This window comes from Schistocerca americana, chromosome X (genome assembly GCF_021461395.2).
Source record: "Schistocerca americana isolate TAMUIC-IGC-003095 chromosome X, iqSchAmer2.1, whole genome shotgun sequence".
Classification (NCBI taxonomy): Eukaryota; Metazoa; Arthropoda; class Insecta; order Orthoptera; family Acrididae; genus Schistocerca; species Schistocerca americana.
This window is the reverse complement of record NC_060130.1, coordinates 413677201-413749289: the sequence shown is the minus strand read 5'-3', so window position 1 is coordinate 413749289 and position 72089 is coordinate 413677201. Positions and strand designations below refer to the sequence as shown.

Here is a 72089-nt window from a genome sequence, read left to right as displayed (position 1 = left end):
TTCCCTCCCGAATCATTGTGTGCCTCCAGGCCAGAGGGAGTACAACGTCACACAGGGCTCATACTGCAAAGTTCATCGTAAATTGACTGCAGTAACATCACATATCTTCATCTATATATACATGATTATTCTGCAATTCACAATCAAACGATTGGCTGGGGGTTCATCGCACCACATTGTTAAAGCTATTTCTGTACCGTTCCACTCTCGAACAGTGTGTGGGGAAAATGAACACCTATAGTGCTTTTAAAATAAATTGCGACTTTCGACAGTTCAGTACGGAGCGAGTGGAGGGAAGCGTAGTTGCCAGTGTGTGCTGGGTGTGTCAGCAAGTGACGATACGCTAGGCCTACTCGGTGTGGAACCTGGCTGAATCGCTTGACTGCGTTATCAGCAAACCGGCCGATCTGCTATCTTTCTCAAACGATTTTAAAGAAACTATTCGGTGGTAAACTCTCAATCTGGCGCATCTTATAGTTTAATTCGTCAGCGTCCTGATGAACCACCTATCATTTCGTTAATGGTTATAGTTATTGTGATATTTCGATAATAGATAAACTACTGCAAGAAATTCTTAGTTTGCAGTGAAAAATATGGGTCGCTGTGAATTTGTCTTTGGTTCGAGATAGGTCACATGCTCCCGCATATTAAATGTAGATAATATATTTAATTATTTCTTGAACTTTGAAGGATATCGCTGTCTATTCCCAATCTCGAGATAATGCTATGTCTGTAAAGCCTTCCGTCACTAACTCGTGCGTCAGTGAAAAAACTAGAGTTAAATATTCATAAACTTCTCGTATCTCATAAGGGGTTTGAGATTTTTTACAAAAATGGCAAAAGATAGCGCGCAAAGACGAGAGTGTTTTACCATATGATTAACATGCGAAACCTCCACATCTACCGCAAGATTCACGCGACTACAGATTTTTTTTCATTGAAATAATGTAACTATTTATGGCCATCGATAGCTGGTGAAACGGGAACTGTTGTGTGTTTAGTAACAATACGAGATAAGAAGTTACACATTTATTTTTCTACTGAGAATGGGTTGTTTTATAAAGTATTGTCCTGACTCGCACTAAGTTACTAGTTTATCAATACACCATTTCAGGATTCTGTCGCAATTTCACATCCATTAGAATGTTAGTGAGATGAATATTTCTAATCTCTGCTAACATGGCAACAAGATAAGTTACATATCCCTCAAAACTCGTCACAGTCCTTCATGAACAAATGTCTCCTCAGCTACCTTCTTAGTACGGCTGACAACTCAAGACTAGTCCTGTCGTATAGCGTTCGCAATGGCTTCTTTTCTCAGTATTTCAAAATCACTGAGCGTTAACTTGTTGCTATTTCTTGCCACATTACTTTTAACCTAGGCCCATATGTTCTCAGTCGCATTTAAATGAGCATGATACGGAGGAAGCACGATTGAACTATGCCCTTTACCATTAGCCAGTTTGTCGACCTTGGAGCATGAGGTTTTGGTTTGTACAACAGTATAAGTTCCATTAACACCGCTTTGTACGTGCTCCGTTCAACTTTATCTCATGGAACATTCCTTTGTACCCAGAACAAAATATCCGCTTTCCTCCACTGCACTGTTGGAGTTTTATGTAACACAACAGAGTGGTAAGGCGTTTTGTCCATTACTGTTGTCGAATTCCGAGCAGCGTTTTGCAGCAGAACGACATCTCATCAGCCAGTGAACGTGTTCTTGGTTGGTACTTTTATTGCAAATCTCGTATTCAGATGTATCGCACTGTTGTTATTAATGCAACGTCAAAATAAAACGCTTGTTCACAATACCTGACGACTACAGAACACTTCAACGCCAGAAAATACGATTTTACGAGAGCTGACAAACTTTGATGCATGTAATGCGTGACACCACGTGGTTTCACAATGTGGCAACAGGGGCGCTTCGCCAACTGAGCCGCTGGCGGTGTGGCACGTAAAGCCGGCCCGGCATTTGTATTACGTGGACAACGGCGTCATGTCCGCCTGCTGTAAGCCAAACGTCAGAAGTCGCAACTTATTTTAAATGCACAATAATTCTTTCCGTATGAGCCCCTATTTCTCCTACTTTAGTATGATGATCACATCGCCCAATGTTGGTGAGCACCAATCAGATCCACGATGCTATCATACTTCCCTGGGGCACTACCGAAATTCCCTTTAGATCTATCGATTTTGTTCCATTAACAGCATAGTCTTAAGTTCTGTCCGCAAGAAGTCCTGAATCCAGCCGCGAATCTGGTCCGTTTTCAAGAAACGACGACGTGGAACTGTATCAGATGCTTTCCTGAAGTCGAGAAATACGCCATGAAAATGGCCACCGTTGTCTGAGTCACTCTCGATCTAATGGATGAACTGTGTGAGTTGAGTTTCACAAGATATCTTTGTGTGGAATCCATGTTGAATATAATAAAGGAGATGTTCGTTCTCTAAAAATGTAACACACAAGCAAAAAATATGTTCCTTAATTCTACAACAGAGTGACGTCAGTGATTTAGGCCTGTAATTATAGGCAGGTCTTTAAAACGGGGAAGATCAGCGCATTTATCCAGTAGCTAAGTATCCTTTTCATAAGTCTAAACTCTTTCCTATCTTCCTATTTTCATAATACATAAACTGTTTATTTTAAGTATTTCTGTTTCCGTTTTCAAATCCTTAAAGCTGCAACATTGTTAAGCTTTGATAAAATAATAAGAAATCAAATAAGCTTCATACTCTGTATATGCACAGTTCAGCATTACGACAACACAACCTGTCTTAGTAGTAGTTGTCATGTCACAGGTCATTTTTAAATGTCGGCAAATAGAATAAAATAAACATAAAATCTCTTAGGTGCTCCAGCGACCTGCGATAAACTACTGCTTGAAGGGAAGTATCTGCTTTCGCACAGTTTCTGTAGAATCTAAAAGGTATCTCATGTGGTCCAGATGCCTTTCAAGTATCCACCGATTGGAGTTACTTTTCTGTACCACGAGCACTTATCTTAATATATGTCATTTGGACGTTCGTTCGACGATCGAAATGAGGAACCGTATTACGATCTTCCGCGGCGAAACACATCAGAAGAACGAATACTCATGTTTCGGCCTTCTCTCTGTATCTTCTGTTTCAGTGACAGGATGGTCACTGAGTGAATGGAAGATTTCGATCCTGTTACTGATTTTGCATAAGACCGAAACTTCTTGGGGGTTTTAGTCAAAAAATTTCGTTTCACACTCAGTGAACCCTTCCCTTCCCTTGTTGCTCTCCTTTCACAAATTTTTGCTTAGTTGAATGGTTGTTTGTCCGCTAGGCTTTCACTTCGCTTAACCATGTGATGAAGCTATCTTTGCTTCTGAAGCAACTTTCTAATGCTGCTATTAATCACGATGGGTCTTTCATATCCCTTAAAACCTTGCTTGGGACATACCTTTCTTAGTCGTATGAACGATTCTATTGAAATTTATCTATTTGTGCTCCGACTTTCGTCCTCGGAAATGAATATTTGATGTTGACAACTGAGGTACTCTGCTATCTGCATCGTGTCACTCAACTTCTTCTTGCGCCTTTGTCCCGCACAGGTGCAGTATCGGCATGGATATGAGACGATTTGACATAGTTAATTTATGGAGTGGCAGGATGCCCTTCCTGTCGCCAACTTGTAACCGCCCAGGATGGAATATGTGTACCCAAGCTATCTGCGTGCAGTGATAGTCACGTGAAAGTGAGTGAAAGTTTTCTAAGTGTTTGCTAATCGTTCAGATGGGGCAGGACTTCGGTAACAGCTCGGTGTTCATCTAGTGGTATGCAGGAAACCGCCTGAAAACCACACCCAGGCTGGTCAGTACACCGGCTCTCGCGGTCATTCAGCCGGACGGATTCCGTCTGGGGCACACCTCCCTGTCCCAGAAGCGGCGCTTTAACACGCTCAACTATCCAACATATTCCTACGTATCTTAACATTCCTTGTAACTCCTGTAGCCATTTATGCTGTCAGAGCCTTGTGATCACTGACTCCCTCATGTGCGTCAACTGATACCAGATCCGTGTGTCTCTAGGAGCTCTAAGACTGTCTGCTCGAAGTAATTTTCCGACGACGTATTCAAAATAATGTCACATGAAGCCCTCATGCCTCTCTCGCTCAATAGCGGGCAAACTTAAGTCTCTCCCTATTAAAATAGAGTGATCAGGAAATTTATTTACGATATTCTACAAGTTCTCTTTAGAGCGATCTACCAGTGCAGCTCCTGACGCAGGTGGTCTATAAAAACAGATGATTACAATGTTTCACCCACATACGATGCTTCACTTCGTCTAGATTATTTCACAGTCCGAATCGGAATACCCTCATTAGATATTATCGAATTCTTTAGTGCATTAAATAAGCGGGCACCACTGGAGTATAATCTATCGTTGCGAAATGTACCTATGTGAACTTAGAAATTAGTTGCTATTCATTTCCGATTTTGGTCAACTTTCTGTTCCTAAGACTCATCAACAACACTCCATCTTTCATAGTTCAAAGTTGGTGATCCGTCACACAAGCCTCTTAACAGTCGGCCTCGATTTTCCCGGTCTTCTGCATATCGGAGTAGCTCGCCCCATGTTCGGTGTGTTGTTATTACATCACTGGCCATTAAAATTGCTACACCGAGAAGAAATGCAGATGATAAACGGGTATCCATTGGACAAATATATTATACTAGAACTGACATGTGATTCCATTTTCACGCAATTTGCATGCATAGATCCTGAGAAATCAGTACCCAGAACAACCACCTCAGGCCGTAATAACGGCCTTGATACGCCTGGGCATTGAGTCAAACTGAGCATGGATGGCGTGTACAGGTACAGCTGCCCATGCAGCTTCAACACGATACCACAGTTCATCAAGAATAGTGACTGGCGTATTGTGACGAGCCAGTTGCTCGGCCACCATTGACCAGGCGTTTTCAATTGGTGAGAGATCTGGAGAACGTGCTGGCCAGAGCAGCAGTCGAACATTTTCTGTATCCAGAAAGGCCCGTACAGGACCTGCAACATGCGGTCGTGCATTACCCTGTTGAAATGTAGGGTTTCGCAGGGATCGAATGAAGGGTAGAGCTACGGGTCTTAACACATCCGAAATGTAACGTCCACTGTTCATAGTGCCGTCAATGCGGACAAGAGGTGACCGAGACGTGTAACCAATGGCATCCCATACCATCACGCCGGGTGACACGCTAGTATGGCGATGACGAATACACGCTTCCAATGTGCGTTCACCGTGATGTCGCCAAACACGGATGCGACCATCATGATGCTGTAAACACAACCTGGATACATCCGAAAAAATGACGATTTGACATTCGTGGACCCAGGTTCGTCGTTGAGTACACCATCGCAGGCGCTCCTGTCTGTGATGCAGCGTCAAGGGTAACCGCAGCCATGGTCTCCGAGCTGATAGGCCATGCTGCTGCAAACGTCGTCGAACTGTTCGTGCAAATGGTTGTTGTCTTGTAAACGTCCCCATCTGTTGACTCAAGGATCGAGACGTGGCTGCACGATCCGTTACAGCCATGGGGATAAGATGCCTGTCATCTCGACTGCTAGTGATACGAGGCCGTTGGGATCCAGCAGGGCGTTCCATATTACCCTCCTGAACCCACCGATTCCACATTCTGCTAACAGTCATTGGATCTCGACCAGCCGGCAGGAGTGGCGGAGCGGTTCTAGTCTGGAACCGCGCGACCGCTACGGTCGGAGGTTCGAATCCTGCCTCGGGCATGGATGTGTGTGATGTCCTTAGGTTATTTAGGTTTAAGTAGTTCTAAGTTCTAGGGAACTGGTGACCTAAGAAGTTAAGTCCCATAGTGCTCAGAGCCATTTGAACCATTTCGACCAACGCGAGCAGCAATGTCGCGATACGATAAACCGCAACAGCGATAGGCTACAATCCGACCCTTATCAAAGTCGGAAACATGATGGTACGCATTTCTCTTCCTTACACGAGGGATCACAACAACGTTTCACCTGGCAACGCCGGTCAACTGCTGTTTGTGTATGGGAAATCGGGTGGAGACTTTCCTCATGTCAGCATGTTGTAGGTGTCGCCACCGGCGCCAACCTTGTTTGAAAACCTAATCATTTGCGTATCACAGCATCTTCTTCCTGTCGGTTAAATTTCGCGTCTTTAGGACGTCATCTTTGTGGTGTAACGATTTTAATGGCCAGTAGTGTAATAATATCTGCGCGTTAATACCTTTAATAACAGACAAAAATTCAGGGGCCTTATCATAGACACTCCCTCAGTTTCCTAATATCATATTAAACATTTCTGTTCCCGATCTGTGATGTCGAAAGTTCTCTGAGAACAATGTGGTTGATCTCTAAACTAATAAACTCACGTGCGCGCCACACATACTCTGCTACCCTAGTAACCGCTTCCTTCGCGTAGTGCACACTTGACGTATTCAACAATTGATTCCTTAGTGGGATCTCCACATAAGCATTCTTATTCCAAAGATTCCGAAAATAGCTTTGCATGGTGCCTTTCTTTTGCTCGTCAATCTGTAGCATGTCTATTCCATTTTTCTGTTGATAACTTTGATGTCAATATTTACATAAAAAGGTTATTTTAAACTTTAAAAAAGTGTCTCAGTTTTAAGAGCGACTGCTTCTTCATATAACTGATCCGTTGTTTTGGTAATTTATACACGCCTTGATTCTCTGTACTTTGGAACATGTAGTGGAACAGCATTTTAAAATTGGTGTTATATTGCAGCCAGATGTCCAAATGTGTTCCATTTTCTAGGTGAAATAATTGTAAATTTTATAAATTTAAGTAATTACAAAATCCAAATTGGAATCCTATTACTAAAACACTGTGACCCGTTACTTCCAACATTGTGTTGATTTCGTGGTTAATTATCTCGTGATGTACCCTCTCAACATTGTCTCCATGTTGCATACGGAACCGGTAATGCCATTAACTTTAAAGTGCAGTGCCTTGTGGTAGATCACCTGTTAGCAGTTTGCCACGCTACATGTCAATTTTTAATAGCCTAGCATTTTTTATAAGCAATCTCGAGTAACAGTTTCGTTAGCTGATCACAGACAGTGCCTGTTCGTTCAACTAATTCTGTTTCTACAGTCGCAACCTCAGTTTCAGTACTTCCAGTTTACATATCTAACCCAAGATTGAATTAGTCATCCTGCTGCGTTAATAACCATCTAACCTGTACTGCACATACGGTCGTTAGAATCAGTTTTCCGTATTAGGTCTAAATGAATAACAAATTGCGATTTTGCATTGTTAAATTTAAATCAAATTTATTCATTCACAATTTTGACCATCTAGAGTCATTATGAAGTTTTCTTCTGACGTATTTTCTTCCCTCTCCTTATTGTTTACTTCTTTTAAAAAGTTTATATTTTACACTTTTGGAAGGACACATATGACATTACTTATGAGGTGTTAGCCATTTCTACATTTCGCCATTACGCATGTTAACGTACAGGCAGTCACAATAATAGTTCAGTATACCTGATCTAGAGCAGAGTGTCAACTTTGTTCCATTTACAGAATCGAGGACATCAAGGATCAGTTACGACAGCTGTGGGTTCGTTGGCCTCAGACAGTGATACAATACCTTTATGACATCCTTCGCAAGCGGATAATTGCATTCACCCCGGTCAGAGCCGTGCAACGTCATACCGATTACTGGGCACATACAGTCCTTTATAAATATGAGTAGATTCTGCAGTCACTGAAATAACATCACATGCCATTTCTGCTTCTGAAATTACATTTCTTTTCGTCCTCCCATTCAGGGTGATTCCCCTTTTTCTGTGAAGCGATGTATTATGGAAGTTTTTCGTTACATTTCCATAACACACTTATAGCCAATGTATTATAATTACATTTTTATTATCATATTATGTCTATAAGATCTGCGTCACAATTTCAGAAATACATACCTTACAATTTTAGTGCCTTAAATTATCATCGCATGTGAACGGGACCACATACTGCCAAGGTTGTTTCGAGAACTCTGAATAAATTTCACTAGGAAGCCTTTACACATCCTCCATGCTGTGCCGACCTCTCACCATGCCATTTCCATATTCTTGGAGCACCGAGGAAAAACGTTCGAGGCCTGAATTAATAAAGAGTTTACTTTTTTCCGTCTGTTTTGTGTTCATTTGATTGCGAGTTATACATGTGACATTTGGTGAAATAAAGGAACAACATACCTTTTTAAAGAAATTAAGCATATTTTGTAGCTCAACCTCTGGATGGGTTTTGCTCTCTTTACATCCAGTTGTTTCAATTTCTGCATAACGGTTCCCTACTTTCTTAAAGTTATAGGAGTATCAGTAAAGGAACTTACATGTTATAGCTATATAGATCGTGTAATAAGCGTCCAGTGTGAGATTTCCCTTCTCACTGTTCGCTCCTGCTCTTGTGTTTTGTGAGCACCCGCAAAACCCACAAAGCTGAGTCAGCACTCACTCGTAAAAGAGGGAGGTAGCAATAATCAGCTATGCCGAAAACGCTACTTTCGCAATTTCTCGACCGCAGCCATATATAAGTTGTGACTAGACACTAGTCTCACATCTCTTCTCATTTCAGTTGCATGCTTATTGCAGGAGGCAGATGTTACCCTTGAGGTAAGGAGAACTTCTGTCATCCCTTGGAGGGGAATTTGATTTTTCGGAAGCGTTAGAATGCTCATTACTATGTTTTTTTGTTTTTCTTTTTTCCTAATACATGGAAAGCTTCCTCTTTCATTGCGATGGACTCCGCATCACAGTAAATCAGTGTATTCCGAAGGGACTTGCTTTTGAGATGTGATGTGGTGCTCGTAGTTGTGTAGTTGCTTCTGGCAATTTCGTTCTACATTACATAACGCCCTATCATAAGCTGAATATAACTTCACCTGGAGTCGTTCTGGAGGAACTGGAACGAGGAAAAACCCCAGCTTCTGTCCAGTACTGAACACGGAACCTCCAGGGCCTGAAGCTATCTGCTCTAACTGCTAGACTGCCAAGCCCACGCCCCTGTATATACGCAATACGGAGGTCTAAGGTCAATTTTTATCTAAGGACTGCTTCGCTCTCATACTTGCAGGGCTGTTATAATCAAACTTTCACGACTTGAGAGTCCCGCATGAAACACGAATGATCGTGGAAACACTTGTAAGGACATGTGGAAGAGAAATAACGAATAATCCATTGAAAGAAACACATTTTAATTTGCACTTCAGAGGGTTACACTTGTTAATTACATACTATGTTTACATTCCGGATAACAGACGTTGCTCAGTGTGATGATCACCTGCATGTAAGACAGACTGGAACCGCACTAGCAACTGCTTTACCACTGCCCAAACATCTCAGGTGGGCTGTTGGCTACATCCCCCGCTATGCTCATCTTCACCCTTGGTGTCACGTTGATAAACCCTGTCCTTCAGGTAACCCTAGAGCTAAAAAATCTCACGGGTTCAAATCTGGTGATCTTGGTGCCCATGCGGTTTGGAACGATCGGCCAATGATTCTGTTTAGTCGCAATGTGTTACGAGTAGCCGAGTTACCTCACGAGCAATGTGTCGATACTCACGAAGAGCAGCAGCATTATTCTTGTTGTTTTGATAAAGCAGCTTTACGAGTAAAGCTCTGCTCACCTTGTCCGCACACATGTTGACTGTCTGCAACTATAATTCATATTGATGCCTGTGTCTCAAGCCTACGTCGCCATACCAGTACAACAACAACAACAACAACAACAACGCCACATGTCGGCTCTGACAGTGGGTGAGACAAAACTCTGCTACATAACAGTAATGTGAGCCCGACCGTTAGTCGTTAGCGCCGTACAAATTCAGAGCCGCATAGTAATCATTCCTTTGCTGTTATTGCATAAAGGCTGTCATCGTCCTCTGCACAATACGCAGTACAACCGATTTGCTATACTGTGGAAGGTTTATCTGTTTAGCAAGAGTACTAGATGGTAGATTTCAGACTACCTAACAGATCAAAACGAAAATTTCTGTTCTGGCACTGACAATGTTGAGTGTTTATGGAAAAAGTTCAAGGCAATCGTAAAATGCGTATTAGACAGGCAAGTCCCGAGTAAAACTGTGATGGACGGGAAAAACCCACCGTGGTTCTACAACAAAGTTATGAAACTACTGCGAAAGCAAAGAGAGCTTCACTGCAAGTTTTAACGCAGCCAAAATCTCTCAGACAAACAGAAGCTAAACGATGTCAAAGTTGGCGTAAGGAGGGCTATGCGTGAGGCGTTCAGTGAATTCGAAAGTAAAATTGTGTGCACCGACTTGACAGAAAATCCTAGGAAGTTCTGGTTTTACGTTAAATCAGTAAGTGGCTCGAAACAGCATATCCAGACACTCCGGGATGATGATGGCATTGAAACAGAGGATGACGCGCGTAAAGCTGAAATACTAAAGACCTTTTTCCAAAGCTGTTTCACAGAGGAAGACCGCACTGTAGTTCCTTCTCTAAATCCTCGCACAAACGAAAAAATGGCTGACAACGAAATAAGTGTCCAAGAAATAGAAATGCAACTAGAATCACTCAACAGAGGAAAGTCCACTGGACCTGACGGGATAGCAAGTCGATTCTACACAGAGTACGCGAAAGAACTTGCCCCCCTTCTAACAGCCATGTACCGCAAGTCTCTAGAGGAACGGAAGGTTCCAAATGATTGGAAAAGAGCACAGGTAGTCCCAGTCTTCAAGAAGGGTCGTCGAGCAGATGCGCAAAACTATAGACCTATATCTCTGACGTCGATCTGTTGTAGAATTTTAGAACATGCTTTTTGTTCGTCGCGTATCATGTCGTTTCTGGAAACCCAGAATCTACTCTGTAGGAATCAACATGGATTCCGGAAACAGCGATCGTGTGAGATCCAACTCGCTTTATTTGTTCATGAGACCCAGAAAATATTAGATACAGGCTCCCAGGTAGATGCTATTTTTCTTGACTTCCGGAAGGGGTTCGGTACAGTTCCACACTGTCGCCTGATAAACAAAGTAAGAGCCTACGGAATATCAGACCAGCTGTGTGGCTGGATTGAAGAGTTTTTAGCAAACAGAACACAGCATGTTGTTATCAATGACGAGACGTCTACAGACGTTAAGGTAAACTCTGGCGTGCCACAGGGGAGTGTTGTGGGACCATTGCTTTTCACAATATGTATAAATGATCTAGTAGATAGTGTCGGAAGTTCCACGTGGCTTTTCGCGGATGATGCTGTAGTATACAGAGAAGTTGCAGCATTAGAAAATTGTAGCGAAATGCAGGAAGATCTGCAGCGGATAGGCACTTGGTGCAGGGAGTGGCAACTGACCCTTAACATAGACAAATGTAATGTATTGCGAATCCATAGAAAGAAGGATCCTCTATTGTATGATAGCGGAACAAACACTGGTAGCAGTTACTTCCGTAAAATATCTGGGAGTATGCGTGCGGAACGATTTGAAGTGGAATGATCATATAAAATAAACTGTTGGTAAGGAGGGTACCAGGTTGAGATTCATTGGGAGAGTCCTTAGAAAATGTAGTCCATCAACAAAGTAGGTGGCTTACGGAACTCTCATTCGACCTGTATTTGAGTATTGCTCATCAGTGTGGGATCCGTACCACATCGGGTTGACGGAGGAGATAGTGAAGATCCAAAGAAGAGCGGCACGTTTCGTCACAGGGTTATTTGGTAACCGTGATAGCGTTACGGAGATGTTTAAAAACTCAAGTGGCAGACTCTGCAAGAGAGGCGCTCTGCATCGCGGTGTAGCTTGCTCGCCAGGTTTCGAGAGGGTGCGTTTCTGGATGAGGTATCGAATATATTGCTTCCCCCTACTTATACCTCCCGAGGAGATCACGAATGTAAAATTAGAGAGATTCGAGCGCGCACGGAGGCTTTCAGACAGTCGTTCTTCCCGCGGACCATACGCGACTGGAACAGGAAAGGGAGGTAATGACAGTGGCACGTAAAGTGCCCTCCGCCACACACCGTTGGGTGGCTTGCGGAGTATAAATGTAGATGTAGATTTAGACTTTATTAAACATCTCCGTAACGCTATCACGCTTACCAAATGACCCTGTGACGAAACGTGCCGCCCTTCTTTGGATCTTCTCTATCTCCTCCGTCAACCCGATCTGGTACGGATTCCACACTGATGAGCAATACTCAAATACAGGTCGAATGAGAGTTCCGGAAGCCACCTACTTTGTTGATGGACTACATTTTCTAAGGACTCTCCCAATGAATCTCAACCTGGTACCCTCCTTACCAACAGTTTATTTTATATGATCATTCCACTTCAAATCGTTCCGCACGCATACTCCCAGATATTTTACGGAAGTAACTGCTACCAGTGTTTGTTCCGCTATCATACAATAGAGGATCCTTCTTTCTATGGATTCGCAATACATTACATTTGTCTATGTTAAGGGTCAGTTGCCACTCCCTGCACCAAGTGCCTATCCGCTGCAGATCTTCCTGCATTTCGCTACAATTTTCTAATGCTGCAACTTCTCTGTATACTACAGCATCATCCACGAAATGCCACGTGGAACTTCCGACACTATCTACTAGGTCATTTATATATATTGTGAAAAACAATGGTCCCATAACACTCCCGTGTGGCACACCAGAGGTTACTTTAACGTCTGTAGGCGTCTCTCCATTGAGAACAACATGCTGTGTTCTGTTTGCTAAAAACTCTTCAATCCAGCCACACAGCTGGTCTGATATTTCGTAGGCTCTTACTTTGTTTATCAGGCGACAGTGTGGAACTGTACCGAACCCCTTCCGGAAGTTAAGAAAAATAGCATCTACCTGGGAGCCTGTATCTAATATTTTCTGGGTCTCTTGAACAAATAAAGCGAGTTGGGTCTCACACGATCGCTGTTTCCGGAATCCATGTAGTAGATTCTGGGTTTCCAAAAACGACATGATACTCGAGCGAAAAACATGTTCAAAAATTCTACAACAGATCGACGTCAGAGATATAGGTCTATAGTTTTGCGCATCTGCTCGACGACCCTTCTTGAAGACTGGGACTACCTGTGCTCTTTTCCAATCATTTAGAACCTTCCGTTCCTCTAGAGACTTGCGGTACATGGCTGTTAGAAGGGGGGCAAGTTCTTTCGCGTACTCTGTGTAGAATCGAATTGGTATCCCGTCAGGTCCAGTGGACTTTCCTCTGTTGAGTGATTCCAGTTGCTTTTCTATTCCTTGGACACTTATTTCGATGTCAGCCATTTTTTCGTTTGTGTGAGGATTTAGAGAAGGAACTGCAGTGCGGTCTTCCTCTGTGAAACAGCTTTGGAAAAAGGTCTTTAGTATTTCAGCTTTACGCGCGTCATCCTCTGTTTCAATGCCATCATCATCCCGGAGTGTCTGGATATGCTGTTTCGAGCCACTTACTGATTTAACGTAAAACCAGAACTTCCTAGGATTTTCTGTCAAGTCGGTGCATACAATTTTACTTTCGAATTCACTGAACGCTTCACGCATAGCCCTCCTTACGCTGACTTTGACATCGTTTAGCTTCTGTTTGTCTGAGAGGTTTTGGCTGCGTTTAAACTTGGAGTGAAGCTCTCTTTGCTTTCGCAGTAGTTTCCTAACTTTGTTGTTGTACCACGGTGGGGTTTTCCCGTCCCTCACAGTTTTACTCGGAACGTACCTGTCTAAAACGCATTTTGCGATTGCCTTGAACTTTTTCCATATACATCTCAAGTGGCAGACTTTGCTAGAGAGGCGCTCTGCATCGCGGTGTAGCTTGCTGTCCAGGTTTCGAGAGGGTGCGTTTCTGGATGAGGTATCGAATATATTGCTTCCCCCTTCTTATACCTCCCGAGGAGATCACGAATGTAAAATTAGAGAGATTCGAGCGCGCACGGAGGCTTTTCGGCAGTCGTTATTCCTGCGAACCATACGCGACTGGAACAGGAAAGGGAGGTAATGACAGTGGCACGTAAAGTGCCCTCCGCCACACACCGTTGGGTGGCTTGCGGAGTATAAATATAGATGTAGATGTAGATGTATTTGGAATATTACTCGGAACTGTGTAGCAACAGCTTTAGACGGGTTTGGCTTGTCCTTCGTTTTCACCTTCAGAGTTGATACCGCAGCTTCGTGAATTAAGTACTTCGTTTTGCCGTGCTACCAAATATTGCTCATGCGAAAGGCTGTTGTGAGGACGTAAGGTTGTGATGTCTACTACTTTTTCGTACTGGCTAGTCGGGGAGCCTATAGGTGTCTATTTAATACTGATACCGTATAAAGGCGTATTTATTACTTTGGAAGGTATTGCTGTACACCGGAGAAAATTGTAAGTTAACATCGCAAACAACTTTCTATGCATCTATGCACCTTTCCTGTCGTATTAAAATAATTTAATGCCGAGTATACGAATAAAATGTTGTCATATTAAATCATTTTCCGACGGCCTTAATGGTTTTCCGACAGCGAGTTGCCTACACGCCATAAACGATAAATATTTTATACATACGTCTGTAATGCACAATAATTCGGCACCACAGCAAACTGAACGGACATATCATTAAGAAAATTCGGGCACCGAAAACAAGAAATAATGCTTCTCATAAGTAATTCCCCCTGAGGTGTCAGTGAACCAATATACAAAGAATATGTCCATTGCATATCTCAACGTGTCCGAGGTGCTGACGTGCCAACCTCGCATCTAGTTGTCTTGCAAATGAAGCAGCTGATGATTACACAGTGCTAACAACGGAGCTCCATTAGGGACTCCAGCGTAAGTCTGAGACAATGCGTCTGACAATCTTCGGTGACTGAATCGTAAAGGGAAATCCTAGGCAACAAACCATTATGACACTTTGCCGGCCGGTGTGGCCGAGCGGTTCTAGGCGCTTCAGTCTGGAATCGCGCGACCGCTACGGTCGAAGGATCGAGTCCTGCCTCGGGCAAGGATATGTGTGATGTCCTTAGGTTAAATAGGTTTAAGTAGTTCTAAGTTCTAGCGGACTGATGACCTCAGAAGTTAAGTCCCATAGTGCTCAGAGCCATTTGAACCATTATGACACTTTCAGAATCGTAACACCATTAATGCTGTGTAACTAAACAAAAGAATTATTCCCCTGTGTTGTTTTTCGAAATAACTAACATACACCTGAGCGTTCCACAAGGTGATAGGGAATGGATTCTACATGGGAAGTGAATGATTTCATCTTTTAATAGTGTCCATTCGTGGAATTCTTGTGGAACTGGGGAGGGCAGCTTATAGTCGTTACGATTCAGTGTGAAATGTGCAATAGAAGCTGAAAATCTCCAGCAGTGCTCAGGTATCAAAACATATACTAGTGGCGTTCGATAAATAGTCAAACACGTTTTTTTTCTGAAAGTAGTTTCGGTTTTATTCAGGATTGCAATACACCATACATCTACCCATTCTTTTGGATACAAAACACTATTCTTCTACATAATGTCTGTTCAGTGCGATGGCCTTACGCCGCCTCATTGGGAGGATCTGTATGACCGCATGATACCACTCTATTGGTCGACGTCGGAGCAAACGTGTTCATACCTCAGTAACCTCCTCATCATCAATGTACTGCTTCCCGCGGAGTGCATCCTTCATTGGGCCAGACAGATGGGAATCGGAATGTGCGGGATCACAGCTATAGGGTGGACGAGCAAAAACATTCCAACGAATTTCTGTGAGCCCATCTCGGATGCACATTTTTGTGTGAGGCCTTGTGTTGTCACAGAGAAGGAGAAGTTCGTTTGCATTTTTGCGGCGATGAAAAAGCTGGAGTTGTTCCTTCCCCTTCCTGAAGGTAGCACAAAACATATCAGAGTTGATCGTTGGGCTATGAGGGAGGACCTCGAGCAGAATAATCCCTTCAGAGTTCCAGAAGACCGTCGCCATGACTTTACTTGCTGAGAGTATGGCTTGGAATTTTTTCTTCCGAGGAGAGGTAATGTGGTACCATTCCATGGATTGCCGTTTTATTTCCGGCTAGAAGTAATGAACCGATATTTCATCAGTTGTAACGATTTTCTACAAAAATCTGTCACGATCAGCGTTGTGAGACCCAAGCAATTGTGCGCAGATGGTCCTTCGTTGCTCTTTTTAGTCTTCTGTTAGGCGGCCAGGGGCCCAGTGGGCAAACACGTTTGAATACTCCAACTGGAGGACGAGTGTATCAGCACTACTAACAGAGACGTATAGTTGAGCAGCGAGGTGCTTCGTTGCTGTCCGTCGATCACCTCAAATGAGTGTCTCGCCCGTTCCAATATTCCAGAAGTCACAGCTGCGTGTGGCCGGCCGGCAAGTGGGAGATCGGACACGTTTGCGCGACCTTGTTGCGATGATGACGGACGCCTCGCCCAACGACTGACAGTGTGTCTGCTCACTGGCAGGTCTCCGTAGACGCGCCTATGAGTACTTGCGATGTTCCGGTTTTCCGCCAAAAGAAACTCAATGACAGCTCTCTGCTAGGGACGGTTCCGTGTTGCAGAGGCCTTTTTGAAAGCTACATATAGCGGCACCACCTATTGGAACTTCATGAAGCTACAGAGGGTGAAGCGGAAATATTCTATGATGTCCTCCAGCAAATTCTGCATTTTTCTTTTTTCAGTTGAAATTGGCCGAGAAAAAAATGTGTTGCATTACTTACTGAATGTCCCTCGTATTATCTGGGTTCAACGGTTTGTTCGTGTAAGTAATCGTTATTGTACTCTTGTAGAAAGATCTAGAGAAATCGTAATATACTGATTGCTATGTAAGGAGCCCCCCCCCCCTCCCCCTGAGTCCTTTTGCATTCCACTCCTCTGCCTTTCCCCACTCCATCTCGCGTCTGCCCAGCCACTCCCCCCCCCCCCCCCCCCCCTCTTCTGAGTCCTCGTCGTCCGTCGGCTCCCTGCCCCCCTACCCGCTACTTCGTTTTTCCTCTCCTTCCCCCTTTTCTTTCCGATCATGTGTCCAGGTTCCCACCATCTGCCCTCGGTTGTGGTGTGTTCAAGTGAATGTTCCAAAGTGTTGCGAACAGAAATCATGCTGTCGCTGGGTGTGCTTTTCTACCAGAATGTCGCCGTGTTTTTTTAATTGTCTGTCTATTATTTTACCTGTCTGCTTCCTGTGTATTTTATTAGCGTCACCAACCCTTTGTTTTAAGTTCCACAATTTTCCGCCATTTTACCATTTAAGTCACCGATTTTATCGCCTGCATTTATTATGTATTATCTTCATTTTTTTTAAAAAAAAGTTCAGTAGGCTGAAGAGCGGCGTACTAAGCTGCTGCCAGCCCGCCCCCTTCTGGGGGAATCGAATCTCAGTAAAGGAAAAAAAATGAGGAGTGAAGGTTACGGTTTATAATTCTGTCAACGAAGAGGTCAACAGTGGCGGAACGCATATTTATTAGGGGTGGAAATCGGCCGCGTCATTCTTGAAAAGCATCATGGAAAACGCAAATGTCTAGCGCCCAAATGGAAGTGCTTCCCCCGTCCCCCAAGTGTTGTGTCTTCACCACTACTCCACTTGGGTCGGTATAATCACAAAGCTGGAGTCCGTAGCTGCTCTACCTCACCGGATGATCAGATTCTGGAACACGCGACACGCATTCAGCGTTATACGCGTGGTTGTATGCTGCACAAATGGATTTTTTTTTTTAGTATCGGCCATCTATGAGGCTATAAACACGCGCGTATTATGCGTAATCGATGCCGAGACAATATCGTTAATCGCGTTAATACTGTTTGACGGCGCTGCGCAGCGGTATTATAAAACGGCGCTTCGCTCTAGAGCAAAGCGATCGCGCTGCAAAAGGCTATCATACTACACAAACTTATTGATACAATGATAGCAATTAACTGTGAAACAAATTCCTAAGTTAGAAATGAATTTTAATGTAAATACAAATTCGTCATGAGAAACAGAACGACTTGTCGAACTTGACACCGTCAGTCGCACTTCGGCTTTTAATTCTGTCTAGCACTTTGCACTTTCAGGCAATTAATCCTGAAACTGCCTAATTTCTTCTCTTAATATAAATGAAATATTTGCTGGTGATGTTTAACTAATCTTCATGAAAATCAAAGCAGTGCTAGGAAAATTGGAGTAGTTAATAAAATTTCTTACAGATAAAACATTCCATCAACTGCTTACAAGTCGTAAAAGACCAAGACCATTTTGTTTCTTTCTTTCAGTTAATTCACATTAAAGCAGACAGAAACAAATCGACTCGAGTTACTACAGATGAGGAGTAAATTGTCGGCGTAACCAAGAAGCGAACTGTATTTTCAAGATACACTGCTTCCCAACAATCGAGGAAACATTACAAAATTATTTCATAAATTGATACTTCGAAAGTGATGAAACTTAACCAAATTGTACAATATTTAAAATAATATACATCAAGTACGTAAGCCATGTTACAGACAAAGAACTGATGTTACGACATACGATACGTTTAAAATCTACAACGTGGATTATAAGTTTGCCAGAAAGTAGGTAAAGTCAACATAGGAGCGGTATTCCTTCCCGTAGAAATACATCACACAGAGATACGAGCCATACTGCCATTGATGGTATGTATGATGTCTGTAGCCTCTAAATACTGTTTTCGTTTCTCAAAGACGCTGTGAACGTGGAAAGAGTCAGAGGAGTATGACTGGTTTTGCAGTATATCTCTCGATAGCTCCCCATACATGTTCCATGGCACTCAGGTCAAAAGATTAAGCTGTCCTCACCACGCTCTGTTTGATCGAACTGCGTTGCCCTACTTCACCGGCTCACTAAGAAAGCAGTCTTATAGAGCGCACAGTACTGCTCTTGTATCTGTACGTGTGATTGTGGGAGTTGCACTTCTTTGACGCTCAGCACGGAGGACAATGCAATAAAACCTGCACTGCCTCATTTCTAAGACTGCAGACTTTGAAAGGTCTCTTGATGTGACTACGTGCGGCAAAGGACGAACAGTGGTAAAAAATATCAGGTTGCTGCAGTGGTTAGCATAGTTTCTTGGTGGCTCAAGAGGCTCCATCTTGCCCTTGTCCTCTGCCAGGAACTTAAGTGTGAATTGTCGAGTAATCACGTAGATGCAGGTATAGATTCTAGTTCTTTCCTGAAAGTCACAGAGTGAAGACAATACCTGCGGCCTCTCCCACCACAGTGATCCTGTTTTCATTATGTATTCAAATGGCTCTAATCACTATGGGACTTAACGTCTGAGGTCATCAGTCCCCTAGACTTACAACTACTTAAACCTAACTAACCTAAAGGCATCACACACATCCATGCCCGAGGCTGGATTCGAACCTGCGACGGCAGCTGGAGCGCGGTTCCGGACTGAAGCGCCTAGAACCGCTCGGCCATAGCGGCCGGCTCATTATGTGTGTTTGACACTGTCTTTCATACTGTGACCTTTTTGTAAGTACAGTCTATAAACCTTTATTTGTCTAAAACGGCCATAAAGTTTAGATCTGGAAGGAACAGTGCTTTACTTTCTTCGTTGTTTCTTTAGAACTGGCTCGTAAGTAGAGAAATGCTGAATAATGAGGAATATTTGGGTGTTCAAATATGGAAGTTATTAATACCTAAACTGGCTCGTAAGTAAAGAAATGCTGAATAATGAGGAATATCTAGGTGTTCAATGTGAAAGTTACTAATACCTAAATTTTCTCAATGTCTTCCCTCCATGGATTCCCATTTCATTTCCCGAATCATCTCCGTAACACTTGCGCATTATCCGAACCTAACAGAAACAAATCTTGCAGCCAGCCTCTAAAAAGCGTCCATGTCTTCCATTAATCTGACCTAGTTCAGATCCCAAACATTCGAGCAGTACTCAAGAACAGGTCGCACTACCGTCCTACATGGGTTTCCTTTACAGAGGAACCACACTTTCCTAGAATTCTCCAAATAAACCAAAGTCGACCATTCGCCTTTCCTATCACAATCCGCACATGCTCATTCCATTTCATATCGCTTCGCAAAGCTACAGCCAGATATTTGCAAAATTCATAAATTTGTGGTAAGGTCTTATGGGACCAAACTGCTGACGTCATCGGTCCCTAAGCGTACGCACTACTTAAACTAACTTACGCTAAAGACAACATATACACACTCATACCCGAGGGAGGACTCGAACCTCCGACGGGGGGAGCCTCAGACAGCACGGCTACCTCGCGCAGCCCCCAGATATTTAAACGACGTGACTGTGTCAAGCAGGACTCTACTAATACTGTATCTGAAAATTGTGGTTTTCTTTTGCATACTCAGCCGCATTAACTTATATTTTTATCTGCATTTAGAGCTAGCTGCGATTCATTGCACCAACTAGAAATTTTGTCTAAGTCCTATTGTATCCTCTACAGTCACTCAACTTGAACACCTTACAGTATACCAAGCATCCTCAGTAGACAACCGCAGGCTGGTGCACTCTCTGTCCGCCAAACATTTATGTATATAGAGAACAACAGCAGTCCTGTCACATATCCATGGGGCTCTCCTGACGATATCCTTGTCTCTGACGAACACACGCCGTCGAGGACACATACTGGCTTCTATAACTTAAGAAGAAGTCTTCGAGACACTCAACATACACTATGTGATCAAAAGCATACAGACACCTGGCTGAAAATGATTTACAAGTTCGTGTCACCCTCCATCGGTAATATTGGAATTAAATATGGTGTTGGCCCACCCTTAGTCTTGATGACAGCTTCCACTCTCGCAGGCATACGTTCAATCAGGTGCCGCAAGGTTTCTTGGGGAATGGCAGACCATTCTTCACGGAGTGCTGCACTGAGGAGAGGTATCGATGTCGGTTGGTGAGGTCTGGAACGAAGTCGGCGTTCCAAAACATCCCAAAGGTTTTCTGTAGGATTCAGGTCAGAACTCTGTGCAGGCCAGTTCATTACAGGGATGTTATTGTCGTGTAACCACTCCGCCACAGTCCGTGCATTATGAACAGGTGCTCGATCGTGTTGAAAGATGCAATCCCCATCCCCAAATTGCTCTTCAACAGTGGGAAGCAAAAAGGTGCTTAAAACATTAATGTAGGCCTGTGCTGTGATAGTGCCACGCAAAACAACAAGAGGTGCAAGACTCCTGCATGGAAAACACGACCACACCATGACACCACCGCCTTCCAATTTTACTGTTGGCACTACACACGCTGGCAGATGACGTTCAAGGGCATTCGCCATACCCACAACCTGCCATCGAATCGCCACATTGTGTACCGTGATTCCTAACTCCACACAACGTTTTTCACTGTTCAATCGTCCAATGTTTACGCTTCCTACACCAAGCGAGGCGTCGTTTAGCATTTACCGGCGTGATGTGTGGCTTATGACCAGCCGCTCGACCATGAAATCCAAGTTTTCACCTCAACTATCGTAGTACTTGCAGTGGATCCTGATGCAGTTTGGAATTCCTATGTGATGGTCTGGATAGATTCGTGCCTATAACACATTATGACCCTCTTCAACTGTCGGCGGTCTGTGTCAGTCAACAAACGAGGTCGCCCTGTACGCATTTGTGCTTTACGTGTCCCTTCACGTTTCCACTTCACTATCAACTCAGAAACAGTGAACCTAGAGATGTTTAGGAGTGTTAAAATCTCGCGTACAGACGTATGACACAAGTGACACCCAATCACCTGACCACGTTCGGAGTCCATGAGTTCCGGTGAGCGCCCCATTCTGCTCTCTCACGAGGTCTAATGACTTCTGAGATCGCTGATATGGAGTACCTGCAGTAGGTCGCAGAACAGTGCACCTAATATGAAAAACGTATGTTTTTGGGGGTTTTCGGATACTTTTAATCACATAGCGTATCAGTGAACGTATTCCCCATGCTCGTACCTTCTTTAACAGCCTGAAATGGGCCACCGTGCCAAACGCTTTCTGGAAATCTAGAAATATGGAATCTGCCTATTGCCCTTCCTCCATAGTGCTCAGTATATCACGTGAGAAAAGAGAAAGCTGAGTTTTGCGCGAGTGATTCTTTCTAAAAATGTTCTGGTTCGTGAACATAAGTTTCTTGGTCTCAAGAAAATTTATTGCATTCAAACTGATAATATGTTCACGGATTCTGCAGCAAACTGATGTTACGGATACTGGTCTGTAATGTTGCAGGCCCGTTCTTTAGCTCTTCTTATACACAGAAGTCAACGTCCCTTTTTTTTCAATCGCTTGGAGCTTTGCTCTTGGCTAGAGTCAGCGATAAATGCAAGCTAAGTAATGGTCCAGTGCCGTACACTTGTCCTTGAAAAGCCGAATTGGGATTCCATCCGGACCTAGTGACTTATTTGTTTTCAACTCCTACATATGTTTCTCTACGCCAGGGATAATTATTTGCAGGTCGTCCATACGGGAGTCTGTTGAATGGTCAAACGACGTTATGTGTGTACGAATCTCCTGCGTGAACGATTTCTTGTACGTGAAATTTAAAACTTTGCCTTTCGTTTTGCTGTCTCTATCTGCCACGTCAGACTGGTCAAATAGTGACCGGATGGAAGCCTTGGATCCCTCAGCGATTTTACATAGGTCCAGAATTTTCTCGGGTTCTCTGTGAGATTTGTTGCTATGGTATAACGGTGGTAGTAGTTCATAGATCTTTTCACAGACGCTCGAATCTCTACTGACCTTTGCTTGTCGTGATTTGTGCGTTCTCATTTGAACCGAGAGTGCAACAACCTCTGCTTCCTCAGACTTTTCCGAATCTCGTTATTAAGCCATAGTGCGTCTTTTCCGTCCTTAATCCACTTTGCTAGGCACACAGTTCTCCAGACCACGATTTACAATCCGCCTAAACTGTGCACATAATTCCTCTACATCAATCTAACTGGAGCCAAGTAATGACAGTTCACTGTCTAAGTGAGATGCTAACAACTGCATATCTGCTTTTTTATGAGAAATTCTCTTATAGGCTTCTTAACTGATTCATTGACTTTCGTACCATAGTTACTGTAATGACATCATGATGGCTAATTATCGTTTCGATGCTGACGTTGTCGATAGCGTCCGGCCTATTTGTAGCTACAAGGTCGAAGATATTTCCACGACGTGTGGGCTACCGAACTAGCTACTCAAGACAGTTTTCAGAAAATGTGTTCAAAAGTACTTCGCATGACTATCTGTCTGCAGCCCCTGCAACGAATCCATAGATATAGAATAATATAGAACAACAGCATAAAAAACGGAAATCTGCAGACAGAAATATAAGAAGAAAAAAACGACGCATCACAAAGAAGGTATCTAAACTGGTCACGAATTGATATTCATGCAGGGTATTGATGGCAAACACAAAACTGTAAAATTTGGCGGCAGACGGATGAATGTGTGACGCTGCAGCGCAATTTCACCATGCATCTGGCAAGGATAGTAAACAGGGGACATGTCGATATCGAGGCATAAAGTAGTTGGACAGTAACTACACCTCGCAAACAGGAACGTCAACAGTATGCGCAAATATCACCATTCGAGAGTGGACGTGTGGTTGGGCTCGAACAAGCCTTTCGGAGTAATCGGCGAATCGCTCGACATTTGAATACAAGCGCTGCCACTATTCGACGAAGATGACAGGAACAGGTGAACCATAGCTGAACACAGCGTCCAGAAGGAAGCGGTCAACCTAGAGAAACAGCAGAACGTGAGGACCGAGCAATCACCGCGTTTGTTGCCCTTAATGGCAAACCATCCTCGCCTTACATTTCAGCAAGATAATGCCCGGCCACACACGGAGAGATTTTCTACTGGTTGACTTTGTCATTGCGAAACCCTGTCTTGGTTCACAAGGTCGCCATATCTCTCCCCAGCTGAGAACGTTTTGAGCATAATTCCTCAGTGATACCTCGTTTCGTTGTTTTCTTTCTTTTTTTGTCTTAGTGTGTATAATGAAGCGAGATGAACTGAACGTACTAAAAGCAATCAGCAATAAATTAAGTAAATGGAAATGACCGTATTTCTGGTTAGAAAATGAGATTGACGCCTATAACTATAAAAACAGCTGTGGGAGTGAAACATCCTGCCTGATTAGAACTGTATACTGAACCACGATGCGAACCCGGAACTTTGCCTGTGGCGTGTACTACTGTTACCGTTGAGCTATTCAGGTAGGACAGATGACCTTTCCTAACACCCCACTCCAAAGTTATGTCCCTTTTAGACACATGACAGAACAGAAGGGCCAAAATTATGTATGAAAAGAGTTAATGTACTCGTTATTTAAAAACCAGCGGAAAATCATTACAGTTCGTGTCTGTGACTGTACATTGAATATTAACCAACTTTATCAGAATTACCGATGCTTGTTCATAACTGAGGGCGCTAACTGAAATTCTATATTCTCGTGATATGTGGAAAACAAGAAACGGACGAGTACCGACTTAACACCTATCCATCAAATTGTCTGGCCAAGGTAATCGACCCTGCGTGCTGCCTCCACGACCGTTTTAAAATGGCACAACGCTGTGCGCTCCAAACAGTCGCATTATGCGTGAGACAGGACAGGAGGTCGCAATACTGAAAAAGTGTTATTCAGCTTCACAACACTTTCTTATATTTTGTAAAACTACTCCGAAACGAAAGTGAAGTGAAAACAAAAAAATACATGTGTCAAGACTCTTCAGAAACAGTACCTTTAAGAATAATAGTCCCTTATATTATTGCATCTTGTTCAATCGTATTATACTGCTATTGCTTCCCTACCAGAAACAGTGAACTGATAAAAAAAATGTAAATATAAAATTTCTTTTCGTTTTGTTTTTTCTGAAGGGCCATCTGCTATACTATACTTACTATGTTTCGTTCACGTACAGTTTTGTTTGTTTATAATATTCTGGTTGACTTGTATTGTATTGTATTGTTTGGAACTGGGGACCTAGAAACGACGGAGAGGCTTCGTCCCCGCCGTAGCCCACAATGGTTCACAACCTCACAACAGGCTACAGCAGTCCACTCACCACACCGCCGCCCCACACCGAACCCAGGGTTATTGTGCGGTTCGGCCCCCAGTGGACCCCACCGAGAACGTCTCACACCAGTGTAACCCCAATGTTTGCATGGTACAGTAATTATGGTGTGCGCGTACGTGGAGACAGTGTTTGCGCAGCAATCGCCGACATAGTGTAACTGAGGCCGAATAAGGGGAACCAGCCCGCATTCGCAGAGGCAGATGGGAAAAACCATCCGTAGACTGGCCGGCATACCGGACCTCGACATTAATCCGCCGGTCGGTTTCGTGCCGGAGACCGGCATGCCTTCCCACCCGGAAAGCAGTGCGTTAGGCAGCACGGCTAACCGGGTGGGGTCTTGTTGACTTACACATCTATGCTTACCGGAATATTCTTGCCAATGTGGGGCCCCCCGTTTTAGCTGTGGTTGTGTAAATGCGCAAGTGGTAATAGTTATTTTGCTTTAGTTCTTTTTCAAGGCCGCGCGGAATTAGCCGAGCGGTCTGGGCGCTGCAGTCATAGACTGTGCGGCTGGTCCCGGCGGAGGTTCGAGTCCTCCCTCGGGCATGGGTGTGTGCGATTGTCCTTAAGATAATTTAGGTTGAGTAGTGTGTAAGCTTAGGGACTGATGACCTTAGCAGTTAAGCCCCATAAGGTTTCACACACACACATCTTTTTCAGGTGTGATTTGCTCGAAGTTCTCTAGGGGGCAAACTGCCAAGACTTACTCCTCTGAGAAATATAGAGAACGAAGCATGGATAGAAATGAACAAGTGGGATTGTTCGAGGAATGGATGACAAGAGCTCACTAGCTTAAGTACTCTGATAAAGTGTTAAATTAATCAATCACCTAAATTGCTGGACTAATCTCGCTGGTGCCAGTGTGCGTTTTATTTATTAAGGATTAAATCATCGACTACCCATATCAGTACGCTCGTGACGAACTGGAGAAACGTTTTACCAGTTTCAGTACAACTATCTCATAGTCGAGTATTTAAGAACTTCATTAAAATGGTGGACAGTTCGTTTCAAAAGCCATGTCTTTCATGAAAACGCTGAAGTGACCGTTGTGTGGAAGAATCTCCTGGCAGACGTCGTTAAAAAGAAGTGGCGAAAGAGCCCTTAAGAGCCGCTCGATCGATTCTTTTGTGTCTACTAACTTATGAAAGCAAACTGACCACGGCTGCCCTATAAAGGGTGTTTCAAAAATACTTTTACAGACTTTGGAGACTGGCTCCTTACACCAAAGCAAGAAAAACATTTCTAGCAAACAAGAGCTCTAAAATGCATACCTTAAGAGCTATGAGCACTTGTTCATCTTCAATAGTGTGAAATACATCTCTTCCATTGCAAGCTTTTTCGCTTTCCGTGTTTTGGGAGGCGGTAGTATGGACTAAAACAAAAAAAATCGGTAAACAGGCTTATAAAATGCATATCTTAAGTACTATTAACACATTTTTTTTAAAATAGAAGAGTTGTGTTTCACAATAGCTAAATGAATAACTGCCCACAGCTCTTAAAGTGAGCATTTTAGAGTCCATGTTTAGTGGACTTTTTTGCTTGTTTTGTTACATACTAAATCCTCTCAAAATATGAAATGCAAAGAGCTTGCAGAAGAAGATGTGTGTTTCACACTACTTAAGATAAACAAGCGCTCACAGCTCTTAGGGTATTCATTTTAGAGCCCATGTTGAAAACATTTTTTTCTTTCTTTGGTGTAAGGAACTTGTCATCAAGGTTTGTAAAAGTATTTTTGAAAATAATGTTTATTTGGAAATTTGTGGTAAGATCTTATGGGACCAAATTGCTGAGGCCATCGGTCCCTAAGCTTACACACTACTTACTCTAACTTAATCTAACTTACGCTAAGGACAACACACACACACCCATGCCCGAGGGAGGGCTCGAACCTCCGACGGCGGGGAGCCGCCCGAATCATGCAGGACGCCCTGGCCCACGCGGCTATTCCACGCGGCTCTTTTTGAAAACCTTGTATAAGCAAGAAGGACACTGTCTGCTGCTATTTTGTTGGCACCGGTACTCAACGGCGGGGAGGAGTGCTTACATCACTACTCAAGTGCGCAGATAATAAAAGATCGAATCGGGCGTAATTCCCTCCCGCTCATTTCATTTTCTATCTCAGGTTTCTCACGACTCTTCCGCAGTGCCGATCATGTACTTTCTGCGAACGTGATTTCACCGTAGCACAGTATGGTACACAAGCTTTTGGTGTTCCAAAATGGTAGCAGTATCTAGAACCTAACTCAGGCGTTAAATCGGAATGTTTTCCGATTCACCACGCTCGCACTCCGCTGTGTGCTGCTCCAGAGACTAAACAGCATGCTTTGACCGGACCACGATCAGTTCTCCATGAGGTAATATGATCGCCGTTCTCCATTTCGCTGTCCCTCGTAATTCCCTAAGACGAAGATTATTCCCTCACCCCTGATGCTACTCGATGCTTTATCTGACTCTTGATTCAATTGCTCTGCGCAAGTACTTGTTATTCTGTATATGGCTCTGAGCACTATGTGACTTAACTTCTGAGGTCATCAGTCGCCTAGAACTTAGAACTACTTAAACCTAACCAACCTAAGGACATCACACACATCCATGCCCGAGGCAGGATTCGAACCTGCGACCATAGCGGTCGCCCGGTTCCAGACTGCAGCGCCCAGAACCGCACGGCCACTCCGGCCGGCTGTTATTCTGTAATTGCTCACTATTCAGTACTGATGTCGACTGTAATGTATGTAACTGGCAAACATTCATCTTACTTTCTGAATAACAAAAGGAGTCGAATTGAGAGATAGTAGCTCACCTGTGTATTTCCAGCCTTTCGTAAACTAGACATAAATAAGGCAACTGTATTCACAGCAACGAATGTTTGCGTGTCGTTATTTGACTGTAGAGGTGTACTTTCTCCCTTTATCTATCGTATCCAAATATAGTTTAGGTTTTTCGGAAGTAATTAACTTCTTAGGTGCCAATAACACAGTCTCTTGCTAGTTCGGATACGAAGTATATATTTCCCATCGTATCAACTTCAGCATTGACTGACAGGATTAATCTCATAACTCCTTCTCTCTGACATTAAGAATCAATCCAAGGAGGATAAGGGAACTTCTTTTATTCACACGATACAGAAATCCCAGGAAAGAGAAACAACATCTCCGCAAAACTTCTTATGAAGCAAAGATTAAGTTCACTTCTGGAACGTCGAAATAAATGGGTATTCGCCGCGAGAAACGCCTACTCGTTCTTCGCAGGTCACGGCGCAAGGTATGGATTGAGTTACATCGGTCGCCGCCGTGCCCTTCTTGCGGCAGATGGAGACGGAGGCGGCAGGGGCGAGTGGGCGGGCTGCTGGATGCGTGCAGACGTGAAACATCCAATCACCTCAGCAGCCAATCGCGTTGGCACGTCGTGACAGTGAGATAACGTCGGGTGACACACATCTAGTTTGCGGTAACTCATTTCAGGTTTTCTATAAGGGACAAATGAATGACCTACAGCACCGAATTCACTGACCTGAAAATTGTTTTCGTGGTCGGCTGTATAGTCCAGAATGCTGTTACACTATTCAAACACTTTCCCGCTTTATGTTCGATGGACCATAGAGCTACATTGCACGCCCATTGACACATTAAGAAAAGAAAGTTACTTCCTGCAGACAACCATTATTCCATGAACGTTGTAGGACGCTTTCGACAGCATTTTGTTAGGTTTCACAGACGGACATTTAGTTTGCTTTGCCGGCCGCGGTGGTCTCGTGGTTCTAGGCGCGTAGTCCGGAACCGCGGGACTGCTACGGTCGCAGGTTCGAATCCTGCCTCGGGCATGGATGTGTGTGATGTCCTTAGGTTAGTTAGGTTTAAGTAGTTCTAAGTTCTAGGGGACTGATGACCACAGAAGTTAAGTCCCATAGTGCTCAGAGCCATTTGAACCATTTTTTTTAGTTTGCTTTTTTTGGAATGATTACTTAAGCACCTAAGAGCTCAGATTTCTATGCAAAATAGATAATTATCAATTTAAAGCTGCGATAAAGTAATATATTTTGAAATACACTGCAATATCGTATTTATCCGCCGACACCAGACGAGTGACTTTCGATTAAAATATCTCCCCCGTATGGGAAATACATAATTCATGTACGATTACAGGTTGTTGGCACATGGATGACAACATATGAAATTTTGGGTCGGGATGTGAGTCATGCGCGCATAGCCTAATCTTAAGGTAACCGCTCGTGATAAGCGGGAAATCGGGGTTCGAGTCCCAATCCGGCGCCAATTTTCGTTGTGGTCTTTCCATTATATAGCTGATGGTTATCCATATTCGCAAATGTAAATATATTTCACCTACTTTGAAAGATTTCACCCCAACTAATATAAAAGAAAAGCTAGCCTGGAGTTTAAAGGATCGTCGTCCGTCGATTTTGAGGGTTTTTATGTGGGTTTCAGACTATAGTGATCATCATGCACCCAACGAATAACACATAAGCTCTAAACTCAAGTGTATCAAACAGAATTTCAGTTGCTAATTGTACATACACGAATCCGCTGAAATCGTAAAGAACTCTACAGACTATACCAACCACCATTCTCAAGAAGCTGTGAATATGAAACAGCCTTCTGCTCTCGACCAGAACTGTATTAGAATGAATATTGCTCAAGGGTAATGAGCCAACTCAAATGAGTTTATGAGACGTTTCCGAACAAACAGGGTCCGATCACCAGTGATGTAAATCGACACAATATCGTGACTTACTCGTCAAGCAGTGGGGTTTCCACGACAGTTCTAGGATTTTCGGTAGCCCAAATTATGCAGTTGTGTGTACTGGCCGACCATCTGTTTATGAAATGGACTTCGTCGCTCCACAACACGCTAGATAACCAGTCCTCATCTTTCCCCTTTTTTTGAAGGGTGCTCTCTAAGTCATAAAGTCGGATAATAACAGTTCATGATGACGCTGGTCTTCGTACGGATACCGTTGGAGGGTACGCCTTAGTGCTCTCCAAACAGCAGCGAGTGGAATGGTGGTGCAACGTGCGACTTCACCAGCACTGACTCCACCATGCGGAGATGAATCAGCTAAAGTCTCCATTTCTTCCTGAACTGTCCGAGCAGCAGAAGCGCTTGTGTCTTGTCACCCACTATGAGGCCGACAGTTTAAACAATCTGTGACTTCGAACTTCGTGATCATTTTCTTTACAGCGACTATTATCATAAGACCTTTACCCATTCGAATACCCATCTAATGGCGATAGGATGCTAAAGCCGAAGTGTCGTATTCTCCATTCCAATAGAAAAGAATCACTAACAGTGTCTTTTATCGTGAATTCAACATGCTACGATTGCTGAGCATCTCATTCTCGCTCTCACGACAGTTTATTTCAAACATTCTGATGTGGCGTTACTGACGAGTTGCTATCCAGCGCCATCTGTTGTTGGCCGGTTTTTGCACTCGTTTTTGATTTCTATAAAACCTCATGTCATATCAGGTGCAGATGTCTAGTTTTACCTTTGTAACTACTTTATTCCGCGTATTAGAACATTCTCAAATGTTAACGGACTTTTTTGTCACCCTGTATACTGAGACAACAGAATTAAAACAAGGAGGTTTCCAATCGCCAAATAATGAGATTCAAGGCGAAGCACTAAAGGCACACAATGCTTGACCACGTGTTACCAAAAGTGCAAGCCTCACAAACTTTGACAATAATCATTATACACCGCCCAGTCACACTAACGTGACACTACAGTTTATTTCAAACATTCTGATGTGGCGTTACTGACGAGTTGCTCTCCAGCGCCATCTGGATAGGAAGAGAGTCAGAGAGGTTCTGGAAGATATCGACAGACACGTAGAGACACGTCAATTACAGTCACGTGGCTAGTCTTCTTAGGTTTCTCAGTTGAGGACCAATGGCAAGAACAGCCCGGACGAGGTGGTCCCATAGATTCTCGACTGGGTATTTTGTAGCAGAGGTGTACAGTAAACACATCCTGGTACTCTTCGAACCACTCACGTACATTGCGAGCTGTGTGACACGTTGTAATCTCCTCCTGGTAGATGATATCATACCGAGGATAAACAGACTGCATGTATGGGAGGATGTGGTCCCCAAGTTTAAATGCGTACTTATGCTGATCCACTGTGCCCTCCATAGTGACGAGATCATCCAGGGAATGCCACGAAAACCCGACGACTGTTGTCGCTCAGTAAACTTCAATGGCTACCCGTCTGATGGAGCATAAAACGTGATTCATCTGGAAAGGCCGCCTTCGCCACACAGTGGACGTCCATTTGCGGTACTGGAGCGCAAATTCCAACCTTCGTCGCCATTGAAGAGCAGCCAGGGTGGGTGCATTAACCAGACACCTGCTGCGGGGGCCCATGCGCACCAACGTTCGCTGAGCAGTCGTTAAGGAGACACCGCTGGGGGGTCGGCTGCTCAGCCGCTGCACGTCTGTTCGTCCGTACATATCTCCGCAGCAGTCGTTCACCCCTGTCATCTATGGCTCGCAATGCACCGCACTTAACTAAGTGCCGGTTTCGGATAGCGCCATTTCGCCATGTACGGTATAGTTAAACCACGACGATACGCGAACTGTTTACAAACCCAGACATTTCAGAAATGCTTCCACCCTGCCACCTCCCACTTTTAGACGTCAGATTAATCGCTCCGTTTCCGCATTACGACAACTACTACAATGCTTTCCCGGTTCCCAGACACACTTTATACAGGGTGTTACAAAAAGGTACGGACAAGCTTTCAGGAAACATTCCTCACACACAAATAAAGAAAAGATGTTATGTGGACATGTGTCCGGAAACGCTTAATTTCCACGTTAGAGCTCATTTTAGTTTCGTCAGTATGTACTGTACTTCCTCGATTCACCGCCAGTTGGCCCAATTGAAGGAAGGTAATGTTGACTTCGGTGCTTGTGTTGACATGCAACTCATTGCTCTACAGTACTAGCATCAAGCACATCAGTACGTAGCATCAACAGGTTAGTGCTCATCACGAATGTGGTTTTGCAGTCAGTGCAATGTTTACAAATGCGGAGTTGGCAGATGCCCATTTGATGTATCGAGACAGATTTCCAGAACGAAGGTGTCCCGACAGGAAGACGTTCGAAGCAATTGATCGGCGTCTTAGGGAGCCCGGAACATTCCAGCCTATCACTCGCGACTGGGGAAGACCTAGAACGACGAGGACACGTGCAATGGACGAGGCAATTCTTCGTGCAGTTGACGATAACCCTAATGTCAGCGTCAGAGAAGTTGCTGCTGTACAAGGTAACGTTGACCACGTCACTGTATGGAGAGTGCTACGGGAGAAACAGTTGTTTCCGTACCATGAACAGCGTGTGCAGGCACTATGAGCAGCTGATTGGCCTCCACGGGTACACTTCTGCGAATGGTTCATCCAACAATGTGTCAATCCTCATTTCAGTGAAAATGTTCTCTTTACGGATGAGGCTTCATTCCAACGTGATCAAATTGTACATTTTCACAATCAACATGTGTGGGCTGACGAGAATCCGCACGCAATTGTACAATCACGTCATCAACACAGATTTTCTGTGAACATTTGGGCAGGCATTGTTGGTGATGTCTTGATTGGACCCCATGTTCTTCCACCTACGCTCAACGGAGCACGTTATCATGATTTCATACGGGATACTCTACCTGTGCTGCTAGAACATGTGCCTTTACAAGTACGACACAACATGTGGTTCATGCACGATGGAGCTGCTGCACATTTCAGTCGAACTGTTCGTACGCTTCTCAACAACAGATTCGGTGACCGATGGATTGGTAGAGGCGGACCAATTCCATGACCTCCACGCTCTCCTGAACTCAACCCTCTTGACTTTCATTTATGGGGGCATTTGAAAGCTCTTGTCTACGCAACCCCGGTATCAAATGTAAAGACTCTTCGTGTTCGTATTGTGGACGGCTGTGATACAATACGCCATTCTCTAGGGCTGCATCAGCACATCAGGGATTCCATGCGACGGAGGGTGGATGCATGTATCCTCGCTAACGGAGGAAATTTTGAACATTTCCCGTAACAAAGTGTTTGAACTCACGCTGGTACGTTCTGTTGCTGTGTGTTTCCATTCCATGATTAATGTGATATGAAGAGAAGTAATAAAATGAGCTCTAACATGGAAAGTAAGCGTTTCCGGACACATGTCCACATAACATATTTTCTTTCTTTGTGTGTGAGGAATGTTTCCTGAAAGTTTGGCCGTACCTTTTTGTAACACCCTGTATACCCTGCTGTGTTCAGATTAATGTGCCTGGACCGCGTAAAAGACATTAAAACACGCATTGAGAATGGGCATAAGAAAATGCAATACAAGTAAGAAGAACGTCCCTGAGGGCCAGTACTCATACCGAATTATCAAATGTTTTCATGCACGTTAAGAATAGGGAAAACCAATTGATCGTTTACGCGTAACCGGAAGTTCTTATTTTATTCTCTGACAAACTGAAAAAAGACGCACGCATTACTTGTGCCTAAAGATTTTCCGGGTGATTAGTATCCACACTGACAGGGTATCTATTTCAGCACGTATTTCATCTGCTACGGGCTGACCAAGTACCAGAAGCGTAATGAAAGATAGTGTTCTTAATGTTAATTGCCGTACATGCAGAAAACAAAGACAGCTTTCTTCCCCTCCTGGTGCATTGAAGTAACTTTCGCGGAATGTTCATTGTTAAGCAAGATGACAACGAATATTCAAGAAATTTATACGAAGAACGAAAAAGCCACTAAGATCTGAGAAAGGTAAGTGCTGAACAAACAAAAATACACGAAAGAAAATTTTCGTAGAAAACGAAAAAATAGAAGACGTGACGAAATATGAGTAGGAACATAAATACCCGGGTGATTCAGTCACACCTACCAGTGTCGTTTTATGCAGCCAGCAATGTTGTATCTGGCCTTAATAAACCATGTGTTACATTTCGTATTCTCTCAATCGCTACTCCCAGATTATTAATTCTACAGGAAAAATGAACAGGACCTTTTTGTGGGAAATTTAATGTAGTTAAATTTTGCACTACGGTGTGTTCTCGCTGGAGGCCACAGTTTTCGAGTTATTCAAGAAAAACGTGCAAAAGTGACCTCCAAACACAGCTCCACCCCCGCCCCCCCCCCCCCTCCCATCCACACTCATCCCTTACAAATCAGGATTTCTAATACATTGCTCGTGCCACTCCCTCTTAGCACTTTACAAGAATTTCCGACTACTCGAAATGTGCGTACTATTCGACCTTCTTTGGTTTCTACTGATTGAGTTATTACGCCATCAGCATAGTCGGCTATTTCGTTAACATTATTAATTTAAACGTGCCCGTGAGGGTAATGAAAAAAAAGTCTTTTTTAAACGTTACCCTAAAACTAATTACGCTGACTATTCGATCCAAAATTAACCCTTACAAATACAGTCATTTCGTAGTCAGAAAGCCTGACGAATACAACATTGTTAAATGTTTATTTTATGCTGTTAAAACTCACAAAGTTGTTAGGTAAAATTTACACAAACATCAATTTTACAATTTGATAGTGATAGATTCAGCTGGTGGCGTAATAAGGCCGGTCAATGAAGACCAGAAAAGGTCGAATGTGGAAAATAATTCGTACAGTTACAAATTATAGTCCAGTGGTAGGAGAGACTGCCATGAACAATATATTAGGAATCCTGACCAGTGGAGACTGAGTGTGGGTGTGAGGGTGCGTCTGAAGGTCACTTTTCTGCGTTTTTCTTGAATAACTACTGCCTCTAGCGAAAACGTATCCCAGTACAAAATTTAAATACGTTAAATTTACTGCAAGGCGGTCTAGGTCATTTTTTCTGTAACACTAAAAGTTATCGTGTAGTTTATGAGAGAATACGAAAATCTCTCGAGTAGTTTGTGAAGCACAGATATAACATAGTGGGTTGCATAAAACGAAATCTATAGAAGCAGTTGAATCAGCCTCTATAAAGCAAATTAATGATGGAAGCACCCTGCATTCATTACAAGTTGGCACACCAGGAACAAATAAAAGAAGCAAACATAATAAAGATGAAAAGGAAAAATCATCCAAGCGTAACAATAAAGGTAAAAATTAGCTGTTCTAGCCGAATTGTTAATGGTCCATATTAATACTTTGCTTTAAGATCCCAATGGTTAAAATATAATGAACGAGCTTTATCAGCCTGACATTTAAAAAATGTGAAGAAACGGCTTTATGAGTCCAGTTGTAATGGATAAATTAATATCCAGTATTAAACATTTGAATTCCTCTTTAAAAAGCGGTTGTTGACTTCAAAAAGCCAGTTTGGAATACGATGTATATATTGGAACCTAGAGAACGAAAAAAATGAAAATATAAATTACTCTTACAGTTAATATGAAGGAAGGAACATGATAATACACTAATCACTAAGACAAACACAAGCACGAAAACCATGAATACAAGTGTTATATGTCTAACCTCCGAGTGAGGTCATTGCCCTGTGATGTGCGCTACCAATGACTCCCCGGTAACCAGTTTAAAAAAACCGAAATCGATGTGGTCAATCTACGGGCTACAGCTTTGCTTGTTTGGCTCGTTATAAGTCAGGAGGGGTCGGTCGTGCACCGCCGTCGTTTGTTTTTAGTCCAACTAATTAACAGAGAAATATTCATCAAACCCTTAAATAGTAGATAAAGGATTCATCGAATAAATAAATATTAAGTTCAAACCAAAGACTTACATGAAGTTAGCGCATATGAGAATGGTACTCACACATAGGTTTATGGATTCAAACAAAAATAATATAAAAAAATCATGATACCAACATAATATTGGAATTAGGTAAATACATCTCCTATCAGGCACTGCAGAACACTCGTGACTTGTAATATTATTTTAAACTCTGACGGGATCATGAATTAATAAATCACAAATATATTGAGTTGCTGATCCTGATACCAACACAATTTTCGAAGTTCCTCACAAACTAATATAAGTAATAACTGCAGCGAAGTATTACAGTTCACAGCTACTGCAAATACTCCAAGTTAAAAATCGCGTAGTCCCACAAAAAAAAAAAAAAAAAAAAACAGTCGCCGAAAACCGCACGAATAATTATACAGTATTTCCCTTCAGAATGTAGAATCTGGAACTGGCACTCACGAAATCCAGTCCATTTAAAGTTAAAGTATTCAGCTTGCGTGATGAAGAGATTTTCGAAGTCCAAAAAACGTAAACACATCTCTTCGACCGGGCAATGCACTCATCAACCCACCACCGCTGCAGCTGCACGAAGACCAACAAAAGACCGAAGTCCACGTACCGTAAACTGCCTACACTTTTAAATAGTGTTTAACGTCACGACTATTGAATTCAAGTTAGCGCTGCTGCTACAGTCGCAGGTTCGAATCCTACCTCGGGAATGGATGTGTGTGATGCCCTCAGATTAGTTAGGATTAAGTAGTTCTAGGTCTAGGGGACTGATGACCTCAGATGTTAAGTCCCATAGTGCTTAGAGCCATATGAACCATTTGAATACAAGTTAAACACTGAAGAAATGACTACCATTCAGATTTAAAGAAAATTAAATATATGCACAATACACTAGAACATCAAAAAGTTCTCACAGTCACAATACGAGCGCCCACTATAATATTTACATAGTATTAACCAGTTCAAAGTGTTCAGAGTCAATTTATTATTACAAATACAGAATCAAACTTGATGACATCAAGCAGGAAATAAAACCTGGCACCCAGGCCACTACAAGAAATTCGGAATCATGCTGTGCTAAACATCTTACGTTGTGTGCGCTATACATTCGTGTCATTGCTGCTTACTGGATTTCAACAGGACTAAATCTTGGATTGCTGTTCTACGCATTATTGACGAATTGGCTTGCCCTGAACTATTACGATTACTATTACTGTCTTAGTGTGTTCGACCAGTTTACGGCGACACACTGACGACTGGAATTGTCAATTATCAAATGATTAATGGTTCAAATGGCTCTGAGCACTATGAGACTTAACATCTGAGGTCATCAGTCCCCTAGAACTTAGAACTACTTAAACCTAACTAACCTAAGGACATCACACACATCCATGCCCGAGGCAGGATTCGAACCTGCGACCGTAGCGGTTGCGCAGTTCCAGACTGTAGCGCCTAGAACCGCTCGGTCACTTCGGCCGGCTCAAATGATTACAGTGTACACATGTATTCTGTGTAGTAAGAGGTGTGTTTCTCCGTAGCGGGAATAATGACAAAAAAAGGAAAAAAAATTATACAGTTCTGCTGAAAAGAAAAAAAACCAAACACTACTGGCAAGCGATAGAGTCTCACAAAGAAGGTCTAGTACGGTTTAACTCAGTGGTGTTCGTCACCATTAGCACACCCAATTCTACCGCAGGAACTGAACTGTTGGACTGTTAGGTTTGAAGAGTAAGCACTGAATCACTCGAGTTTCCGAGCAGAAGTTTTCTTACTTGGTAATTGGGGGAGACGTCTTCAGTATTCTGGAGAGCCTGCGGCGTGTGTCAGAGGGACATAGACTTCTCCATCTTGGATGACCCAAGCGTTCTTGACAGTCAGCGTCACGGCACTGAAGGAGCTGCTGATGTGTGTAGCCTCCTGTACTCTCATCAAAGGGAACGAGCACTCTCACGGCTTGAGCCGCCACTGTTGTGAGTAAGTTACATGCGAGGACATGAATAACTGTGACCAAGCCGTGTCATTCCTCTCCTACCAGCAGTACAGAGTCAGGACGTGGCGGTAAATATCAGAAATGAGCCCCGTATACTTGCTTTAAGCTCGCCAGCGAATCTGTGACGCCATCTCCAACTCGCCGTTTCCCTGTACCCGTAAACTGGACTCCTGAGTCACCGCTACAGTCTGCTCGTCACGGGGTTGTTGTCGTATACAACTAGACTCGACTGGTTCAGAAAGGAGAGCGAGTGTACGAGTTGGAAAATCGTGAGTATTACCGCGGACTCGGGGCATTCCTGCACATTACGGATCCGTTTTGAAAGAAATTTCCGCCCTTAAATTATAAATCGCTATTCATTTATTTTATAGTCATGTGTTCGGCTTTGCTGGCCGATGTGGCCGAGCGGTTCTAGGCGCTTCAGTCTGGAACCGCGCGACTGCTACCGTCGCAGGTTCGAATCCTGCCTCGGACATGCATGTGTGTGATGTCATTAGGTTAGTTAGGTTTAAGTAGTTCCGAGTTCTAGGGGACTGATGACCTCATATGTTAAGTCCCATAGTGCTCAGAGCCATTTGAACCATTTTGTTCGGCTTTATAGCCAATCACAAGTGCAAGTTGAAATGTCGTGAAGAGACTGATTTGCCTAAATGAGAGAAGCAAGTTATACAGGGTTAAGAAAAAATGCCGTACTTGAAGGTGGGCATGCGATACCTCATCCACATTCAAGACAAAAATTTATCTAGCAAAATCAGATCGGTTGAAAAGGCATGAATGGAAACGAGGAGCTGCCAACACTATCATATCGTGCGGCGCATCGGAATGTACAGAAGAACATGTATCATGCTGCACACTGACTACCCATCGTAGCTACTTGAGTAGACTGCTGCAACATCAAAGCCACATCCACCACCCAGCTATTATTCAAATCCTCATCAGGTCAGCTTTCCATTTTTAGGTGTCCGTTCGCTAGTGCTCTTTGTTTATAAGCAGGACATCATTTTGTCACATGACAATAGCCTATCACATGACAGTGGGATAGACTAAACTGCATACATGTGCCTACTAACCGTGCAGTGCACCAACATAACTGGTCGTCTCAGGTTCACGTAGGGCGGTTTCCTGATGGAGTACACAAACGATCAATGCGTCGACAAGCTTTTGGTGACAGGTGCATCCGATAACCAACTACTGCTGTTCCTGCGTATGCTCCACGGTACCCTCAGAGGCGCCATCCCAATAAGAATGTTTTTCGCCTCCTAGAGCCACGCCTTCGGCAAACCTGTAGTCTTCGTCCACAAGTAATTAACAGAGGTCTTCCAGGGACCATACGTACTCCACAAACAGAGGACATGATTCTTGAAACCGTTCGCCAATCTCGCCGGCGACATATCGGTGATATTGCAAGGCAGTTCAGACATCTCAAAGACTGGTTGTTGAAGTGTTGCAAGATGAAGAACTGCATTCATATCATTACATATTAACTCAACAGAAAACTGCATCGACGAGTACAGTTTTGTGAATGGCTTTTGTACCAAGTGGAAGATAACGAATATTTTATAAATAACGCTATACAGTCTGATGAATGTAGCTTCGCAAAAGCCGTTATTGGTTGTAACACAATCCCCATGTCACCCGTGATCGTAGCTTTCAGGCACGCTTTGACGTGGACCTGTATGCTAGAATTGTGGAAGGAGTGCCTTTGGCCCTTACCTATTGCCGGACAGGTTGAGTGTTCCCCTATATTGTACGCTTCTTTGAACTATGGTCGCTCTGAACATCTTCTCTCAAGTGAACGTTGCTGTAAAGATACGCCTGGATGTCAAACATACAGAAAAGAATTATTGTGCATAGCGTAATGCGCAATCTAGTGTAGCTTATCTATTGTGTTTTTTGTACTTCAGCCGCGTGGGATTTGCCGAGCGGTCTAAGGCGCTACAGTCATGGACTGTACGGCTGTTCCCGGCGGAGGTTCGAATCCTCCCTCGGGCATGGGTGTGTGCGTTTGTCCTTAGGATAATTTAGGTTACATAGTGTGTAAGCTTAGGGACTGATGACCGTAGCAGTTAAGTCCCATAAGATTTCACACACATTTGAACATTTCTTTGTACCTCATTGAGATACGATGTTACTGTATCAGTAGTAGGGCAACAGGCTTGCCTACATCAAGGGCAAGCATACATGCAGGTGCAAACCTATTGTTCTCCTTTGCCTGACAGGTCTTTAACATATTGGTGTGCTAAGAGAATTAACAACCCCTGGGATAATCCTTCCTTTTGACCTGACAGTTCCTCAACCTACTGTTCTCCCTCCCTTCCCCCTCCCCCTCCTCCTCCACTAATCCCTCAGGAAACATTCAACCCTCCCCCCCCCCTCCTCCTCCAGATCGCTGATATACATCCACTTTCAGGCCTGTGTTATTCGAATAGCCGCCTCCTAATCCATCAGTTTGACTGACTTGTTAATTAAATTGATCAATTAATTAACACCTCACCTTCTGGTAAACCCCCAACCCTGCCCTCCTCTTCCCCACTCCCCTACCCAGAAATCGGTGGCTCTGTGCAGGAAGCTCTCAAAACAGGAAATTCAATTACATAGCTTACTGTATACTGTTTATTTATCAAAAATTTGTTTTGCAGCGATGGATTTCTCTTTCTCATCATTCCCTGCTATTTGGGAAGATGCAGGTATTGTAAAGATGTAATATAATCGATCGCTGTTTTTTAATCCCGATCGCGCAATGAATACTGTTATGAAACCCCCATCACACGTAATTACGCTGCTGAAAATCTTTCGATCGTGAAGCACCCACCGTCCGCCATCCCCTGTCCACTGGACCGCACAGAATGCCACCCATGCAGACTACCTGGAGTCGAGGTACATCGGCGCCCCCGCAAAGCGGCGACGTGTCTGCCAGCAGCCACTCCATGTGCCGGTGTCCACGCAGACACTGCGACTGACAGACTGGATGTCACGCTAATCTCCGAACTAAAGCGCCCAAGTAATTCCTGTCGAAACACGTGCTCTTTTTCTGTTTCTCCTCCTGCAGCATGTCTCTGCCGGGCCTGTACACGCCATCGGTTGTGGTCCGACTGAACTGCAAACAAAGCAGCATTTACCCTGTAAACCCCTGTGGAATATCGACGCATGCGAGAACTCCTTCCATGACAAATGCCTGTCTGAGAATCCATTCCGCCATGGGCTCTAAACTGCCCCAGCCCTCCTGGTGCACTTCCATGTGTTGCATTTCATGAACTGCTTTATGAGTTATTAAATCTAGTGTTGCAGTACATCGTCACATACATAACTTGAAGACGCCACAGTAACTAAATGTACCACTGCACAAAGAGGGAGCTTCGAAGATGACGTGAGAATGTTTAAACAGTTACAAGAAATACCACCACCGCCACACGTGAACACAGACTCTTAAAGAAAAGATAGCGGCACACTTCTGAAACCACAGCTGAGTCACTTCGCGAGATTTTGTGATAAATACCCTTGTCTTTCAGGATGAGCTGCTTCAGGAGTTACTAAATCCACTTGAATATGGGGTTAAACGAACTTTTAAAAAGATCCCTACAGAGCAGGTTCCTTCAATTTTACGATGAACGCAGCCACTGACTCTAAAAAAACATCATGGCACACTTGTGAAACCTCTCAGTCTTTCTCCACTGCTCCGGAATATTTGCGTGCATCTACAACTTAGGTGAAGTGTTTAAAAGTTTGTTTCAAACACACTCCCACACAAAATGCTGTACTGTCCTCCCAGGTGCATGTGGAATGTAAATACATCACAGCAAAATACTGTGGAAAAAAATACTTCGCTAAAATAAATGACCGCAAATACACCCCGTCGAAACTCTGAAGACGGTCCTGCAAAATACTGTTAAATGCACCATCACAGTACTTTGCTAGACGAGGGTGGCCGAGCGGTTCTAGGCGCTACGGTGTGGAACCGCGCGACCGCTACGGTCGCAGGTTCGAATCCTGCCTCGGGCATGGATGTGTGTGACGTTCTTAGGTTAGTTAGGTTTAAGTAGTTTTAAGTTCTAGGGGACTGATGACCTCAGCAGTTAAGTCCCATAGTGCTCAGAGCCATTTGTTTGCTAGACGAGGCACAGTCATCACTGGGGGATCTGCAAAGCAGCGACAAGGCCATCAGCGGCTGCAGCTCATCACAGGCTTAAGTCCAAGGCAGAAGCATTGTTTTTCCAGTTGAAACCGCGATCGGGGAGAAAACCGTAGCCGACCAGACCTTCACCAACTTGTCATGCGAGTTGAGACCGTCTCACGACACGAAATTTAAATCAAAATCAGTAATATATTCAAACATATTATTTATTTAATCAGTTTGTGGGAGATGCAGTTCCACTTGGGTAGACATCATGACTTCACCCCTCACCACTGCTCCTCGTAATAACTGTAACCACAGGGGAATGGAATGAACTGCGGTATAGTAGCCACCATTTGGGGACTCCCACATGTATGTCTATCGTCAGGGCGCCGCCACGAAGGTCAGAACAGCCAAATGTCCTAATTGCAGATTCTAAGTCAGCGACAGGTGTTTGTGAGTTACTGCAATGCCCATGTATGCATCTGCTTGACAGATGTCCTGTTTACGGAGTGTGGAAGCCTCAGGCCGGATATCAGCCTCCTTTGATCTCGTGGCCCCCAAACGGAGCATCAAGTGGTGACATTCTGTTGATTGGCAAATTCCAGACTCGCTTCCTGTCCCTGTCGCTCACAAGAGGCCACTCCCTCCTTGTCTTTGTGATGCAACATTAAGATGGAGGTTTTCATCTCTCCTCTGAATACTGTATTTCTATTGGCTAGTGCTAGAGACAAAGGGAAAGCTGACACGATGTCGGCATCGAAAATAGAGTGAAATAATCCATTTGCACTACCCTGTCACATTAACTGTTTAACAAATTACAGGAGTCAAATTGATAGCTTAAAACACTTACATCCACCTTATGATGATCCTTCTTCATAATAAATATATTTTCAACGTTTGAGCATCACACGCAAACATTATGCAAATCAAGTAATGAAATTTCTGTCATAAATAGATCGTAGCAGTAAATATATCCGAGGTCTCGTATGTGACCTCCTCCACCACAACATTTCTACTAAACATTTCCGGTTCCCACGAACAATACTTGTACATGGGAACGAGCATGCGACAGCAAGAAGAATTCGAGAAAACGTTGACATGGAAGATCGCGGAAACAGGGAAACAATCATTTTTCGTGAAGGTAACATTCTACTGCATGTCTGTTGAGGTAATAGTGATACACGTGAGTTGACTGCTGGCATTTATGCTTTCCTGGACAAAAGAGAACCATCTGCCTCTAAACTTACTTGCATCTGCGTTAAAGGACGACAGTGAGTGGATGGAGTGATCGGTTGGGATGGATTGTAACAAAGTATGATTTGATGGTAGATTGATGATGCATTATACAGAGAAAGAGGGAGATGTCGCTGCAGGTCATTTGACCTTTTTTTTCGTTGTTCTGCTGGGATGCATTAGTTGTGTGTCATAATATGCGTCTGACTCGTATACAACTGCATGCTCTGTGTGTGACTTAGAGCACTGTCTATTTACTATCGTTAACAGCAAACCTCTTAGTCATCAGAGGACTTCAATCTTATGCGTGAGGAAACATGTCCATCCTGTTTCGACACATTCCTCTAGACGAATGAATCTTTGCGCGACGTACTCCATTACAATGCCGCACGTTGCGCGTAAGATCGAGTCTTCAGTTTCATAACTTCGGTGATTCTAAGTCAGCGACAGGTGTTTGTGAGTTACTGCAATGCCCATGTATGCTTCTGCTTGACAAATGTCCTGTTTACGGAGTTAGTGGTGGCATGACGCGTAATTTCTAATGTCAAACACCGCTGCTATGCGTTTGTCTCTTTCTTTTTAAGAGGCATTCTCCACTGCTAACGATCATCTCATATAGGACTGATGTGAGCATAGTATAATTTCTGTACCATGATGGGATGCGTACGATGGGCGCTATACGCCTCTGGAAATCTGTATTATGCATATATCACAAAGAATCGATGTTTTAAGGAATTAGTTTTTTTTTATTTACAGTGTGTCACCATAGTTCATCGTAGAGAACCCTGCAAGGAGAATGTATGTCATGCGCTGGAAATATATTTCTTACATTGGGATAGTGACAGCATTGCATTCCACATGATTAATAGATCGGAAACCCCAACGATCTAATATTATAGTGAGTTTTAAGTGCAGAAACGTGTAGCCTTGAGAGTGCAAGTGTTTATGTTCTCTCTTATCAATACCTTCTTGGTACTGACGCCAGACACTGGAACAATACTTTAGAATTTATAGCACCATTGATTTGCGTAAAATGCTTCAAACTACATCCGTCTGGACGTCCGTCATGCATAAAAACAACCCGTTTCTCGTTCGCAAGCTTCTATTATATCATCGCAACACATTCATATCTACTACGATAAGTGGTGCTAACCTCCTCGACATTCGTGCATCTGCAGAAATCTTGTGGGCGCGGAACAGCAGTTACGGACTGGGTTCGCTCTGTTCCTTCACGAAACTTGGAATGTGGCAGTCTACTTCTGGTCAGCTGCAGATTAAATGGGTGACAGTGTTGCAGGGAGCGTAGGTAAAAGACAGTGAGAGAAGATCTTTCAATCTCTAGCTTTATCCTACGAACGCGAGAATATTCTGTGACTCCCATCCACATAGGGGAAGATGGGCAATCGTAATCGTAAATTACGCACAATGAACGAATGCTAGAAATATGTAGATAATTGTCTGGTATGCTTTGATGCACATTTTTGAGAATTAACAATGAATGGACATACTGCACAGTCAGCTATTTTCATTCGCAATGATACTCGCAAAATAAAGGAGGGGCGATTTAGCGATAATTTAGCGATAAAAAAGGTAGGAAAATTTTTCTGTTTAGCAAAAGTGACAACAAGCAGATTTCAGAGTACTTGACGGCTCAACACAAAAGTTTTATCTCAAGTACAGATAGTGATGAGGATCAGTGGACAAAGCTCAAAACCATCGTACAATATGTGTTAGATGAGTATGTGCCAAGTAAGATCGTAAGAGATGGAAAAGAGCCACCGTGGTACAACAACCGAGTTAGAAAACTGCTGCGGAAGCAAAGGGAACTTCACAGCAAACATAAACATAGCCATACGGTCGCAGGTTCGAATCCTGCCTCGGGCATGGATGTTTGTGATGTCCTTAGTTTAGTTAGGTTTAACTAGTTCTAAGTTCTAGGGGACTAATGACCTCAGCAGTTGAGTCCCATAGTGCTCAGAGCCATTTGAACCATAAACATAGCCAAAGCCTTGTAGACAAACAAAAATTACGCGAAGCGAAATTTAATGTGAGGAGGGCTATGCGAGAGGAGTTCAATGAATTCGAAAGTAAAGTTCTATGTACTGACTTGGCAGAAAATCCTAAGAAATTTTGGTCTTATGTCAAAGCGGTAGGTGGATCAAAACAAAATTCCAGACACTCTGTGACCAAAATGGTACTGAAACAGAGGGTGACAGACTAAAGGCCGAAATACTAAATGTCTTTTTCCAAAGCTGTTTCACAGAGGAAGACTGCACTGTAGTTCCCTCTCTAGATTGTCGCACAGATGACAAAATAGTAGATATCTAAATAGACGACAGAGGGATAGAGATACAATTGATATCGCTCAGAAGAGGAAAGGCCGCTGGACCTGATGGGATACCAGTTCGATTTTACACAGAGTACGCGAAGGAACTTGCCCCCCTTGTTGCAGCGGTGTACCGTAGGTCTCTAGAGGAGCGTAGCGTTCCAAAGGATTGGAAAAGGGCACAGGTCATCCCCGTTTTCAAGAAGGGACGTCGAACAGATGTGCAGAACTATAGACCTACATCTCTAACGTCTATCAGTTGTACAATTTTGGAACACGTATTATGTTCGAGTATAATGGCTTTTCTGGAGACTAGAAATCTACTCTGTTGGAATCAGCATGGGTTTCGAAAAAGACGATCGTGTGAAACCCAGCTCGCGCTATTCGTCCACGAGACTCAGAGGGCCATAGACGCGGGTTCCCAGGTAGATGCCGTGTTTCTTGACTTCCGCAAGGCGTTCGATACAGTTCCCCACAGTCGTTTAATGAACAAAGTAAGAGCATATGGACTATCAGACCAATTGTGTGATTGGATTGAAGAGTTCCTAGATAACAGAACGCAGCATGTCATTCTCCATGGAGAAAAGTCTTCCGAAGTAAGAGTGATTTCAGGTGTGCCGCAGGAGAGTGTCGTAGGACCGTTGCTATTCACAATATACATAAATGACCTTGTGGATGACATTGGAAGTTCACTGAGGCTTTTTGCGAATGATGCTGTGGTATATCGAGAGGTCGTAACAATGGAAAATTGTACTGAAATTCTGGAGAATCTGCAGCGAATTGACGCATGGTGCAGGGAATGGCAATTGAATCTCAATGTAGACAAGTGTAATGTGCTGCGAATACATAGAAAGAAAGATCCCTTATCATTTAGCTACAATATAGCAGATCATCAACTGGTAGCAGTTGATTCCATAAATTATCTGGGAGTACGCATTAGGAGTGATTTAAAGTGGAATGATCATATAAAGTTGATCGTCGGTAAAGCAGATGCCAGACTGAGATTCATTGGAAGAATCCTAAGGAAATGCAATCGGAAAACAAAGGAAGTAGGTTACAGTACGCTTGTTCACTCACTGCTTGAATACTGCTCAGCAGTGTGGGATCCGTACCAGATAGGGTTGATAGAAGAGATGGAGAAGATCCAACGGAGAGCAGCGCGCTTCATTACAGGATCATTTAGCAATCGCGAAAGCGTTACGGAAATGATAGGTAAACTCCAGTGGAAGACTCTGCAGGAGAGACGCTCAGTACCTCGGTACGGGCTTTTGTTGAAGTTTTGAGAACATACCTCCACCGAGGAGTCAAGCAGTACATTGCTGCCTCCTACGTATATCTCGCGAAGAGACCATGAGGATAAAATCAGAGATTAGAGCCCACACAGAGGCATGCCGACAATCCTTCTTTCCACGAACAATACGATACTGGAATAGAAGGGAGAACAGATAGAGGCACTCAAGGTACCCTCCGCCACACACCGTCAGTTGGCTTGCGGAGTATGGATGTAGATGTAGATGTAGAATTAATAAATTGGGGTGCATGCTGCCGTGTCACTGGTCAGCGTTGTAAAAAACTGGTAAAATTGCTAAAATTGATCGCACTATCAACTGCGATGCTTGTTACAGTACATCGGTGGTGTCTTTTCCATCCCATCTGTCCACTGGTACACATTGATTGCCACATAATGATTGACTGACATCGCTTGTTTAAGATGGAGAAAGAGTCTTGATGAAGGAGCAACACCTTCCGTGTATGGCTAGCACCAAAACAGTGATCACATACATGATTGCAATATAAGGGATCAACTGAAACAGAAGACCAAGCCATCAGCTATCCCAGCACTGTGAAAGACGAGCTGTTTGGAAACACACCACAATGCTGCCACACTGTTCCAGTCTCCTTATGATGTGACTGTTTTTTATTCCAGTCATCCAGTGTGTGTGTTGTGGAAGTAGCAGCAACATGATTTACCATGTGTGATGTCCAATTTCCTGTGAGAGCTGATGGATCAAAATGTGCTAATGTCAGTTTAGAATCTGACACAGACCTCGAAGTCGTGGTGGAAAAGCAAGATGTATGCCAATGTAAAACCGTGTTACAGCAGAAAAAAACTATGTTTCAAACAACAACACAGGGACACAGGGACCCTCTCTTGTGACTCATAGTCTGTGGAATATGGTCCTCCTATGGTACAGGCGATGAAACTTTACACTGGTCTGCGCAAGCAACTTCGATCACTGCCCACCCGTTCCCATGGATCAATACCCGTATATTTAATAGGATCACCACAAATGCTCTGCGCCGGCACATGGACAGTATTTGTTTCTGATATATTGGAAGAGTTCTCTGTCAGATGAAGTTAGCGGACCTTTTATAGTTCGTAGTTTTTCTCTGTTTCATGGCACAGAATAACGATGATAGAATGTTTGGGTGACAGATGTGAATGCACCCCGAGGGACGCAGATCTCCTTTGGACTGTAGTACCTGCATCGTGATGCAGCAGCAAAATCCCTGTCCTTCTTCCAGTTCCTGTATGATGTGGAGTCGTCCTAATTTTCCCAATAAGAAACACTACCATAACTGTTCGTACTGCATTGCATTGTAAAGGTAGGTTCTGTATCATCGCATAGGCAATAGCTGGATCTCACACCTCTGGACCTTTTGATCTGGGGTTACATCAAGACGTTGCGTACAGATATGAAACCCCGGTAGATACGAATTAATATCTGCTTGCTAGGTTCCAAGCTGCCTGTCTTGTGGTACTATAGACACTAGGGACCTTTGAGAGAGTGCGGCAGAACTTCATGAGCTGTTGTCAGGCATGCATTGTGATGTACACTGTGTCTGTCCATAACACATTAAATACGCATTTCCGACCATTGGTTCCCTACCTCAACATAATTGGTTGTGGTGCCATTATCACCTGCTTCTATTTGGTCTGAAAGGTTTGAGACACCCTGTTTAAGTGTGCTCTCTGTCAGGAGTGAGTTTGTTCGATTTGGTGAACTTTTATAAGCTGATATCCTTACTGAATAGACATGTTTCTTTCCTTTTTGTCATATTACATGTTCACAGATACTGAAGATTTTAATTATGTATACTGCAGACATAACAGCATGTCTGCCGTATGGACAAGGGTGGAAACGTGTGTTTTAATAGAGCTAACGTAGGACATTGTTAAGCGCGTTAATTTTCGTTGTATGATATGCGAGCCAAATAAACCCGACAATTGCCGCTGGAGAGCGCTGGGAGTGCAAAATCATTTTCCTCAGTTTCTCCCGTGTGTCTACGGCGCTGTGTCTCGTGACGTTGGATATCTGGTCTGCGTGCACGTCAACGTCAGCTGCATCGCCCCGTGTGACAACGGTTTAAGAGAGAACGAATCGACGAGTGTGAAGCGACTGCATCGCCAAATTCTCAGGCAAGTCATACTCGTGGAACTACAGCGGGAACGAAGGTAGCCCGTTAGCACTGTGATAACAGCGGTGCCTTGATTTGTGAAGTATGCAACCCCAACATTAGATTCGCACTCGCTCCATTCCTGGCTTCGAATGGGTGGATGTGGAACCGTTTGCTGCTTAGTCCATTGTGTCTGTGACAACAACGGAACTCTAAACGGGCGCAGCAGTAGTGGTGACGTTACGTTGCCTAGCCATTCACATCCTCTCATTGGTTCACACTGTCCGCCCCGATAGCTGAGTGGTCTGCGTCACGGATTGCTGTCCTACGGGCCTGGGTTCGGTTCCCGGCTGGGTCGGGGATTTTCTCCGCTCAGGGACTGCGTGTTGTGTTGTTTCCATCACCATTTCATCCCCATCCATCGCGCAGCCCGCCCAGTGTGGAGTCAAATGTAGCAAGACCTGCTCCAAGGCGGCCGGACCTGCCCCGTAAGGGTCCTCCCGGCCAATGATGCCAAACGCTCATTTCCATTTTCCATTGGTTCACACTGCCCTGTGTGTCAGGTTTTAGCCTGAGCATCAGCTGCTAGTGTACACTCCTCAATATGTCATGCAAACGTGAGTGCGTGTAACCGCAGAAGTGAGTTCCTCCCTTGCTCATCCCCGAATATCACATGAAATATAAAAAGGAAATATATAAAACTTGATTTTCTCCCGGGGCGTAAAATGTTCAAATAACTTACGGGAACGCAACAAGATGACCGTCCTCGATAACCGTCGACAGTTCCATAGTTGCACACCACGTCATTTTCAAGGTACAAATGAAACGAGACAGGGCTGTCCAAGGATATGCCGGCCGAATTGGCCGTGCGGTTCTAGGCGCTGCAGTCTGGAACCGCGAGACCGCTACGGTCGCAGGTTCGAATCCTGCCTCGGGCATGGATGTGTGTGATGTCCTTAGGTTAGTTAGGTTTAACTAGTTCTAAGTTCTAGGGGACTAATGACCTCAGCAGTTGAGTCCCATAGTGCTCAGAGCCATTTGAACCATTTTTTTTTCCAAGGATATTTAAATCATCGGTATGCAGAGCATGTGAGAAAACTCTCTCTCTCTCTCTCTCTCTCTCTCTCTCTCTCTCTCTCTCTCTCTCTCTCTCACACACACACCGTAAGCACAAGCTCCCCGCCACAATCAAAGAAAGATGACGAACGTCAGAAGTAAATTTAATAAGAGATTTTTAACAGGAAATTGCCGAAGCATTCGTAACAAAGTTCCTGAGTTCACTGCTTTCTCGAATTATTCTCAGAACCTAGTGCTTGCTAGACAGAAAACCAATTACTACAATACCTCAATACACTGTAATTCCTGTAATCCGAATAGCCAAAACCTTTCTGCCTTTCGGTGTCTAACAGATAGAATATTTACAGACCTGATGAATAAGCAATACAGAATGACTGACCTTAACATCATAAAACATCTAGCCAGAGCCAAAGCTTATCAGGAAAATACTGACGTAAATTAATACGTAAGAAACACCGTACGAATATACAGGAGATTTTTGTAATAACTGTAATTATTTAGCGTATTTACAGTGTATTGTTAACTTTCTGCTCACGACGGAATCTGGATTTCCAGGCTACTCGATATGGCTATACGTCGTCTTTGTTTCTTCGTTATCTCTTTGATTTCATGTTAACATTCATGAAGAGCTCACTCGCGCTACTTCTGTGTTTGTCTGCGGAATGTGTCTCTGAGGAAGTTACACGGGTTGTGCACGCATAAGGCTGTAATAACAGGGCCCTGCCAATACCTAGAAACAACATACGCCATTCCGTTCGAGTCCTTCCTCGGGCATGGGTGTGTGTGTTGTCCTCAGCAGTTTGGTCCCATAAGTCCTTGCCACAAATTTCTAATTTTTTTCAAATGAAATCAGAATCGCGGCCGTAGATAAGAGCCTCCATATGCGGATAATTTAACTTGAAACGATTCATCATAATACCAAGGAAGTTATTATAGTCGCTGTACATGAATATAACCATACGGAGGGGCCTAAAGTAAGTTATATAGGTGACCTGATGGCATACGATCCGCAAGTGGAATCTGTAAAAAGCATTCGACATCAGTCGACAAAATTTATAATAGCTAAGATACTATTCGGAAGTAATCGATTAGGATGACAGGAGAAACGACTGAAGAACTATCACCGAACAGTACAAAACTTGGTGTCGTATGAACATTCCTCGTAGAGAAGGCTGAATCGTGAAAGTAGAAGCGCTAGGAGTAGAAGGAATGGCTAACAATTGGTTCCAGTATTACATGGAAAACAGAGTGCAAAGGTAGACATAGTTCGCATGTCTGCTGATGATACTGTTTAAGTAAAACAGTTGTCCGACAAGAAATACGTAAGCACTGGTGTTCCTCAGGCTAAGGTATTGGGTCCAGTTCTGTCCTTAGTATGCAGTGTATCAGCGACACTCCAGATGGTATAAGTCATGGAGAAAAAGTTTTCATCGGCTGATGACAGTAAAATCATCGTCAGTCGTAAAACACCAGAGCTCCTATAAGGGAAAACAAATGAAACGCTCGTGGATGTTTATGGTTGGGCAGTAAATACCATAAGCCAACGGCCTTGCCGCAGTGGTAACACCGGTTCCCGTCAGATCACCGAAGTTAAGCGCTGTCGGGCTGGGCTACGACTTGGATGGGTGACCATCCGGTCTCCCTAGCGCTGTTGGCAAGAGGGGTGCGCTCAGCCCTTGAGAGGCAAACTGAAGAGCTACTTGATTGAGAAATAGCGGCTCCGGTCTCGGAAACTGACATACGGCCGGGAAAGCGGTTTGCTGACCACATGTCCCTCCGTATCCGCATCTGGTGACGCCTATGGGCTGAGGATGACACGGCGGCCGGTCGCTACCGTTGGACCTTCATGGCCTGTTCGGGAGGAGTTTAGTTTTTTTAGTAAATACCATAAGAATAATAACTAGAAGTAGTAGTTGCGCTCATTTTAAGGAACTATTTAGAAACTGGGCACCGGTACTGCAAATGTTTATTAAGTCAACTGTCAGCAGCGGGTTACAATCTCCTAGGATTTTTAGAGGGGAGTGAGTACATAATATTTTGAACAGGAAATCATGTCCTGAAACGAGCTACAGCCGCTTGAAAACATGTTTGCTTGGTAGGCATGCCGCAGAGTAGTCATGATGGGTAAGGGAGGAAGCGGGTGCTTACGTCGGATCGGTTGATGTCACTGAACGTCAATCATACCTCTCTGACCTGCTTCGAGCCTCATTCATGTGTCTCTCGGTGTTAGAGCAACATGGTAGTGGGCCACGTTTGCGGAATGCACTGACATGGTCCTTCTGTAACTATATATGGTGTCTGTTCTTTCTGACATGTTCGAAAGAACAGACACCATTTTGATCCAGCAGCCATTATGAATTAAGACACAAAGGAATTACAGGCAGTGGCTGCGAACGGTCATTGACTGATATCAATGAAGAAAGTTGAAAATTTGTGTCGGACTCAGATTCGAACCCCGATTTCCTACTTACTACGCAGATGTTCTGACCACTAAGCCACCTTGATGCAATGGTCATTCCAACTGCACAAACTACTATAGCACACCCCCCTGTCAGACCCAAATTCTCAACTTATCCACACACTACAGATGTAGTCCACCTTGCCCATTACGCTCATAACTCAAATTGGCTCTGAGCACTATGGGACTTAACTGCTGAGGTCATCAGTCCCCTAGAACGTAGAACTACTTAAACCTAACTAACCTAAGGACATCACACACATCCATGCCCAAGGCAGGATTCGAACCTGCGACCGTAGCGGTCGCGCGGTTCCAGACTGTAGCGCCTAGAACCGCTCGGCCACTCCGGCCGGCCGCTCATAACTTAGTTTGCCTGTTGTGTGTACATGGGCAAGAGTGCTGATGTATAAAAAGTATGGCTCTTCTATACTATTGCTCATGAAACTGGCAGTTAAAACGATTGTTTGGTTCAGCATAATTGAGATGTTACTTGCAGTAGTGCCAGGTGATGGTCAGTGACTGAAACCGGTAGCTAATGAATAAATTGTTCTAATGGAACCAGGTGTCACGAATTTCCTGAAACATCCTTACTCCGCCAAGTGAGTACAGCTACCAATCTGTAGTGCATATAAGGGAAAACATTGTTAAGAATTGTGGTAATAGTTCTGTACATAATCATTCAACAAGATCCACCATGGACTTACATTTACCAAGGAAAAAAAATTCTAAAGTCAGTATTTTCTGCTAGGGAATAAAACTGAATAGTAAATTGCCCAAGGAAATATAAGATATTATTGAAATACATCTACTAAAAAAGGCAGCTAAAACATCTTCATAGGTAATGCGTGATACACTATTAAAGATTACGTGGAGGACTCCAAGCAGTGAGTAATAATGAAAGGGGTTAACCATAACACCCTGTCGCATTTTAACATATGATCTAGGTGCACTGTCGTTTCAAGAAAGTCATGTGTCAGGATGTAAAGTGCATGGTAGTAATGTCTCGCTGTCGTAGTTTTCTTCAGGTGAACAGAGAGGAGTACGGGAAGGAAGCATGGAGCATACTGTTGGTAGCCCAGGAATTTGTTGTCTGAATAGGCAGGAGCTATTGCAAGGGGCATAGCAGCGCTTCCGTGGCCCAGAAGTCGTCAGCGGGTGTCCATAGTGCGTGCGGCAATGAAGGGCAAAATTATGTTTTTATGTTATTAGTTTGAAAGGTGGTAACCATTAGGGCAAACCATTTTTCATCCTTTGTTAATTACATAATCCCCGCAGAGACAATGCAGCCATGTCAGCTACGTAGCAAGCCATCAGAACGAGTAATTGTAGGTATGACTGGAAATTATAGAGTTTGTTTGCCACTAGTAATAACAGTTACGGCAATAGATTTTTTTTACGTCGGCGAGGACGGCTAGGAGATATGGCCAGGTTGGCCGAGGTCAAAGAAACAGGCGCAGGCTCTTCCAGGAAAGCATCCGGGCTTCTACAAAAGCATGACCACTTTACTTGTGAGCATTGGTCGTGGCATCTAGACATAAAGTCTGCCCACGAGGGCCGGCTAGTTTTCAGCAGGACATTGACCAGTGTCCTGTATTCCGGAGGCATAGTGTCCACCTCAGATGTGCGACCGAGCCTTATGATTTGCTCTGGGAAGAAGCGCACTACCCGCCACGGGTGTTTAATGTACACACTCTTCTCTGGCGCTAAGTTTATTGAGGAGAGCATAGATTTTGGAGGCAATCTTTCTCACTGGAGTAATATTGTTACAGAGTGTCTAGACGGGAGTTCTGGCGTAGTGTTAAGTACGCCATTGGCGCAATTTGCCAGGCAGCTTGGCCATTGGAGGGGACAACTTTTGGCGACGCCATATGGATTTGCAGCGAGTCCATCTGAAGTGCAGCCTTGCATTTCAACCAACCTATGTCGTATTGACGTTCAGCAAGCGTTGAAGAATCTCGATCAGTACCTCACATATAGTCAGAAAACGTTGTTGCTTTTACCTTGAGGGAGGCATCAGGTAGCGTTTGCATTTTAATATTTCATGTCAGAAGGAGATTGTGAACAAATTAGATTAGCAATAATCTTAAGTTGCTGGCTCCATATGTACTAAAATATCTACTATCCAATTATTGTATGTTTGTGTTTTGTGGTTTCTGCATCAGATGTGTTCTTTGACTATTGGATATGACAACGGCGTTGTGTATTTTAGGAGGGTTATTTTCCTGATGTGTTTTTGCGTTTGAACAACGAAGGTACTTAGGGGGATTGTGTTCGCTGCAGGCTCGTATTTTGAGATTCTTGTTTGACATCTGAATGACAGCTAGGAGCAGGTCGGGAGACGTTCATTCAAAGCGCGAATTAGGTGGCTTTCTTAACATCGAGAACAATCAGTGTATTGATCGGGACGAATCAGGATACGAGCGGTTGTTTCTTCCACAGAACAGTCAATTTGAGAGGTAGCTAGTAGGCACGGTTCAGTGTCACGTTTAGAGGATTCTGAAGCCGATAGTGAAGTAGGCGAGGGAGAAGATACGGAAGACACATGTCATGTAGTAGTTCACTGCAGAAACCCGTCAGTGGCTGACGATAGAAGGGCTATCCCATCTCTGATAGCAAATATCGAAATTAGCAACGGGACGGACTGCGCCCTCGATCTTTTGAGAATAGAAGTAGAAGAAAGGCGCAGAGAACCAGAAGAAACAAAAAGAAAAATAACAGAATACGAAGGGAGGTTAACACAAAGTATCAAGGATGTGTTAGGAGAGGTAGCTACGTGCAAGAGACACGCAGGCGAGGCAAAAGAGGTAGCATTGGAAGCAAAAAGGGGCTCTTCTGGAACTAGAATGGACGACACTGGTGTACAGAAAGACGCTCTGGTGGCCAAGAAGTATGCTAGGTCAGCCAAAGGAAAGCGAGATAGTTCAGGAAATTCAGGAACGGGTTTCACAGCACTCTAGGGAAATTAAGACACTGGATAACCTGCAGACACAACTGTCACAGCTGGAGCCAGACCAAGAGCGTGTCGCCGAGCAATAAGTTATCATGACGTACATGAAGGACACAAGAGGCCGTATGGAACAGTTGGAAATACAGGGCGCTAATACGAGTAGTCTGGAGGGGGACAAGGAACATCTGAGACAAACCGAACCGGAGACGAGTGGAACTGGCACTCGCTCTGATATTACTGAACTGGTAAATATCATTGTATCCCCACAGCAAAGACCTATTTTTGTTTGCCCACCACGCGTGTGCGCAACACAAGCGGCGGGCCTCGCCACAGTAGCGGAGCAGTCGCATAATTGCGTACCGATTAGAAGGTTCAACGCTCAAATCTACGATGGGAGCAGAGAAATGCGTGGCCACATCTGTCGACGGGACGATGTTCCACAGAATATCGAACACATGAGAGTCACAGAGATGGGAATGGGCGCAGAAGGAACTGAAGACCTGGATTTCAAAAAATGGATCAAATGGCTCTGAGCACTAAGGGACTTAACAGCTGTGGTCATCATTCCCCTAGAACTTAGAACTACTTAAACCTAACTAACCTAAGGACATCACACACATCCATGCCCGAGGCAGGATTCGAACCTGCGACCGTAGCAGTCGCGCGGTTCCGGACTGCGCGCCTAGAACCGCGAGACCACCGCGGCCGGCACCTGGATTTCAACCACAAACATTTTATATCTTTGCAAAATTTTCAAAACTATCAGGATAGTGGAAACACACTACTTCTCAAAGCCTGGGGTAGCCCAACATGACAAATCCTTGCCTTCTGCTTGGCCATTACGCTACAAGCCTGAATTTATTTGTGGACACGTAGATGGTTAGGTGGCGGTTACTACGAGAGATATTGCGGTCACCTGTCGATCGTATGCGGGATTCAGAAAGGTATTCCTCGGAATATACTAGTCAAAATAGATACAGGATGAGATCAAGCAGGATATAATAATGGGCAGGGACCTGGAGTCATCAGGATTCTGAAGCCCAGTGGAACTTGTTGAGTCATAAATAAAGAAGAATCAATCTCTAGATTAACCATGGAGCTCAAGTACATTTACGATTCTGTTATATGAAGCTCCCCATCCGGTACCAGCAAGTTCAAGCAAGTAGAAGCGGAAATGGTATAGCGGGCTTAAAAGTATTCTCTGAGAGCTGGAGAGCGCTATAGATCCCAGAATACAAATGAGAAAAGGTGTGACATGGAAAATAATAATGCTCTGCCGTATAGAAGGCACGATGATCGAGGAGATAGTCGGAACGAGCCATCAGGTCGACAGCTTCATTTTGAACCACTAACCAAAATACGAGGAAACTGGAACGATTTTAATGGTGGGCATAATAACCCAAAGAGGAGCAACCAACCAGCAGAGATAATTGAGATTCTACATCTACACCAATACTCCACAAGCCAGCTGACGGTGTGCGCCGGAGGGTACTTTGAGTACTTCTATCGGTTCTCCCTTCTATTCCAGTCTCGTATTGTTCGCCGAAAGAAAGATTGTCGGTATGCCTCTGTGTGGGCTCTAGTCGCTCTGATTTTATCCTTATGGTCTCTTCGCGAGATATACGTAGGAGGGAGCAATATACTGCTTGACTCCTCGGTGAAGGTATTTTCTCGAAACTTCAACAAAAGCCCGTACCGAGCTACTGAGCGTCTCTCTTGCAGAGTCTTCCACTGGAGTTTATCTATAATCTCCGTAATGCTTTCGCGATTACTGAATGATCCTGTAACGAAGCGCGCTGCTCTCCGTTGGATCTTTTCTATCCTTATCTATTAGGCCCCCAAATCCAAGGAATGACTATCGAAACGACCACTCCACGAAGCAGCTTACTAGTTAATGGAACAGGTTCAGCTCGAAGCTTACCAGCACAAAACATTGGAGTGAGCCAGTTCAACTTGTTAGATGATAAATATATACGAAGACTATTATTGAAAGAAAAAGGCGAGATCATATCGAACAATGTACATCCCCTAATCGAAGTTACTGAAGGAGGATTATTGATAAAAGGCATTGTGGATAGCCGAAGCCAAGTTACCGCTATATCGGAATCAACATTTGAAACATTCTCTCGTAATCGACCATGGCCGACTCTGTCTCTCAAGAAAACGAGGCTTAAGGATAAACACACTGAAGTCACTCGGCAATCTCGACTCTAATCTTTATGTCAAGGACACACTATCATATCATCGGAATGGATTTTCTTAATGAGCAGCGGTGAATTCGTCATACAGAAGGAACCCTTAATTCGCATTCCGTTTGAGGAGCAAGCAATCAAGGCACAGATTGCAGAGAATTATTTGAAACTTAATTTTCCCAGCAGAATAGAAGAAGGGGAAGTAAGATGGCCACGACATAATCGGGATGTCCATCTAGCAGGCACAGAATTGTGGAGATGAGAAGTTAACCTTGCAATAGAGCAGAAAATTCAGTCTATGCAAAACACAGAGAGAACAAGATGGAAGAATTGCGTCATATTTTATTAGAGAACGCCAAGGTGTTCTTACCAAAGCCTGCCACAGTAAAAAACTTTGAGTACAGATTTTGAGTGAGGGAATACTGCATATTTTTTGTGCTTCTGTAGAATGTCTCATTTAAATACAGACATTGGGTATTTTTAGGAATTCAGAGAATGTTCGAATACAGTGTTAGAGAGCCTGCAAGGTGGACATAGAACAGCCCACTACGTGTAGCAGGAAAGAAGGATGGTTCCATTTGTCTGGTGCTGGACTCCCACCAAATCAATATGATTATTAAACCAGAGACAGGCCCGATAAATTAGAGTACTTACTACAGAATTCCCATGGGATGTCAGTTTCCTCATTGATAGACTTGCGTGCCAGTTTTTGGCAGATCGAACTTCCTCCTGAGTATAGACAATACACCACATTTCTAGCATTTGGAAATCGTTAAGGGCTTAAATGTCTGCAGTTTGGATTAAATGTGTCTTCACCTGCATTCATTTGTGGCTTAGATAGTATTCTAAGTTAGGCACTGAAACAAAGTCACCTGTTAAGTAAGTGGATGATCTGCTAACAGCTGAAAGGAATTGAGAGGATCGCCACAGAGTATTGAGGGATGCTCTGCAGACATTCCGAGAACATTGTATGACGACTAATACAGAAGAATCAAGTTTTGGATCCAGGAAGGTACAGTTCCTCAGGCACATCATTTCCGCTGAAGCTACAGCACCAAATCACACAGATCTGTGCTAGGAATGGAATTCCCATAGTATGTAATTTTCTTCTTGGAAGAACAACGCCTTACTAGCGGCCATAATGATGTTCTTTTTGATCACCACTATCAACACATCTATCAGATTGTACAGTAGTATCCTGACTTCTCAAGAACTATTCCAGTCACTCACTGCCTATCTGCTCGTACAAGAGGCACGCCTTCTCACTATCGTCTGAAAGTTGAAAGTAACACCAATCTGTCAGAAAAGACCAGTGCCGTCACCACCAAATAACAAACCCACAATAGCACCATTTTCAAAGAGCCCCTAAGCTGAGCCTTCCATACTGCCTTCCAATCGTTGGCCTCGCTGCTTTCTGACATTATGTGCAGCCCAAATTCCACAGAGAGCCACACGGTCTAGTTGAGCCAACTCTCATGACAAGGAAGGATGTAGGATGTCTTGCACCACTTATGAATGTATCACCCTTTGTGGTACAATCACAAATAATCCTGCCTCTGCCCATAAGATCTGCACTCTTCCTTTGACCCAGCATCCAGGCAGAACTTCCTTCGACAGCTGGAAGTAAGTGAAATATAAAAAAAGTGTTGTGTGTTGTGTGTATGAATGACGAAAGCCTCATGTGTCAGTAACATTTATCTTTATTCCTAGGGCATTCATGTAAGAGCGATCGATGAGCGCCAATTTTTCGAATTGTTTGTATTAATTACGATGTAACCATGTTGTCTCTTATTTAAATCTTGTCTTTTACCTCTATCATTTTCACTCTCCTTCTCACATGCGACACATTGACAGAAGATGTTCACATGTAATATTCACAACACTTGACACTGTTTGGTAACCTAGTCATCGTTACTTTGTTGTAAGATATTTGTATGTGTGAAGATGTGGGGTGAATGAAGTTACATTAGAGCCTTTGTGTAAAGTATTTGGTATGAAATAACCTTCAGTTAAAGACAAATTTTGTACCGATTAGGATTTTTCAGGGAGATCATTCTGAAAGGGGTTGAGTGTTTTTGTAAAGGTAATACACCCAATTGTTATAATTATAACAATTGTAATAATTATAACAGTGACATTAGTAAGTGAGTGACTATTGCCTTGATGGGCACGTTTATGTTCCCATGTTAATTTTGATTGTCAACAAAAAAAAGTTTGTTAGAAGTACTTACTGTAACCGGAAGGTCCATGAATTAATTCGAAGCGGATTCCTACATGGGGTTCGGCGTGTTGAACTGATGAGTGGATTGATCTCCTTGCGTACATATCTGTGATGGGTGGTATTTAGATATTAGTAGAATCAGATGATTGGCAAAAAATTCCTCACATTTCCCCTTTTAGTTAAAACGAACAAGAATAGATTTATGCAATTTAATTTTTTTTCCCTTTTCCGTGTCACACTACTGTAATCTAAGTGTGACATTTCCTAAGCGTGAAAGATTTTTGCCAGTGGGAGGCAGTGAAAGGTGGTGACCTTTTGGGCACAGCATCTTTCACCCCTTGTTAATTACGTAGTCAGTGCGGAGGCCATCGCAGCCAACTCAGCTCCTTAGTGAGCCATGAGGACGAGTAATTGCAGATATTCCGCTAGCAATAATAGCTGGGTCACTAGATTTTTTTCTGTGTCAGCGAGGACGGCAGGGAGCTGTGGCCAGGGAGGCAGAAAGCAAACAAACAGCTGCAGGCTCTTCCAGGGAAGCATCCGGTCTTCTACAAAAGCATGATCACTTTGTTCCTAAGCGCAGGCGGTGGCATCTCACCATAAAGGCGGCCCACGAGGGCGGCCCGGTCTACAGAAATGAAAAGGTTTCCATGTCGGAAGCTCCTTACATTACAAGACAATTAGCACAAGACATTGCGGAAAAGCGAGAAAGCATAAGAAACTACAGTAAAGTAAGAACTATAAGGTATTCCCAGAATTAAATTTTCACTCTGCAGCGGAGTGTGCCCTGATATGAAACTTCATGGCAGCTTAAAGCTGTGTGCTAGACAGAAAAAAATGGTTCAAATGGCTCTGAGCACTATGGGACTCAACTGCTGTGGTCATAAGTCCCCTAGAACTTAGAACTACTTAAACCTAACTAACCTAAGGACATCACACACATCCATGCCCAAGGCAGGATTCGAACCTGCGACCGTAGCGGTCGTGCGGTTCCAGACTGTAGCGCCTTTAACCGCTCGGCCACTCCGGCCGGCGTGCTAGACAGAGACTCGAACTCGGGACCTTTGCCGTTCGCGGCAAACAGCTTGAATCTGCCAGGAAGTTTCGTATAAAATATTCATTTGAAAATCTTTCCTCTGGATATTGTTATCATTAGAAAGCACATCAGTGAAGAGACATTGAGGCGGAAATTACCCACGACGGACAGACTTCAATTCACAGCATGTATAGAACTATTTACGAGTGTTCTGGACAAGGAGGGCGATTTTAAGTTATGTGTTATAGATTTATGGTCAAATACTTCCGAAGGGTTTGTTTATACTGCTACTCAGAGGCGAGCTATATTCCGGCAGCTTATTAAACAGTACGATTTGATGATACAGACACGATATGCGGGCAGGGAACCTGAGAAATTTAGCTGCAATATGAAAAGTATTTGGTAAAATGAATGAATTATTGCCAAGAAACTATCCAGCTAGAATTCACACAGTTATTGGCGGAATATTGACGTTGTTCCGTGATAGGTGTCCCTTTAAGGTCTCTTCATAAGCCAATATTATCAATGCTAAGCGGCGCTTGAGGTGGTGCAAATAATAACGTAGCTAGATAACTGGAAGCGAGCTAACGATATATCAGGGTATACCCTGTGGAAATCCGACAGAAGGGTTTGGGTTTGGCAAATGCCTTGGGGACGCTACTTTCCGTAATGTGTATTGCCAGAACGAAAGTACAGAAGAAGTAGTGTTAGGATATGAGGGTGTTTTCTGTGGTTAGGGTGCGATCTCCTTATTGCGATTAAGAAAATGGTAAATGAGAATGGATATCAACGCATTTGACAGCACTGTGTAGTGTGTACTGTAGATGAACGGTTCAGAGCGATGACTGTATCAACATGACAGTGCACACTGTTGGAAAGCAGCACCTGTGAGGCGATGGTTTGTGGACAATAACATTCCTGAAATAAAATGACCTGCCCAGAATCCCGACCTGTATATAGTGGAACTCATGTGGGATGAGACAGAACGTCGACGTCACTCCAGACCCCAGTTTCCACTTCCTTCTGAGGTTTCGGGTCATGAGGAAGAGTGGGCTGCCATTTCTCCACAGATATTTAGACACCTCACTGACAGTAACCCAAGCATAGTTCAAGCCATCATAAAGGCGAATAGTGGACACACCCTACATTAATGTCCACTATTAAGTATCTGTATTTTTTTATCAGACAATGCCGAAACTAGTAAGGGACATACGCCTCAAGAACTGAAAGATGTTTCAAAAAGAGAACTGTATTACATTAAATTTGATTTCAATGCTTGTAGCACTGGTAAAAGGCGCCCACTGTTTATAAACTATCGAAAACGCCTTAACATAGGTAATTTATTCTTCTGGGGGACTTTTCGTAGCCCCAAGCGTCATACTGAAAAGCCAGTCCTTCTCATTATCTAACTTCCACTGAATGCCAACTCCTCTGAAGATCCAGAGACATTAACTGAATTTAGCCCTACGTTTTATCATAACGAAACCCGCAACAGAAATCTAGATACAATACTTCAGATCGACCGATCAGGGATTGAACTTCACAAAATGCTTACAAATATCTTTCTCTTGCACCGTACATGAGAATAAAGGTCACAGAAGGTGGGATGGTGTGTCAGTATTCAAGACTGGGAAAAATTGTTGCGGAGTAATTTGATTCCAAAATGGCATTTATTCACAAATGGAGCGTGAACTGAACTTCAGGTAACATTTAGCACATATAAACTCGCAACACTACGGTTCTGTAAAGGAAAACTGTTTGTCATTATATTAATCATAGTTATTCAGAGAGGATTAGGTTGACTACGGAATGCGACATCGATTCCATGTACTCGCACAGGAAGATTGAAACATTCACAGAATAACCGAAGGCGAAATTTACCATTTTCTATCAAAAGTTGAATCGTCAATACTAGCTTGTGACTAATGGCCGAAAGAAACGCAAAACGTAATAGGTATCACAATGCATTGGGTGTATCATGGGCGCCGGCCGCTGTTGCGGAGCTGTTCTAGGCGCTTCAGTCCGGAACCGCACTGCTGCTACGGTCGCAGGTTCGAATCCTGCCTCGGGCATGGATGTGTGTGATGTCCTTAGGTTAAGTTAGGTTTAAGTAGTTCTAAGTCTAGGGGACTGATGACCTCAGATGTTAAGTCCCATAGTGCTTGGAGCCATTTGTACCATTTTTGAATTTTTTGTATCATGGCCAGATAAAGAAAAATCTACACTTCATTTAAAGCTAGTTACATTATAGCAAGGAAGTATAGGGCCCTATACTCCTAACAAATGACTTTAAAATTACCTAAAGTTCGTAATACGTAAATCTTGAATAATTCCCATCCAAGTGCACACGGCAGTGGTACATCAAACCTAACTCCAGAACAGCGACTACCATACGCGTAACTAACCCCGTACGAAGTCCAACCTGCCTCGCCTTCCTGCACAAAGACCAATAAACTTGGAGGGCGAATTTAACCAATCAACAAGACGAATTTTTCAGTGGTATAGCATGTCTCCTCCAATCAGAAGACAGGAGAAAAGGTATCTGATTCCGCTTGCTCAGAATTTTCTATTGGGTCAACATCTAAACACCCACATTCCCTGCAAATGGGGCTACAGGGACCAATCGTGAAGCTGCACATTAAGTAAGCTGAGGCAGATAAACGTCCCGCTAGAGTGCCGATTCAAGCCAGTTCCGGAAATTAAAGTCAACGGCCATTCCGAGGAATCTGAGTGTGCATGTGCTTTGCAATTATACAAACATTCATAAAATCTAACAATCATCCATTTTAGGACATGGTGTTCTGAATATTAAACGTAATAAAAAAAAACGAGAGTAAAACAACCTCATGTAGGTACCCAGTGTGATCTTCCCTTTTGGCATTGTAAAAATATGAAACAACACAGGTAGCAAAAAAAACATCTCTTCAGAACTTGATAAAACTACAAAGCTATATGAAGGTGGACTGATTGGCAAATTTCATTACTCCCTACCCAGGTTAGAAAAATCACACCGGACCTGTTATTACAATGTGATGACAAGGCCAAGGAATTTTGTTACATTCATTGTTTATAGGGTGTAGAACAATTTCTGCTACCAGCCATAATAAAAGATTATTTATTTGTCACACGACCGGTTTCGGGCTTGCGCCCATTCTCAGGTGTTTATACATTCATATATACGTTTATATTGCTGTAGATCAAACATGTGCATGAATGTATAAACACCTGAGGATGAGCACAAGCCCCAAACCGGCCGTGTGACAAATAAATAATCTTTTATTGTGACTAGTAACGGAAATTTTTCTACACCCTATAAAGGAACGGTCACGGAGTTCAACAGCATCCACTATGGATACAATTGACATTCTTTGTTTTCTTTACTGTGTCTACTTAACTGATGAGAGCACGTGCGGCAATCCAAAACCACTGTAATCATTATTAAAATGTTCTTAATTACTTCTACACTATGCAAATACCCTCAAAAATGTAATTTTTTAGGAATTTTGAGAATAATTAATCACAGTTCCTGAAAATAAGAAACACAAAATCGGAAAACAATCGTAATAAAAATGTGGTCCTTATTTTTGACGTAATCCAAGTGCATACATAATCTCCTTTCCTTAAAATAAAAAACATATACTGGAAAAACAATCATAATGCAACATATAGTCTTCATTCAGACTTCAGACGAGTTTCAAATAAAAATCTACATGAATTATCGTTCTTCCCTTAAACAAAGGGAAGGTCATGTCTCTTTACTTTTTCCAAAATGTCACGCGAAGGCCACCTGAGTTGCATGCATCCATTGTAAATTATCCATTGGGATAATAATAAAAGTAATACTTGGACAACTGCTAATTGTTGCACGTCCATCTTCATTCTTGACGTGGCTGTTTCTTGTTCAGACGTCCACTTTCGTAGACAGGTGTCGAGGGTTCGGCGACTACCTCGTGTGTTGCGTGTTCAGTGGCTGCATTCTGAAGGGAGGCCATTCGTGAGTGGCAACCGCAGAAAATGGGAATGGAGTACAAGGCAGCCAACAACACACATCCCACCAGTTACGTCCGCTCATCAGCTGTCTCGTTACTAGTCAAAGCAACCTGGGCATCAGCTGGCTACAGAAAGAGGAACGGGCCAGGTGCCGAAGGACCTCCCCCCTTCCAGCACCCCTCTCCCCCCCCCCTCCTCATAGCAGTGGTCTCGTCCTCGTTGTCCCATTCTATCAGCTGACCACAGGTACAGATGCCTTCTGGACCAGCAGGCGGCTCTGGCATTCACTGGGAACAGGGAAACGAAACGGCCTCGTTTACGTGGGCAGAAAGGAGTGCTGCAACCGCCGCTTGATTTCCACAATGAGATTTTCACTCTGCAGCGGAGTCTGTCTTTTGAATTTAATTCTGAGGCTTTAGCCCACAGAAAAGAATATAATTTTTATTTTTATAACAATATATGTTTTTTTTACTTTATTTTTTCTGATACTTCATTTTAAAATAAACCTCTTAATAGAACACATCTATTAATTGCTAACTGTATTTTAATAATTCGAGTTAATGTTTGTCCTGAAGTATTTGTTTGAATATTTAACATTTCTGTTCATATAATATGTTTCCCTTTCTTAATTTCCTTACCTATATCACTTCCCTTAGTAATCCTACAATTCTGAGTCTGAAGCCCAAATACCATAATTTTATCTTTCATCTATGTTCTGTATTCTGTACAAATTTATTTTCAAGTCATTAGATAATTTTAAATTTTCTTTGACAACTTCTTTAATTTTTGTTTTGATGCATTTATAGTGATTAACTCTTATCTATTTTCTTTTTGTTTCCCCAATATACATTACTAGTGAAAGAAACTATTTCTTTCCAAGATTTAGGTTCATCATTTTTAAAAACTTCATACTATTTTCAATAGTAGAGTAAGGTAATTGTTTCCAATTGTTTCTTTTCCGATTGGTAATAGTGTGTGTATTTACAAAAGTAATAATTAAATTATCTTTTCTTAGTTTATCACACCCCCTTAAATTATTTGTTTTACAATAATCATGATGTTGAACCACAGTGAAATTTTTTATAGTGTAAGTCATGAAGTTTATGCACAGAAAAGCTGTTTAACTGCTCACTCATTTGTAAGGAAGAAACTAATGAATCTTTGAAAGAATTACAGATAAAAGTTAATATATTAAAATAAAAATGAAAAATAAAATATCAATTTAGAGAAACGAAAATGAAAACTAAAGAATTTAATGGATTGAAATAAAAATTAATAACAAAAAATTGATACAATAAAATACAAATTTCAGTGGTTTAAATAATAATTAGAAATAAAAAGTTCAATAGATAACTGAATGTCAAAAAATTTATTAGATTTTGAAAATTGAGAAGGAAAATTTTTTACTTTTATAGAACTTTGAATATAATAGTTCTAGGTTTACGGAGGTAATTTATATGATATGAAAATTAGAGTCATGTAGAAAAGAAAAATAAAAGATTATTAGATTTTATAAAAAATAAAAGAATGAGTATATTTTTTTAAATTGTTTGGGAATATATGAAAACTAGATTTGGGGAGCTAATTTATAAGAAAACAGAAGAATCAGATTTTTAAAGGGAAAAATGAATTCATTTTTTTAATTTAACATTTTAAACAAATATTATACATATATATATATATTCTTAGAGTTTATATTTTTTAATTTTGTCGTGTACAAGTTTTTCTTATTCAGTTAAAAATGTGTAATTAAGCGATTTCCAATCATTTTAATATTCAGTTACATTTATGATTTAACTGATTATGATTGTTTCTAGTAAATTCGTTGATGGGATTCGGTTGAATATTTTTTTGGTAGCTGATGTGGGGTCTGCCCCACTACTGATAATCAGCTAAAATCTGTTATGATAATATTTGGGGCAGTAGCCCAAAACGTCATCTACTCATGTCTGTAAACACTGGTCAAAGCCATTCGAGACTTCCAAATGTAACAATGCTGCATTTCCACAGATACACATGTCTAATTCTTTCAAACAAGCTACAAAGTTGTTACATGATTAATTATACATAGATATTCTTTAGAAAATAAAAATATTCTGTATACAGTTAGGATGAGATAAACTTTTTAAAAATTCTGAAAAACTATGGTTGCTGAACTCCATTTGTTCATTCAACCATTTTTTCTTTTTATTATTGTAGATCTAGTTTTTTATCATAGTTTTCTGTGGGTATTAGAGTTAGGCTGTTGTGGACGTCACTTAGTCTGTGTCTATTAAGGTACATCAGTTAGCTGCTGTGGATTTGTCAAAGTGGTTAAGTCTATAAGCATTGGTGTATTCTTTGTAACACATATGGAAAGTTCTTCCTCCTCTGCCTATGTAAACAGCAGGACAACTGTTACATTGTAATGCATATGTTCCACAGTGTTTTGTTATAAGGGTTTTCGTGTTTCCTGAGCCAGGTACATGGCATAAGTGGTACTCAAGTTTGTTGTGCATAGAGAAGGAAATGTTAATGTTGATGTGTCTAAATCAGCTAGCAATTTTTTGTGATGCTGTGCCTAAATAGGGAATTCTTGTGGAGAGATGCATCATGTCAGCGGTTATTCCTATAGTACTTCTATTTCTGATGTTGGACTGTATTTTGTTGGGTACTTTGTCTTTTGATTTTCCTGAATATCCATCGTTTACTGCAGTTACTTTGATCATATCAATTTTTTCTTTAATACTTTGGCTTTTGAATGTAATATGTGTGTCCTGTTCAATATGGATCTAAATCCAGCATACTTATGTGTATTTGTTTCATGTTCGATTTTGAACTTTACTTTATTCTGGAGTAAACTGAATAACGTCAGAGGTCCATCAAGTTCATCAAGCTAGAATTAACTTTACACATAGATAAAGCTTCTAAAACTGTACTGAATGAACAAGCAGAGTTTAGCAGCTAAAGGTTTCTCAGTAATTTCAAAAGTTTATTTTTCCTAAATTTACAAAAATTTAATAGTGCAGCCATTTGATAACGTACAGCCGCAAGTGAAGTGTTCACAAGTATATATATATATATATATATATATATATATATATATATATATATATATATATATATATATATATACTGGATACACAGTGAGTGGGCAGAGACTTGTGAATGTTTTTAAGGAGATGTAACTGTGCCCAGTAAGTAATCCAAAGGCAAAAATGCGAGGCAGAAACTAACTGTCAACATTTTCGCCCCTGGGTCTTCATTTGGTACAGAACAAGGGAGTTGATTAAGCAGAGCTTTGACATTAATGACTTATATTATGGGTAATTCTAATGAATGTTAATGGTTAATTAAAACGTGATCTAGCTAGTAAAATTAATGGACATGCCTGTAACGAGTGGTAGAAGTGTTGAGCCCCACACAATAGACAATTCTTAGAAAAGATAGGAAATGGCCTACTGGGGACTGTAGTATCAAAGAATTCTCGAACAACAATTGTAGTACTGGGACCCACTCTCACACTGACCGGACTTCCCTCCAGGAAGACAAGCAACAACAACAATCCCTATATGAAGAGGACATAAGCGCCGCGACCGACTGGTGACGGCTCCAGTTCAATAGCAGCTTCAAGATTGGGCACTTGGATAGCAGTGTCAACGATAGTGACTTCGATAGCAGTTCATGACAGACTTCTGTCAGTTAGAGATCAGCAGTCACTGCAAAGACTGATTACTTTGTATGTCACTCTTACTTGCGACACATCTGCATAATTGACAAAGTTAAGTATTGTAATTTTCTTATTGTAATAAAACTCGTTAATACGACTTGCTTGATTGTTTGTCTAGAGAAACGAGTATGCAGGCTTCCTAGCCACTACAGGATTGGCGATGAGGTGAACCAATAACTTAGCGACAACCCAGAGCCTAGCTGCCACAGATTTTGTTTTGTCGTGGGCTTTTGTGTTTTGCTGGCGCCTTAATTGTGCCTTGTCTTTTCTTTCTGGGGGTGTATTTACATGTTTTAATAGTGTCTCTTATAGTGTTTTTTTTCTATTCTGGGTTTTCAGGTTTTGCAGAAATTTTCTTTTCCTTTTCCAAAGTGAGTAACCCACCTCACCCATTCCTTGCTCAGGCACTTCAGCTGCAAGCAATAGATACAACACAGCTAACACTGATGTTTCAGCAATAGGGTCATCGTCGTCGTTGTGCAATTTCGCTGGAACTTTAAATGGTTCAAATGGCTCGGAGCACTAAGGGACTTAACATCTGAGGTCATCAGTCCCATAGAACTTAGAACTACTTAAACCTAACTAACCTAAGGACATCACACACATCCATGCCCGAGGCAGGATACGAACCTCCGACCGTAGCGGTCGCGCGGTTCCAGACTGAAGCGCCTAGAAGTGCTCGACCACACCGGCCGGCGCTGGAAGTTCATCGGCAGATTCAGTAACTGGTTTAAAGGTTTCTCGCAGTGTCTGCTCCCGCTTCAAATCCCTAACCTCAGCAACCGTAACTTCTCGCGAACGGCCTTCTGTGCCTCGATGACTTTATGCTAAGTCGACACTTCGTTGTATACTAATTAGACTTCTGCGCAGCGTGAGGCTTTGTATATCCGCTCTTCTTCTTCTTATGCAGCTGCCCCTTCTCAATAACACTTATTTCCTCTTCAGTTAAGTCTTTTACTTTCATATCGACTGCATTAACCCGCTCATTCAGTGTACTTTTCAGTCTCAGAAGGGTATGATAATAGGCCTTGAGTCCTTGCGTGCGCCTCCAACCTGACGTTAGAGAGTTTGAATTTTTGAATCCATGTGCATGTGAACGTTTTGTGTATACACACCCGTCCTATCAAACTTAGCTCCGGGCATGCACGCGAATTTATCCATGGTGATACGCATGCATATCCATGGTATAGCTTTGCATAGCTACATATATAGGAACTACTGGAAGGTCTGTCTGTACCTGCCATTATTCAGTTTTCTTGTTTTATCAGTAACGAAAAACTGTGAATAATTCCAGCAATTTGCACATATTCTTACAAAATCATTGAATGACATATCGGTTCCTACATGAGCCTGGTAAATGTTCTTTAAATTCAGATTGTCTTGTTTGAATGCTATAATTATGTTTGCCTTATCACTCACCAGCTGTTTTGGGATTCTGGAATATGTCTGAATCGCCGAATTTCATCTTGGTTGTCTGTGGTTGCTTCTATACCAATTTGTAAACGCTTTGAACCACTGGTGGTTAAATTATACACTGAAGTGAACAGTGTATGTCACACCATCTACAACCTGCAATATCTCCTCTAATGTTTGGTATTTCGGCTGAAACAGTGTTTTTGAAAATACACGTACACTCTTTGACATAAAACTTGACCGGCGGCCGGCCGCTTCAGAGGCTAAGTCCGCGCCGATCGCGACATGGGACAAAAAAACTGGCCAACTCGCTAATTCTCTAAGTCCGGTTATCTGCACAATCTGGCAACACTGTAGACTGCGGCACTTCCTGGAGGAGAACTTGTCCCATGATAGAGAAACTCTAGGGTGATTACGCCTGTGGTCTAGCGGTAGCGTGCGTTGTTTCTGTTCATAATGTCAGTTGATCGAGAGCAGCTGGCATAAAATATTTTTATAGCCTCTTCTGTCTGAATGCTGAAGACGTGAATGTAATGGTAGCGCAGATTCAATCTATTTCGCTTTGTGACACACCGATATCAAAATTTTATCCAGTAACGATTTTGCGGCAGAATTCCTGCAGACTGTCCTCCTCTGGACGCCGTATGCGACAAAGCTCCGGGATCCATTTGCTGGCTACTGGCAGCGGCCGTGGCGACAGCAGCGGCGCTGCACTCCCCCGTTCTTTATCGAAAGCGCCTGCAACCGCTCATCGCTTTTGATGATTTAAAACGCTTTATTATTAAATGTTACTCCACAGAAAATTTCTACAATTTCCATTCACGCTCAAAAGCAACGGAGACAGACGCCCTGATTAGTGGGCGGGTATTATATTACATTAATCGGCAAGAGCTGAGTTGGCCCGAAATTAATTTTATAGACTGGGACGAAATTAAACCACCTCACTACATTCGATGAATTTATAAATGCTTCATACCTCGTTTCTTTTCCTTTCAAACTCAATTATTTGTGCAACTTTTCGTCAATGTTTGGATGTTTTCGTCAAGCAAGAGTGAGCGTCTGTGGTGTAAAGTGTATTACAGTTCTTGTTTCATTCCTTATGGTAAGTCTATGCGATAAACTGTGTGAATACCTTGCAATGCATGCTCTGTAGCAGTGCAGGAACACTGCACATTTGGAGTTCCATGTATGGGTTCATGAAGTATTTATTGTTGATCGGAAGTGATAGTTAAGGTCATCAGATTTAAACCAGAAAAATTTGTCGTTTTGAAGGTTTCAGAGAACGGAAAGGAATTGCTAACGCCGGTGTTAGAAAACGTCTACAGTTAAATGCTATTGCAAAAATTTAGAAGAAGGGAACTGCATTAATGAACATGTGCACTTCATAAACAACCTTCTGACATGTTAGACCTATATGACGAAAAAAGCTCAAATTTATATCGTTGACAGTCGGTTTGAATCTTTTCAGGGTCTATTTTACAGTGAAGCACCTTGGAATTTGCAAAGCAGAAATCCATGATATTAACTTAATTTACTAAGTCGAAATCGGACGAAGATTGATGTTTAAAGGCATTCTTCAGATTTCGCATAAGAAATTTTTACTAGCAGTTTGCAACTCCATTAATTAAAATGGAAAATAAAAGGTTGTACTCAGCGGCTTCTACCGTGATTCGAACTGCTATGTCTTATAGTACAAGCACTGCAACGCACAAGGGAACCTCTGAGCTAACGACACACAGGCGGCCAGAGGCGGAATATAGTCACTGCGATGTTGCCTGAACCTCAAAACGCAACCTTAAACACGCGAACAGAGGAGGTGGAGATTACTGTTTTAACGTCGCGTCGACAACGATGTCATTAGAGACGGAGCACAAGCTCGGATTAGGGAAGGATGGGGAAGGAAATCGGCCGTGCCCTTCCTAAGGAACCATCCCGGCATTTGCCTGAAGCGATTTAGGGAAATCATTGAAAACCTAAATCAGGATGGCCGGGCGCGGGATTGCACCGTCGTCCTCCCGAATGCACACACAAACAGGTGTTACTTATGTGAAGAACGCCGTTCTTGGAGTCCAGAAATTAAATATACTTTCTAATTGTGTCATCTTGCAGTGGATTATATCGTACGAGTCTTCGATGTGGAAAACGAATGTCAAGTGAATTTAGCGAGGTAACGCCGACCTTCACCCGGAAGTAAATGCACTATCAGAGTGTTGACAAATACTTGCTACGACGCTGCCATTTCTAGGCTCTCTGACGAGGCAGCTCTTCAGCGAAATGCTTGCCGTGATTCTCCG

At 42.9% G+C, this 72089-nt stretch overlaps 1 pseudogene; it reads left to right on the top strand.

The window, feature by feature from the left end:
* The first annotated feature begins 51368 nt into the window (after window positions 1-51368).
* On the top strand, window positions 51369-51486 carry LOC124557057 (annotated as a pseudogene).
* The last annotated feature ends 20603 nt before the right edge of the window (window positions 51487-72089 follow it).